The sequence below is a fragment of the Harpia harpyja genome, chromosome 5, assembly GCF_026419915.1.
Source record: "Harpia harpyja isolate bHarHar1 chromosome 5, bHarHar1 primary haplotype, whole genome shotgun sequence".
Lineage (NCBI taxonomy): Eukaryota > Metazoa > Chordata > Aves > Accipitriformes > Accipitridae > Harpia > Harpia harpyja.
This window is the reverse complement of record NC_068944.1, coordinates 4,085,911-4,157,999: the sequence shown is the minus strand read 5'-3', so window position 1 is coordinate 4,157,999 and position 72,089 is coordinate 4,085,911. Positions and strand designations below refer to the sequence as shown.

Genomic DNA, 72,089 nt, shown 5'->3' with positions numbered 1-72,089 from the left:
GCTGTAAGCCCTGGTTTACACCAGCTACTGAGGACTTCTCTGTGTAGTGGGAGGCACTGGCTTGTTCACACCTCCGTATCCTCCATCTGCCCAGGAGGATGCCCGATTCCCAGGCTGGAGTTTCTGGCTGGCCAAGTGACCCAGCACAGGACCCTACCCTCAGTGCTGTGAAACCCTCCTGGAAGGAATTGCCTGTCTCTCTCCACTGGCTCCACAGCCAAACCAGCCTTACACCTCAGGCTTGAAGCTAGGTGCCCAAAGTTAGGCCACCCAAAGGTCTCCCTTGAGCTCTGCGTTGAGCGCGAAGGATGCCCGAGAGCACACATCACCTTTCCATCACAACAGAATTAGTTTCGGTGCAAAACAGTTTTGTACTTGCAGAGACTGGAGGGTGTCATGTCCCTCCTTTTCTTGCCTGCAAGAAGCTAAAATTCTCACATAAAATCCAGGCCATGTTTTTGGCAAATCAGCAAAAGCATGCTGAATGATGAGACAACAAGCCCCTTACGTCTTCTGAGAAATGATTGTGTGTGGTCCTTGGTGCTAAACTCTCCAGACTGCCTTCTACGTAATGAATTCTCATCTCTGCCTCTACCAAACATTTAACTAAACTCCGGGCTTTGCACATTTGCTTTAGTTTATTCTTACTGCAGCTGACACAGTGTGGTGGAGAACTACCTTTCTAGTTTCCTCAAGGCATTTCTGGTGGCTCTCCAGGTTGCTGCATCGCCCACAATGCAGATCCTCTCAGAACTGGTGGCTGAAACACACCCGCCGTGCCCTCCCCCAGTTGGACTGGGGGCCGGGGGCCAGGAGGGTTACACCGACCGCAGCGACAAGGGCAGCAGGCGTCTCTGATCCTCGCACAACCCCTGCTCAGGTCTGAAGCGAGTTCAGCTCTCCCCACGCCGTCGGGCAGCACTATACGGATCACGAACTGTGTCACAAAACTTCCCTCAATTTACTCCAGGGCAGGCAGATGTATAGGTTTAGGGGTTTTATTTTTGGTCTCAAAAGCCTGCAGCTTGCTAATTCACCAGCGCAAGGTTTGATGACTCCTACCCTCCCGTGTTTTTTCCTCTTCTACAGGTACACTGGCTGGTTGTGGTGCCCAGCTGGCAAGCTAAGGAGGAAACCTTCAAAGAGAGCCAAAGGAGTCTTGCGGTGAATGAGGAAGCCTGCGTCTTGTGTGTCATCCCCTTTTAATATGGGCAGGTGTCCCGTTGGAGAGTCTGGGTCGCCCCCGACTATGCGTTAGGCAGTACATTCCCACAGCGCACAGAAATACGGGAGCGTGAAACCCTTTCCAGGCTCTGTGGGAAGCTGCCTTGTCGGTGTTTTCCCACCCTGGCCACAGGGAAGCGCTGGATGCAATCAAAGATCAAGCTTTTTCCCAGCCCCTGGGCTGCGCTGCAGCGTGTCGGAGCTACCCCAGCCTCCGGCTGTGTCCTAAACGGTGGTACAACTCCAGCTGCGGTCCCGTGAGAAAGGGATGGCAGGTGACCCAGCTCTGCCACAAGCAGGCATCCATGTAGCCAAAGCAGGGAACAGCAGCAGCAGCATACCAAATGCTGGCCCCCAAGAAAGAGCAGGTCCTCCCCAAATAGAAGGTAGGTTGCAATGAGCCATAAGCAGGAATTTGAAGCAGCTGGTCTTGGTAACATAACATCAGCTACGGACTGCTGAAGAGCAGAGAGCAAGATTCCTTCCCACAAAAGCAAGGTTAATGCTTTCTATCTAATTTATTAGCTATGCTTAATTTACATTCTTTTTCATTTGGCTGTGAAAACACTGGCATAACTGTGAATGCAAACTCCATTTAAATACCTGTATTTAGTTCCATTCTTCCCTTCCAGTGAAAGTTTTGGTGGCAGACGAACTTCTGATGGACAGCTTACATTAACATTGACTATCTGTGGGTTTTGATCTGTTATAAATTAGTTTATAGCCAGATATTGCCTTAACTTAATTGTTTACGTACTAACTGGGGACAGATAACGTACAGCCTTGGCTTTATTTAGCAATTTAAACCTGAAGTTTTACTGAGTGGTTAGTAGACAAAATGTTACATTGTGAGGGGTTTTTTTTCCCCCTTGCCCTATAATATTTTACTTTGATTAAAGCTGTACTGAGGTAAAATTGCACATCTTGTGCGAAAAGCAATCTACCTCTGCTCTTATTGAAGTTAACTGTACTTATTTGTCCTAGCATAATGTATTTTTGTAGCTGCATTCTAACTGCAGTGCTTTATCATATGAACCAAGTTAGATTTAATCAAATTCAGTTTGTGTTGTGAATTTTAAGACATTCGTTCAATTAGTTGGAATAAAAGCAGAACATTTGGAAGAAAGATTAAAGTTGAAAAACGCTGGTGCTGAGCTGGGCATTCAGTGCTCCTTCTGCACCTTTCTCCCTCCGAAACATTTCTCATGCTTGAAAAGTCTCCCCGATATTTTTTTTTTTTTCTCTTTCAGTTTCTCAGATTGCTGGTGATGTTCATGGGATGGGGAAGATAAGAGTCATTTTATCAGGTTGGAACATCCGGGTGCGTGTAAAACCTGATCGGTTTTCCTCCTGCTGTGCCTGTTGTGAGCTTTTTCTGGGCACTGATGGACAATAATGAGACCACATTCAAGCTGGGGCTTTTTTAATGTATTGGAGTCCACTGGGAAGCCACAGTGCTGCTCCCCAGTTGCACTCCAGTCTTACCAGTGCCCCTCAACTGCTTTCCTATTACTCTCCTTGTTGCCAGCTGGTGGGAAAATTGCCATCCCTCACTCCTGTTTGCCTTTTAGACCAGGGTGCGCAGCTCGGGGAGGCCAGCGCGGGAGCTGAGGGACACCGAGGAGGTCGGTCAGCCCCTAATGCCCCTTTCCAGCGAGTAAACTATTTTCCCCTCTAACCCTTTCTATTGCTTCCCCCTAAAATGGCCTATTTGCACACGTACCAAGTATTTTTGAGGTATCAGGATGTTTTTACTGGGTTGTCCTGTGTACTGAATGAGATACCCATTAATTATTATTAGCATATTACCTTTATTAAGAAAATTTTTATGCTTGTTATTATGTCTTATGGCTGTAATTTTCCTCATCTGGGAATTCTTGATTAACTTGGCTTAGGTTCACCAGCCTGAGTGATTTCAAAAGGCCAGCGTAAAATAATAGAGAGAAATTAAACTGTCTTGGTGCAGTCAGACTCCACTCCCTCAACTGAAAAACATGGTGTTTTTACATTTTGAGACAGTTTCTCAGACAGCCAGACAAGGTGACATTAAACAAATCACGCTAATTACAACACAATTTATGTAGAGAGATTTCACTGGCCTGCTAATACTTGGCAGGAACTGCCAATTACAAATGTTTCAAAAAAGAGCATTTCCAGCATTAACTTTTTTGGTTCTTAGGGAAATGGAATGATGGAGCCTGTTGAGGTCCCTTGTTTGTGCCAAGGGAAGCAGAGCCCGGTCAGAGACCTGAGTTCAGCTCACGGGTTCCAGACAGAGTTGCACAGACTGCACCACGGCCCCAGGCAGATCACTCCTGAACGCACCCCACGCCAAACAAATCAGCAAGAATTTGTGTGATCCCTGCAGGCTTTGCATTTCTCTGGCTTCCATTATCCAACACCAGGTGTCCTGCTGTGTGTGTGTGTCATCCCCAGAGGTGCAGATAAGACATTGCTATTCTGGTCTGGGGACATGTGGCATGGTTGATGGTACATCATACAACAGAGGGGAAGATCACACCCGCTGTGCATTAGCTGCCTCATTAACAGAACAAGAAAACTTACCTATAAAACTTGCCAACAGCACTACGGAATTTGCTTCCCGGGAGCCTGTATAGCACTTTAAGCTTAAACCTCAGAGACACGTAGGGCTTTGCCTCCTATTCACTCTAGCTTAAGCTGTGATCATGTAAGATGCTGTTTCCCCCATCCAACCCCAGCTAGTGGCTACCTTCGCCTTCGCAGAACCAACAACAGGGTATGGCGTACCCACTCCTCACCCACATCGGTGCTTACACCATAGTTAAAAAACCTGTGGTTTACAAGAAGCCACCTTGTCCTGGGGGGGTGTTCAGATGCATCGTGCTGGTTTTGCTGCAGGGACACCAGCAGCCTGGTAATAGCAAATGGCTTTGGGGGCAGGACCAGGGGGAGAAAGCAGAAGCTGGAGAAGGCTGGTAATAGCCTCTCAATGCAGGGGATTACTGAAGGAGTCTCTGCCAACGCTCCGTCTGGCCGGGCTCCACTCCGTGCAGTGGCCGCTGACCACGTATGGGAATGCAAAGCTCCAGGTTAGACCCCTAACTCAAGGGAGAGTGAGGTGGCATGGGGAAGGGTCCTCAAAAAACTGCTGCTCAGAGCTAAATGAGCTCAGACCCTTCCTATGTCTTCTTTGGGACAGCCGGAAAGAAAAGCCAATCAGACAATCAGCTCGCTCTCTGGAGCAGTAGAAACACCCTGGCAATCTTTTCCTCATGTGGTTAAAGGAGGACAGTGTGAATAGATGTGATTTGGAGATTCTCAAATAGGCTGGTGGGTGGGATGCCTCACTCTGGACGTGCGTTCAGATCCTCCTCCAAAGCAAGCTGAACTCAACTCTGAATTGGTAGCTGAACGCAGGGCTCCCAGCACTCCAAGTTGCCCTCATTCTCCCATGGTCATTTGTGTAGCCTGTGCCTGGCTTTGGTATCCCTTGGAAATGCCTGTAAGCATGGGCATACCTCTGCAGAGCTTGGGAATCTTCTTCCTGGGCTGCTTATGTTTTGCTCTGAGATAGATTTGCAAGCCACTCTGCATCTGTGCTTCAAGGGCTTCATGCTGCCAGTGGGAACTGATGATCTCTGGTGAGTCCTGGATACTTACGGAAATTGCCCAGGAGGTAAGCTGTATTTCTGAGAGGGTCACAAGTACTCTAAATGGTAGATTTAGCATCAGCTGGAGATAGGAAGACTTTAATGGGCCTTGGTGGAGGTGGCACTTTCTGCATGCATAACAGAAATGCAAACTCCTGCCCTGCATAATAGCACCATTAAGCCCTGCAGCGCTTGCACATCCAGTGATGAGTACCCTTTTGGAGCTGTTGCCTTTGGCTCAGAGTGATTTGGGAAAGTTACATAGAAGAGGTTTGGGGGGCAGAGTAATACAAAGGTAAAGCTTCCACAGGGAATGAAGCCTCCTGGCCTCACCAGCCACAGGAATTCCTGGGAACCGGAGATGATCAGCACCTCACCTCAGCAACCTCTGGGAGCTACACCTGAGTAGCAGCAGAGGCTCTCCTGTGGTGGCGACAGAGCTAATTTTCCTTTACAGCTGCACCTGATGGCATGCTTGACTGTTGCTTGCCTATGTACAGGCACATTTTCACACTTGACTCACAGTTAGTCCAGCGCCACAAGCCAACACTGCCCGTGGTTACATGGAAATTCAGTAGGAGTGGGAACACGAATAGCAAGGGAGAGAAATAGGCCAGAAGAGTTATTTCAAGCAGATGTTGGTGATAGCTGCTGGTAGCAACAGTAAGTTATCAAAAGGAAATAGATACATACATCTCTTCTGAATAAAAAACAGCATCTGCACCTGAACAGGGTTTGGTGATTGCTAAATGGCTCCATAGGCAAGACAAGAGCTTTAGGGACAGAAGGTTTTGCATAAAACAGTTGTTGTTTACACCTGAAACTGGTGTACAAATAAAGCCATCACTCTTTACTGCCAATCCTCCTCTGCTCTGAGCCAAAGCAGCCTGTGGAGCTGCTTGACAGCGCTCTTTGCAATTGTTCCTCGCAGATGTAGCTTTTATACACTTTCACCAATGGTTGTCCGCGTCAACTCACATGCTGAGCCCCATTTAATCCAGCAAAGCAACACGTTAAGAAAAGCGGGGAGGGCGTTATTCAGAAAGGGGAACTTTGGCCTTGGACGAAAAAAGGAGAACATGGAGTTAATTTTCTGCTTTGAATTGCCCTGCAGAGGAGTTTAGCTTTTTCCACTGAGTGTCAGGGAAGCCCAGGGAGACAGAAGTTTCCTTGTGCAGCTGCCTCCCTTGCTTCCCCTTCCACGGGCAGCAATCACAGCCCCACAGACTGGCCTTCGACTGGATAAAACATGAAGCCTAAATTGTAAAACACTGTAAAACATTAGGTCTGAGATCCAACCTTTTTCTCCCTCCCCATTTCTGTTCCTTTTATACAATTTCCACCATCACCTGCTTCTCCTGTATCTTCCTCTTTGCTAAGGTAGGTCACGTAAGGTGCCTTCACCTTGAGAGGGTCAATTTTGGGAGTCGTGACGCTCTGATACCTCTCGCTGTGGCTGCACACCCCCTGCGATGGCAACCCCCAGCTGCTACAGATGTGCCAGGGACCCCTGTGACCCTCAGCACCAAAAGTGCCCTCTGCCAGGTCTGTGTTTGACTTGAAGGAGGCAGCAAGCGCCGGGTTATCGCGCTGTCTTCTACACCCCTGAAAGCCACCAGGACCCTGGGGTGGGAAAGTGCCACTCCGATGGAGGGGACACGAGAAGGGGACTAAAGGGGGGGGGACTAAAGCCCTGCTGGTGCTCACTGGGTGCTCGCAGTGACTGGGAGGAGAACAGGGAGGAAAGTCTGGGAGAGGCAAGGCAGAGGGGAGCTGGGGGCTGGAGTAACCCCAGGAGGAAGGAGATGGAGAAGCAGAAAGGATTTGCCAGTCTTAGCAAGGGAAAGAGGTAGCGATGGCAGTAGGAAGCCCTGAGCATCGTTACACTGTGCTGCATAATCGTAACGCAGTTTTGTCACAGCTACGCTTTAAAAAATTACAAGCTAGATCTCAGAAAAGCTTGAAATTAACTTAAAAATCTAGAGACTGCTTACAACAGTAAGTTCAACCCTGTTTTCTTTTCACTTCTCATTCTGAAAGGAGGACTCTGGTCACGTCTTCAGGTTTTCTTCTAGAAATGAACATTTGAGAAAACAATTCTCACCAAGCTGTGTGACTCAAAGAACTGGGGCATTGGGGAAAACATCAGATATCACAAACCTTACCACTAAACAGCAAGCATTAGCAAGTGGGGGATTAGGCTTTCTCTTAACCTGCCCGTTTAAGTTCCTGGTAGCCTGGTTTTTTTTGCAGAGGTAGCTTTGATTTAGCAGCAGAGAACTGAGGGGGGAGCGACAGACCACATACTCTCTCCTGGATACTTTCCTTTTGCAGTTGCGTGTGACGCTGTCACTTAATCTTGGCTAGAAATGGGACCGGACGGTTTCTTTTTGTGTGGGGAGCATGGGTATTTCCCATGCTGGCATTCACAGCCATCCATACATTTGAAGAGGCAGTGGGAAACGGGGTCCAGTCCCAGCTAGGGTGGCTTCAAGGAACAGTTTCCGAGCAGAGATTAAACCAGGGCTTGCAGCCTGCTGCCCGGGCACACGTGCAGCAAAAAGCCAAGCCACATACCCACACCCCAGCTGCGAAGCACAGCAGGGTACAGACAGCGTTGTGCCCCTGGCAAGCTTTGTTTAGCACTCGGAAACTCCTGACAAACAGCCAAAGTCTCCAAACTGTGTCTGGACAAAATTTCCGGATGGAAAAAAGAGCATATTTCTAGAGAAATCTGGGCTGTATCCAAAGCCAAAAAAAATCCAATTTCCCATTCAGACAGCAAGTGATAGTCAGCCCCAGCCTTCAGATTCACAAATGCAAACCCCAGGTCTCCACGTCCCTTCAGACAGTGTGAAAGCTAATTTGGGCATCTGCAGAAAATCCGGATAAAATCAAGCTCATCTTAATCTTTCATCCAATGAGACATTTGATGTATTTGAAAGTTTATCTCATCTTTTAAAATCACCAGTGGCTCCCTTTTAAAGTCTGAAATCATCACACCCATAATAAATCTTTTTATGGAAGTTCAGCTTCGTGAACTTAAATTAGAATAGGAAGTGGCTATATAGACAGATACACAGGATAAAACAGGCAGGGTGGCTTACAGTGATGTACATTGTCTGTAAGGAAATATATCGGCAGTCCCCCATACAAAACAAACACCTTTCTACCACAACGGAATGCATTAAATGACACTTTTAAATGCATTTTTTTTTTCTTCTCCAGTAAGAAAAAGTGATTTGTCTGGATATCTCACTTGCCTGAGCCAAACCCCAGGGTGTGCAGTGTCATCCGTGTCACTGCAAATATTTCTGGTAGATTTCTTTCTAAGGACTCTTCCTCCTAGCTGAAGTGATCAAAAGCAACAAATAAGAAATGGCTTAAGTTTATTTCCTTGCTTACATGTTTTCTGTCCCCTGAATTGTATCTAACAAGCATGACAGATATGAACTGGAAGAAATAATATTTAAATTCATAAAGATATGCATACATAAATTAGTCCTATACTAGGTTAGACTACAGATCTTTCCTTTAAAGGTAAAACATTTATTTTTCCATTTTACATCTGGGTTTTTAAGACTTACATTTTCTGAGATTCGATCCCAAAGCCACAGATACTCAAATCAACTCACAAGCAAGTCTTCATCATTCTGTGGAATTCTATTTTTTCCCAGGAAAAAAAACCCAGTAGTTTTTGTTAACTGTGTTCAATTAATGTTTAAACTATTGATTAGCCAAGAGGTTTAGATGACAGTTAAGACTCCACTGTATGTGAAGCAGCTCCTGATGACACCAGGTACCACTGTCTAAAATTGTGCTGGCTCCGTTCACCTTTTTCACCCCAGGAAGACAAAAGAACCCCCCGCATCTCACCCCCCGTCATTGAGGGCTCTCTTCCCCTCTGCCCCAGCTCCACCGGGTGACACTGTTTGTCCTCTGTCTTCTTCCACCCAGGCTGGTATCCAGCATCTTCAGAGAACTTTCTGCTGACTGACTTTCATCTGTACATCAGGGGGGATTTATGGCTGCTGCTGCACAGCTTACTGGCCGTGCCAGCTCTAGTTTCCCACTCAGCGGCTCCTTCTGCTTGACCCTGGATGGCAAGAGAAGCGAGTCAGCAAGCCCCTTCTCTCTTCAGCTTTTTTCCAGCAAAAGAAACATTAGCATGTCAGACTGTCAGACAACACACCACAGAGATTCTCCCAGATATTGCTTCTTTTCTTCCTTTTTTCATGTCAAGGGCTAAAGAGGTGGGTGACAGATTTCTGATGGGGGTGGGAATTTATGCTGAGAGCTGCTAGTGCGACCTCTCTGTCTTTTACACTTGAAGGGGAAGGGGCCCTGAAGAGAGGCACTAAAGCCAACAGCTTATCCACAAAGCCCCTGGCTAATTAGTCATTTAAAAAAAATAATAAAAAATTGCAGTCTGTCAAGAGAGGAAAGAGGGCTTTAAAAGGATATACCTTTATAGCTATAAATTGCTAAAGAAAAAGAATTACAGGATAATGTGCAAAGGGTCAATTCAATAAAAGGAGGGAAAGAGACACCTGAGTTTCCTTGAACTCACCAGGGAGGCAGCTGTGTTCGGTGCGCTTGCTGCACATACGTGTAGCTGGTTAATTGCTAGGTTAGGAACTGAAATAGCAGCATGTGGGCACCATCCAAAGGCGCAAGCAGACACACAGAAAAAAAAAATCACCAGCCCAGCCTTGGGCAAAGTTTCGCTGCATGCAGACTAGATCAACTATTTATTTCTGAAATTCACACTTTGTAAAGCATAAATAAGCGGGGAGGATCAGCATGCTCCCCCAGCAATGTACATACCCTTTGACAGATACTGGGTTTGGCTGTATCTAATGAGCGCAGCCCCGGAAACGAGACCGGAGCCCTGCAGGAGTTGCGAGCTCTCACGCTGCATTTTTTAGAAAGCAGCTCAATTAATCTGAAGGTTAACTTAATTAAGTAAAGCTCACCTCCTTATCAGGCTCTTCTAGGCTTTTACACCATACCGGGTACTGGGGAGCCATTCATTAGGCCTCACAATGTGCCTCTCAGCTAGGTAAATATGTGCTAATCGTATTTCACAGAGAGTTGGGAGAAAGGCAGAACAGTTAAGCCCAAAGTTTTGAAAGTCTGGCCTTTGGGAGTTGGGTAGGGACACAGAGGAAATTCTGGGGTGGGGGAAGGAATCCCACAGCACCCGGAGGACTGCGAGAGCCGGGCAAAGGAGGCGAAGGAGACCGTCGGTGACAGTGCAACGTGGAGTCTGGCACAGGGATGCATGCGTGTGAGTGTCGGAGACTTGGGGGAGAACTGTCTCTCGTTCTTACGGGATGGAGAAGGGAGTTTGCCCTGCTGTCCTACAGTCGCATGTACTGCAGCAAAAGAAACCTCAAGGAACTGGACAAGGTCACCAAGACAGAGAAAAACAAATCGGAAAGAGGTTTTCAAGACATCCTGCCTTGAATCCATGTCCCAGTTAGTTACACTCTTTCTGCCCGACCTCACACTCCCAAGTTATAATTCCTTACCCCCCACTTTTCTTTTCCTATAAAAGAACAAAATGAACGTAATGTTTATTGTTACAAGAAGCACAATGCCATAATCAGGTTAAGAAAACAATTGACTGAACGCTGACATATATTACTGAATACTTAATTCTGAAAAGCTTCATTCGCTCATTGGGGACACTTGTCTTGTTTACGATGTCATTTCTGGTACAAGTGTTTTTAAGGACAGATACTTCTGAGAATGAGAGGAGCCTGATGGTCCTGTGAATTTGGCATGCAAATTTACCAGGCATATTCAACCTGTGTCCTCACCTATCAGCGCTAATAAAAAGCGTGTATTCACCTCATTCAAAGCAAGGGAGAGAGAAAAAGAAAGAAAGGAGAGAAGAAGAGAGGAAGGAGGAAGGGAGGAAGCATGTGGCCCTAGAGCAGCACGAGGGGCTAGCAGCAGAGGTGAGAAGAGCTGCATGGACATCACTAGCACGCTGTCCCTGTCTCTGTTAGCGCTCCGCCAGTTCTGTACCTGCCTTGAAAATAAGTAAGTTCCTCGGTGCTGCTTAATTACTGCATAGTCTCTGAAGTTTCAGAGACAAATACGTGTCCCAATAACCCTATTTTCATCTTGTCCTATTCTTGGCTTTTTGAAAAATGCACCACATCCCACCCCAGCCTCAACCAGTCATAGTCATCTTTTTCCATCTTACCTCAGAGCTTTCTCAGCATTTTTTATACCTATTTTTGTTAATCAAAGTGGTTGCTTTAAAGGCTGATTCTTCCCATATGATGCTGTTCTGGAGGTAACAGCTTCGGTAGCTGATTAGGATCTTCCCTCTCCCCTACTAGAACTGAGTCCATGTTTTAAGGACACATTTTGGTCACCTTCTTGTTCATATCTACCTCATTTTTAAACAAGCAGTGTTGAAAAAATTAGATCTGTAGTAGCTCCAACCTCCCCAAAGTTCTCCTAGAGGAACAGCTATGTGCACTTTGATGCAGGAGATCAGCAGCCAATACCCCAATGCCAATAAATGGATTTGCAACTTTAAGGAGGCTCCCAAATCTTAGCCATTTTTGAGGGACTTTAGATGATCTTCATTTCAGTATCTCTTGCTTTTCTGTGCTCAAGTTAAATCATGCATGCTGTGAGCAGCCTAGCACAGCTCTGTATGGTGTGCTGACTGTTTTTGCAAACCTCGAGCATTTGGCATGTGAGGTCATACTCAGCCAACTATACAGCAGAGGGCAATGATTAAAAAGTGTCCTCTCTAAAAAGGAAGGACCCATTTCATTGGCAAACCACCAGCAGCAGGAGATTATCCTAAGACAGTAAATAATGAAAGCATGATAAAAGTATATGCTTTTTCCCCCCCTCCTCGATCCCTTTATTATGTTCTCTGGCATAAAAACAATAACCTGCTGTTGTCCACCAGTCTTCTCATTTATAGAAGACTTACGAGTCCCCTTTAGGTTTGAGGGGTTGACTCTGCAGTAAAGAGCCACATGCATGGTTTATGCAGACCTCTCCTGGTTCACTGGAAAGGCCAGGAGGAGCGCTCAGGGTGCTGTGCCAGCAAACTGGTGCTGAGAAGGACATGCTGAGGTAGTCCTGTAAAGCACAACAAAACAGAGGAGTAGAGCTGGAGACACACTGTTGAAAGGAGAATAAAAGTGGACATTTTTGCCAAGCACTGTGGGACTGCCAAACCCACAAACGCTTTGAGACTACCTCCCAGTTCATGGCTTGGAAAATGCGTTCTGCGTTAAGAGCTATGCGTGCTCCTAAGAGCCCATAGTTTAGCCTAAAAGTCAGTCTGATTAATTCATACACAGGCCAGGACTCGGAGGAACATGGAGGTGGGAGCAACAAAATAGAGCTGGGGAAAAAAGAAAGCAATCGAGAAAATACACTTCAGAGCTCTGTGGTGGTGGAGATACTGGGTGCTATTAGCAGTCAGTGGGATTGATGCTGGGGCACCTTTAGAAAAGGCAGCAGATAATGAGAAACAGCATTAAGAACAAATCAAGGTGGGAAAAATTTACTGCTGTCTCTGCTGAGAGACGATGGAAAATTTGCAGAGAGATGGTGAAAATGCTAAAAGACGCCAAACAAACAAATTCCACTAGAACCAGCAGAGTGTTTTTAAATCATGTCCTTTAATAATCTACTATTTGCATTATCATAACATGCCATTGCATTATTCGGGCACGCAAACAATTGTTGCGTTCCCAACTTACGCTGCTGGGAAAAAATGATGACCTGGGGGAAAGAATTCTGTAGTAAATACCTCAGCATGAATAATAAGATGAGGTTATTTAAGTGACAGCTCCTTGAAAAATTAGCCTAACTGCCTAATAACTGTACTACATAGCTTAAAGAAATCTAATTTTATCTCTGCCTCCCACACAGTAAATCTCCCTATCACATTCTTTCCTTGCTTCATTGCTATTTCTTTGCTTAATAATCAGCTACTTAAAAGATTGGGGATAATGTTAATAATGGGCAAATTAGATACACAGAAAAGAAATGTTTTCTGTACTTTCAGAGGTACCCAGCATGACTGTCATTAAACCAAAACCACGGCTTGAGGAGGGAGCACAGAAACCTGGGCAGGCTGCAGTGGAACAGGGCAAGGACTCCAGCTAACTTAGCGTCGAGCAGACAACATTAGTCAGTGTTGCAATGGTAAAATATTTAACAACGGGAGCTCCTCTCCCCTTCAGCATTTTTCTCCCATAAACTAATTAAGCTATAATATTATGAGCTCTTCCTTTCAGGCTAGGCTTTCCTTTTAGCATGACTATGGGCAGGCTGGGCAAAGCTGGGTTATTGCTGTGATGAAAAAACCGGCACTACATTTTGCCTCAGTCTCCTTTATTATTTTTTTTCAAGCTCTACACGAAGCCACTCACATGCCCAATGGCTCAATCTCACTTCCAATTAAGTCAATGATAAAACTCACATTGACTTAAATGGGAGCAGGTTTGCATCCCAAAGGCTAACAGTCAAGGCTTTTAACAGTCAGACTACTAATAGGGAAAGTAGAAAGAGTTAGAAAATGTCCTCTTCTTCTCTTTTCTTAGGAGCAGTAATTCAAAGTGAATAGAGTAGGCATGTTCAGTTTGAAATTATTTTCAGGGAGAAAAAATACGTAGTGAGTCTATTTATAATGTGGTGATTCAGCTCTTCTTATAATACGTGTGGATGGATCTGTTGCAGAGAAGGAGGCAGCACATAACAAGAATTATCGACTCTCCCTTTAAACAGTTTGCAAGCCCTTTCTTAGCCCTTACTGTATTCAGCCCTTACTATATTACCTAGCCTGTGCAGCAGTGTACACTGCTGTTAAAATGTTTTGGGCAACTAACGTGGTTACACTGGAGTCCACTGCTGAACGCAAAGCAAAAGACCCGGCACGCTCCAGGCGCTTCCTCAGCACTGGCCTCCTGCTATGGACAGAGCCCATACAAGGTCCAGGAAGAAGGAGAATTTTGTTCTTTTTAGAACATTGACAAAATGAAGCAAAAGGAAGCGATCAGATTAACAATGGCCACGTTAATGTTAATTTATCTCGCATGAACCCATATACTTTCGGGGGAGAGGAGGGGGAAATCCACAAGTAACAAAGCCTGGAGAAAGGGCTTTGGAGACAGCCTGGCAGAGACGCCCAGTGTTTACATTTCCCACGAACGCTTCAAAAGTAGCTGCTTCCACTCAACCCAGTTTCCCCAGTGTCTGTCTGATTCCCAGTCCTCACAGAGGGCAGAGGCACCCGCACAGAAGGGCAGCCCTTTGGGAGCAGCGTTTTGGGTGGTGACAACCTGCTGGCAGCGATAACCGATTTCTCCTCCTTTCCCTCCTCTCTCCGACCGCGCACCAGCAGAGGAAAAGGGACGCAGGCTGCAGAGCGACTAATCTGTGGTCCCCAGCACACAGGGGCTTCTGCCGGTGGGGACAGAGTAGGGAGGACATTGCTACCACCAATTTAGCCTTGAAACCTGCTACCTTGCAGGGCGGCGTGCTGCAGTGACCCACTGTCCGGTGGACATTCAGCTCAATTCCGGCAGGGATGCAGCTGGAGGGCTGCCATGGGAACCCTGCAGCTCCCTGCCTGGCGCTGCCCCAGTACGTACAATGGAGTCATTCTGGGGAGGTTGACACCATGGAAAGTTTGGAAACTTCTGCCAGCTGGATTTGATGTTTCTAGGACACCCGTGACGGCCATAGTTGTAACTGCACGCCATGTGTGGGAACAGGGAAGCCTGCCCTGCCCTGCCACAGTGTTGAAAGTATTTTCCGTCTGTTCTGGGTATTGTTTGTTCATCACCCGGTGGATGCGGTCCACCTATAGTTATGTCTTTCATCTCAGTGCCTTTTCTACTCCTTGCTTTTCCCCTGCTAGCAGAGTAGAAGGAAATGTGTTCACCTTTTGCAGTGTTTATTATCGAGTTTAAACAGGGAACGCTGAACTGTAGCACTGCCTGAGTAACCTGGTGCGATACACCCACACAGGAGGGAGAGGTAAAGGAGACAGCTTTTGTGAATGACATTCAAGTTCAGCTTGCAGGTTTGCAGCTCTTCTGAAAAATTGAAATGGCTTGTGCAGCAAAGACTGGGAGCAAAGTTTCATGACCCATTACTCTAGTGGGAAGACAGGTGGCTCAGCAGAAGTCGATGGAGTTGGTCTGGATGAACATGAGGCTAACAGGCATCTGTAGCATCAGCTCCCAAATGTTTGCACCTCTTCTCTCCTCAGTCCATGATCTGGAGAGTACACCTGCACACACCCACACATGCACTGTTTTTGTCTCCTTTTCTGCACCTTTCTCCTTTCCAAGCCTTTTTTGATTGTCATGGCTTCAGAATTCAAAACAGCCTCCTTCTCTAATTAAAGCAGAGATCATGGTTTTGCATTTCTGCATCGAATGTTGAAGGCCAATGGCATTCCAAACAACCACAAAGTTGATACTGAAACAGGAGCTTCGTACGCGTACGAACTGCAAAACCTCTTGGAGGAGGAGGCCGTGCAGTCCTGGAGGCCGTGGGTCTGGGTCCTCTCCTCTTCTTCCTCCCTCCCTCCCAGCCCCCTTAGAGCACCATGACCTGTGCTGAGGGCCCTTGCCCGCTCCCGTGCCATGGATGCCTTAATCCCAGCACGCTTCCCTCCTGCTCCAGCTGCACCGCATGACCTACAGACCCCCTCCGGCACGGTGATGGTGAGGAAAAGATGTACCAATGGCATCGCGTAGGAAATCCCACCGATCTCCCTACTGCTGCTGGCTCTGCCTCACCTTTGGAAAGCAGAAACAGGGGAGAAAAGCGTCAGAAGCAGAAGTGCAGTGGGGCCAGACAGGAGCCCACAGTTGAGGCAAGGTACGGTTTGGTACCGCGTGCGTGAAGACCAGCGGTGCTGCCATGGTGCCAGCAGCAGGACGCGGGAGCGTTCAGGACAGGGCTTGTACTGCCACAGCAGCCACTCTGCCTTTAAAAAAGGTAGATGACTTTGAAAAATGTCCTCCCACAGCTAGCTAGCTATGCGGGCCAGGGTGAAGAGGGAAGAAATCTCCTCCCCGTTTTCCTGCTGCCGCAGGCACCAATCTGACTCACCCCGTCCCTCCCGCTGGGATTTTGAGTCAACCCTGCGTCAGAGTTCTGGAATTGCTCTGCCGGATCTTGCCTTGCTCCCTTCCTTCACCCGCAGGGAAAAGGGATGTCCCTCGACTGGCCTGCCTTGCCCAGCCTGGCCCCATTCAAGGAGCACAGTGCAGACCCCCGTGCTAGCCATGCCTCTTTGGCTCGGTTTAATTTACAGGGACGCTCTTTCCCGACTACTGGAAGCTCACCCAAGGCTCTTCATGGATGTTTCCCCTGCATCATGACTACTGATAAACATTCTTCATTAAAGTACTAAATTAATCTCTGCTGAATACATGCGACACAGCCTGAAGCCCACCTCAATCTCCATTAACAACTGCATTGTTCTTGCAGCCGAGAGAAATAAGATTTATTTTAGTCAGTAAAGTGAACAAACACCACCTGTGATCCACTCAGGAAGCTGACCTGAGCTAGAAGGTGACATTTTTACTGTTCCTTTTTGACTATAACCAAGGCTAATGGTGCATGGATTATTATGCTTCCAGCAAAGCCATCTTTTTCAGTCGAAAATGAGGTTTTTTGTCAATTAAATTCTCAGTGAAACAAAGACATGTACACCATACATGTAATAATTCAATTTAAAAAACATACTGAAAGAAAGGAGCTTTAAAGAATGGCACTGTAAATGACAGATAAGAAATTCTTTTTGTGGCTTGAGTGAATTGCCACTTTTGTTCACATGCTCTACATAGTGATCACAGGCTGAATCAGTCTGCAAATATGAGCAGCCCCTTTGCTTTCCAAGCAACGCACTGGCTAAAGTAACTTATATAGTGCCACTGTTTTATGGATAAACAGGCTAAGTCAGTTCCTCATCCTGTCAGTGTGGAGCTCTGACAATCAATAAGTTCACATTTTGAAGAGGGAAGGAGAAACTCTTTCAGTGAACTCTGTGGGACTTTCAAAGCATAAACAGAGCTTAAATGAGGGCAAGGATACTTCTTCATTACATCTCTTTTTCACATCTCTTTAATGCAACTCCTGGAAAGTTCAGAGCCCATAAGAGTGCAGGCTTTTTCCATACATGTGGCAAAGCAGGTTTCCTCTGGCAAAGTCAAACAGTATGTGCTGAGCAGACAATGCCTTCCCACTTTTTGTCCTTCAAGATGTACTGTGCCTGACTTCCTGCACGTGACATGACAGTGTTAAAAATACAGTCAGGAATTACGTATTAGAGCTTGCATTCTGCTACCTGCTCTCTGCTGGGACTGTCTGAGGGTCTGAGCTTTAATAGGGCTCAACAACTTCAGCGCTCGTTAAATCAGAGGGGGCTGAGGGTGCTCTGAGAAGGGGGAGGAGGAGAAGAGGGAAGCAGAGAACAGATGAGATCACAAAAGATTCAGGCATGCTTGGGATAAGCTTTTCGATTTTGTGTCCCACACTCAGTCTCCTTCTCTATCACCATCTGGGAACACAAGATGAAATCAGAGCCCCTATGGGGAGAGCTAGGATGAGTGCGTCGACTTGCGCTGATCTTTGCAAGAAGCCAGACCAGGTGGGAATCACATGCTCCAATTCAGGACCCAAAGGATGTGTACACCTCATGTGAAAGGAGAGGAGAGAGAAAAGAGCCTTTCAGGTCTGTTCAGGAATAAGCTGTGTTTCATTATTTGAAGCAAATCTTGTGAAGCAGATAAATTATAGACAGTAAGACTAATGCTGTAACGATTATTACTGTCAGAGGCACCTAACTCCTTCGGATTCCCGTGAAAATCCCTGTATTGCTGCATGTTGCACTGACAGAGTGGAGTAAGGGCTCTGACTAGTACAGGAAGAAAAAGCTCCCACCATTTTCATGCCTCATCCATGGTTTCCATAGCAGATTTGGCAACATCTTAAACCTTCCTCAGCCCTATACCTATTATCAGTTACGTTATGTTACAGTGCTGCATTTTAATTGCTGTGTTTTCTGAGACAGAGGGAGCTGAATCTAAATATATCTCAAGCGCCAGCAGTGCTATTTAGCACAGCTACTGTAATTAAGTATTCAGCCATCGCCAACAAATAAACTTCTCACTTGAGCAAATAGGGTCTCTGAAAAACACCTGAATGTTTGACAAAATTCCATTTTCTGTTATTTTAATATCATTAGGAGGCCTTGGCTTTCTTGATTGGCGGGGTGTGCATCTGAGCTGCCAAGAAATTACCCGTTTTCGATCACAGCTCTTTTCCTTTTATGAATACAGACACTGACAGCTCTAACAAAGATGCTCAGCTAGGAAGCTTTTTCTCCTTTAAGAGAAATGAAATATTGCCGAGTTAAAACCACTAATTACAGTTTATAATAACAATACTTCCTGGAAAAAAAAAATTAAACTATACTTAACTGCTGTTTTTTTTCTTTAAACTAGGGGTTTGGCTACAGCCCGATGGCTAACTACTTGCAAAAATCTTCTCAACTGGTACAGTCTGGCTGGTAGACTCCAGAGCAAAAAAATACCCCTCTCCCACAGTATAGACATATTTTTCTGTCGAACCATTTGCTTTGTATTTCTAGTGCAAAACTTAATGTATGCAATAGGAAGCAAGGAATTTGAATAAAGATCACTGAAAAAAACCCGAAGTACATCCTTCACTTCAAGTATTTTAGAAAGCTCTTGGAATTTTTGTTAGCCCATATGGGATACGTTAGAAAGGGGGAAAATCACTACATAAAATGCTTAGGCTTACTTAGGAGTAAACTGGTGCAACTGCAGAGATTTATACTCAGACCTCTGCGCTTCTATCCAAGGGCATGTGTCCCTGTTTTCTCCTGAAGTGTTGTCTCCTCCAAGGTCTTCCACTGGGACTGGGAGACTCCCTTAGACTCCCTTTTCCCTCAGAAAATGTCTGAACATGACTTGTATTTGAGAATACTGAGAGACGGAGCTTCTCTAGCAAGAATTTTCAAATTATCAGGTTTTATGCTCCTGAGATTGTAAGAGATGCTGGAGGCAGAGACACATACACGGAGATGCACCAACGGGGCTTTTCAACCCAATGGGAATTAACAGGGCAATGGATGGCACTGTAGCATCGGTCTCCCATGGGTTATTTTGCTAATTCTTTCTGCTGACTTGCACCAAAGATCAGGAGGACAAACCGAATAGTGTAAATGGCATTGAAAACTAAGCCAGGAGTACTGACCCAGAAGGCCACTTTCTGAATGAAAGCACTCGCTCTCATTTAAATGACAGCTACACAAAATGTGTGGGAAACACCAAGCCTGGTCAGAGAAGTGAAGGTGAGATACTTATTTACCTTTCTTATAACTACCTTTTTATTTTTCCCATGGGAAATAGCAATCTAAAATGGACTACAAAACCACAATATTTATCAGGAAAGGGAATCTTCAAAAGAATCTGCCTTGTGATGGTCCAAGGACCAGGTCCTCCTATTCTTAATCCGTAGAGCAGAGCTTTGTTTTGTGTGTGTTGCCACTGAAATCAATGAATACAGAATGGCGCAAAGTCTGAATGATTATAGACAGTCTGGAAACATCCTCTAAATTATTCAGATCTTACCCCAATATTTAATCGTGTTTATTGCTACATGAGGAGACATGTCTCTGTAGCTTCCTAAAAGATGTCAAAACGGAAGGATCAGAATGAGAACATTTTTAATCACCCATGTTATTTTAACAACTCAAAATACAAATCCAGAGTCCTCTTCTGGGTATTTCAGTGGCATACACTTTTTTTTAATGCAGATATTAAAAAAATTATATCCCAGTATATCCAGTCTAATGCAGTATTAAAAAGGAAGACTTCAGTTGAGTATACTTTAATACTTTATTAGATGGAACATACTGGCATGCGATGTTTTAAACAAGTGGCAAAGTTAAGCAAAACAAAGAAGCTGTGTGGCAGCTCCGACTCAAGCTGAGACTCACCCTGAAGTCAGCTGCTGAAGAAGTGAAAAATTTGACAAACAGTGAGAAACAACAAAAATGCAATACTAATCATAGGCATGTTCTCTGCTCAAAACATGTGAGGCTACTTAATTCTATTTCTACTGAAAGCTCACACCTACAGCTGCTGAGGTACAGAAACAAAACTGCTGAGTTTCAAAAGGGCAGATCATGGGATACTTGCAAACCATTTAGTGTTTAATTTAGTGATTCTAGTCAAATTTGCAGAAAGAAACAAAAAGACCAATGCCAGTGGCATTGTAAGTCCAGTAACTTTTACTACCTGATTCAGATCTTTCAATCTGCATTCAAGAACAGGCAGAAATCTGACATCTCCTCTGGATCTAGGAGAAAGCTTCAAAGGCTAATGCCAAGGATCACATTCCTGAGTCTGCTTCTCTCAGATGTTCAGTGAAGTCCCACGCCCGTACCCGTCTCTCACTCTCTCTTTACACATCTTTCATGTTGGTTTCTTCTGCTTGTCTCAGACTCGGTTGAAAAGATGTGCCCCTCTGGCTGCAACACAAGACACGAGGGTTCAGAAAAGCTCCCATGTCCTGTGTTGTAGCCGGAGGTCTCACAATAGTTTAGAGCAAACCTTCTGGAGTGCAGGCTCCTTTCGCAGGCAGAGCTCTTTTCCTGCACTTTTGAATTCAACCTATGTGTCAATCTGCGAAAGAGAAGCGGAGAAGAATGGAAATCAGGTGCTTGTGGACAGCACGCAGATAACACTGTGTGCTATTGCTACTGTCAACATTGCAAATGGAAATACGACCCAAGTAGCTGCCAACCTGGGGCAGAAAGGTCAAGTTCAGACCCGGAGTTAAAAGCTGCCATTCGGTTGGCCTCAGTGAAGACACGCCAGCTCACAGCAGTTCCAATTAGCCCTACTGCCTTTCCGGCCTTGGAGAAGAACTTGAGGACTGAAAGCATTTCTTTGGCAACTTTGCCAGCACCTATTCTTTCAGTGGCAGATAAGGCTAAGCAAATAATTAGCAACTAATCATGTATAAACAAATTCTGCCTTTTGTTTCTTGTTTGCAAATTGCCCTTACACGGATCACAACATTTCCAAATTTGTTATGCAGAATTATTTATGAATGCCTTCATAATTAATAGTTCCAGGTCTGCAGATCACTCGTAAGGAGTTGTGAACATTTGCAAATCACAGTGCATTTCTTAATTATATAAGCCATGTAAAACTTATTCCTGATGAGGTTAGTTGTCTAATTAACTAACTGACACTGTGGATACGCAGCTCAAGAAATCACCTTTGGTAAACATTCAAACTTTGGAATTTAAAATGGGCACTGTTGAGCATAGTTTCTGCTAATAAGGCTCCGTGCCAAATATCCACAGAAAACAACGCCTAGAAATGGTTAAAAGAGTTAAATTGGAATTCACTTATGAATCCAAGCGGATATTCACAGGACAGCATATTTTTTTACTGCTTGCTCAACTCAAGTCATAAATTAATGCTAGCGAAAATATTCAGAGCTGTTGTTGAATTTCTTATGAGCACAGTATTTACTTGTATGTGTTCTTTTCCTTGTGGACTTACAGTTCATTCCCAACTGAAATGTTTTGAGAGGCAGAGATTGAAAAGATTTTTATTTTTTTATAAATGTCAATCCAGTACAGTACATTGCTGTGCATTACAATAAAGATCAGCAATTTGGAGCCAGGTATACAAGACAAGATTATTGCTATCTCTGTTCAAAATATCTTTGGCAGATTTATTGCTTTTCTTGTCCCTGACTCTCTACATATCACATTTATGCTGTCGCTACTTCGTTTGGTACTTTTGCTTCTCCAAACAAACCCGAAGAAGTGGGAGAGGAAATGAAGTGTACTTAGCTGCTATTTTTTATGAAGATGACCCACTGAATGCCTGTTCAGGCACTCTGATGAAAGTACTCATATTAATAGAATTTAGTAAATTACATAAGCTGTTTGCTCTAAAAAGTCAAACTTCTGTTCAAAAGATTTTTACTTTTTTTTTAAGACTTTCCTATCTACTTCAAATAAAGCTCACAGCTATCAGCTTTGTTCATTTCCAGACTTATCTCACATGGTATAAAGTACAGTTGAACCAGTCACAGCTCAGATTAGGCAAAGGACAAAGCTATGAATTACAAGATCTTTCCATATGAGCGCATCAAAAGGAATGCCGTCAGTATTTTTGACAATAACGTGGCTCTTAAGGTTGTCTAATGACGAGTGCAACAACAGTTTTCAGCCATTAATCTGCAACTTGAAGAACCCCCAAATCCTTTTGTGTATGTATTCTGAGATTTTTGCTATGAATTATATAGTTTATCTAGAAATTAGTTATTTCCAGCCACCTGCCTTTCTTATCTCAGCTGCATAGTAAAAAAAAACCCAACCATTTTTACATTCAGTGTGAAAAAAAATCATGCCAAGCTCCATCTGTCTTACCAATTCCCTAAACTGTGCCTACATAGGCACTAAAAGGAAATCAAAACACAGAGTACTAGAAACTTGGGACCCAGAATTAATCTCCTTTTTACAGAAAAATTATGTTCAGATAAAGCTAAAAGATTCACTCCATCCCTATTACAGCAAGGAAATTCAAGGTTAGAGCTGAAATTACATCCTTAAAGATTTGCTGATGCCCTGTGGAAAAAGCATGAAAATCATTTGGGTTAGAGAAGATTCTGCTTAATTAGTCTATATTTCCTTCTTTCGTGTCTCCTCAGTTTTGTTCACTGAAGGCGTTTCCAAGAGAAGTTACTCTGAGTTCACAAGCCTCTCTGGAACAGTCTCGTTGTCCGCTCCGTGCGACGTCTCAAAGAGCACTGCAGCCTGCTCTATACAACGCATCCTTTTACCTGTTTTATACTACCAACGGGGGTAAGTCAATTTATGGATAAATGGGAAACCTGCTCATTCCTCAGGATTCATTTCCCTAGTCTGGCGGTACAATCATCTTTCACTCCATGGCTATAAACTTTGAGTCATGATGAATACTGATGGGATGGAGGGCAAGGGAGAGATTCGCAAATCACCTCTTGCATGGTGTTTCACTCCCCTCTCCTCTGACGTGAGTGGGAAGCTGGTATGGCAAGCTGCAGTGAACGATCGTTGAAATTTGGCCTCTCAGCTGAGCTGGTCAGCGTAATCTTCACAGTGAGCCGTTCGGGAACAATCAGTGGCGATATCATTAGCCAGACAGTCATTACTTCTCTGGTTTGCATAAGGAGCAAGAACGGACATAATGTGCTGATATGACTACAGAGGTGTCCAAGGGGTCCTTCCCCAGGGTGAGGAGCTGCCATTCCAGAGCCGGCCATCAAATCAAACCTCTAAACCGGAGGTCTGAGAGGAATTCTGACTTCCACCACCAAACACACCCTTAAAATTTGGTGGTGTGGCTGGACCCAGAATGGGAAGGGGGTTATTTTCCAGTTCCAGAAACACATCACAGGGATACTGAAGCCACAGGATGTGAATTTGAACTCGAGCCAGGGTGATTTGTCCTCATCTTCAAGCCATTAAATGTAAACTAGCACTTTCCTTTGGATGTGGATACTGCCTTCTCTGCCCATTACTATTAGTAGTTAAGGGAGACATTTCTTGCCGCTGTTGGAATCAATTTTCTTTCCCAGCTCCCATTCTTTGTTACAATTTTTGAGTTTGTGACAAATGCCCTTTTGTTCTTCTAATTAAATTTCACATCTGTTCCACACCAGTTCACCTTATTCTTTGGAGAGGACAGTCTTGCTGGGGGACACTAAAAAATTCAGTCATTTTATAGAAAAATAAATGTGAGTATGTGTTACAATTTACCTAACCACTGTGAATTAATTTGGTGTTTAAGGTGACACTGTACTAATTACATATTAGCACATTAATGTAGCTGCAGGCTGTAATCATTTCCCTTTAAATGAACAGTGCACACTTCCAGCAAAGTCCTCAAGAACTGTTTTGGAATGCAAGAAAGCAATAATCAATTCTCTTGCTGCTGCTACTTTACCATAAAGCAAAGAATTGTCTAACTTTATTTTTAAGAACATCAATCTCTGTTTATTATTCCTAAAACATTTTTGACAAACTCTGCCCTTGCATGAACACAAACCCTTGTCGTACTCAATAGGTACACATCACCTCAGGCAGAATTTGGCCCTCAGTGACCTTAAGCTCTCCATCAGCCCAATCTTCTTCTAATCTGTATTCACTGTGGGATTTCCCTCATTCCAGACTCCAAAGCCTTACAACCATGCAACCTGGGACAAGGCCTCTGCGGGACATGTGACAGTTCTGCTTTCACATGGTCATGCACAAGCATTTATCAATGGTGACTGTTAAACTTTAACTAGCATAAATTTGGAGAGCAAAAGGAAAGAATTTACTTTTAAACATGGAAAGCATTATGTGATATTTTCTGAATTAAAGACTGTGATTTAAAATAATCCTGTAAATTGAAAATCTATATCTGATGTGGCTGAAGGGGGACTTCTAGACCTAACTGTCTTAAATATAGATTTTAAATCAATATGAGTAGTTTTAGAGCATTACCGTTCAAGGATTTTGTGCCACCACTGTTAAAGCATTATTAATTCATGTTCTTATCTTCCTCATTTCATAAAGTGCAAGGGGTTTTTTTGCTGCAAGTCTATTAATGTAGGAACTATAATCCATCTTTTTCTATTTCGCCTTGGTATTGTCTCCCCCGATCAAAGTTAGATTATAACACAGAGTGAATTTCATAAATTATTTTGAATGATTTTACAGAAAAAAAAAAATGGAAGGAGAAAAAAATGCAGGTTAAAGTCAGAAGCACACCACATATCACACAATTTACCAAGAAGCAGTCAAGACTGCTTGAGATAATCTGCTAAAACTCAGCAATAAAAAGTTTGTTTAATTTCTAAAGATGGCAGATGTCATAAAAAAAGAGGGTGATGCAAAAATAAAGCCTCCAGAGTCTGGCAGTTCTGTTCGGATGTCAATAAAAGATAATGTAACCTGTCAAATTTGCAAGCATGTTTTATCCAACCATTGCATTCTACCTTCACCACTCAAGCATTACCTTCCAGGAAACATCCGCATCTGCCTGATTATCCTAAAGTAATTCTGATGAAGAGAGCAGGTTGCAAATTAAAAGCATCTTTCTCTTCCTAGTTTTCTCTCTCTCCCCCCACCTCACTTTTTAATCCTTCATTTTTTACAGTTCAGCTAATTTTTTCTTGAAAGGTTAAGGAGCTAGCAATTATTTCAATGGCTCTTGCCGCTTTAGCGTAAGTATCTCATCTGGCCTTTATTTTAAGGAGCTTCACTTCATGCTTCATACTCGATGTCTCTTCTTGAACACTGAGGTTACTCTAGAGTTGCGGTACAATGGTAACTTGGGAGATACTGAGTCTCGTTCCTACTAGAGCATACAAACTGCGGTATGAAGATGGTCGGCAGTTGCCACGGATGGGTTGTCATGCTTCACACTCCGCTGAGCTGGTGTTGCACCACCAGACAAAATACGAAAGGCTACTTCTGGTTTTATGCTGATTTAGATGTATTGCCTTCAGGGAATGATTTTTCCTTTCCTGTATCCATTATGATTTTTCCAAACATTTTAATTTGTCTTCTATTAAGTCAGCCTTCACATTTTTTACCATCAGTTCATACATCGTGACTTTGCAAAGTTTTGGAGGTTGCTTGACTATTTCCATTGTATATGTTCACTTCTGGAAAGAGGCCCAAAAAAAGCCCACAGTCTCAACAAATCGAGCGTTTATTTTGAGGCTTCTGCTGACAGCCCTCATCACTGAACTGAGAAAGTTTGCATCATATCCCCATGACATCTCTTCGTGTTGTTATGCTTGATGGATTCAATCACCCTGGCCACTGTGTTTCTGGAGAATCTGTCCAAATTCTGCATCAACCTCCAAAGAAAGTCTGAAAGTCAAAAGATCTGTTGCTTGCATTCCAGCTGTACAGCAAACATGCATAAAGTGCATGAATCAATCAAGATCACAGCTATTTCAGGAGCCCAGAAGGGTGGAGCATTAGGTCAAGGTGAAAATGTTTTGTGCTAGTGATTCTCCAGCATCAGTATTTAGCAAACTTGGCCCTGTGCAAGCATTCCCTCCTTAGGCAGAGCTGGTTTATGCTGTGAGGGGGCTGCAGTTCATTACCCAGCAGCCTGGGTAGCACAGAGGAGAAAACCAGAACTGTCCCAGGCACTAATTCCTAAACAAAAAGTGACTCTTTCCTAAATCAAGGAAAAGAGAGGGGCAGCTGGCCCAGCACTTCCAGTCACCGCAGAAGAAACCCCACAAAACTGCCACTTTCACCCCAGGATCGGCATCAGTTTGGGAGAAAGGCTGTCGGCGCAAGCTCCGTCTCGTCAGGCAGTGCTGTCCTCCCGTGGGCTTGCTCTGCGCGGCCATGCTCTCCTTGCTGGGAAGCCACGGGCACGTGCGGGCTGCCGCGTGTGTGCACTCTCTGATGGGCTTGCTGCGGCTCGCACCGTCCACGCTCCTTTGCCTCCCCGTTCCTGCGGGGTGAGGGCGCACGAGGAGACTGTCATTGTCATTATGACAGGCCGTATTTTTTTCTTCCCATTTCTTATTCAGCTGCGACTCGAGCTGTCCTTCTCCCACAGAAATGCGTTTGTGTAACAGCATCCGTGTCCTGCTTGTGCGCACTTAACGCCCTCTTTCCACCGCTTTCTCGGTACCAATTTACAAAACAGAGTTAGGCGGTCAGTTATTAAAGCTGACCTAATTAATTAAATGAAATAGCACCAAGGGAAGGCATGTGGCTATACATAAAAGTCTCATCTAGTGGTACTCTTCACTGATACAGTGACTCTCAGACAAACGGCTCCACGGGCTGGAGACATGCCGCTGAATATTGCTTCCTTGAGAACTGAGCAGCTATTACAGACATTTTATGCCTGGGAGTGCTGCCGCTCACTAGCTTATCTACAGTTATACGCAAAGCGTGGGGCAGAATCAGCAATGAAAATAAGATTTTAGAGCTGGGACTGAACAGGCATCTGCTGATGTATGTAAAAATCCTCTGCAGGTTTTGAGCTGGTGTCCAGAGGGCACCAGAAAATAGGGTTGGACACAGCGTGCCTGGTGTGCCGCACTGACGTACAGCAAGGAGCCTCCCAGGTGCCGTCAGCCATGCGCAGCACTTGCCACGTAGCTCCTCCCAGCCAGCCTCTGGATCCGAAGTGCAAACAAAGCCTGTAAACTTCACCTCCCCAGAAACTAATTTCCATATTCACTGTTAAGCCCCTGTCGGTGTTGTCTGTGGTATGTAATTGAAACATAGTGAATAATGGAGCCGATGATGGATTTAGAGATGTTCTAAATTTGCCGGTCTGTAGGTGGTTTTGTCCACTGCTACTTCCTTCCAGTACTAAGCACTGACTATTGCTTCCAGAATTAAATACTCTACATGAAAAAATTGTTCCCACAGCACAACTGACAGAAATTTGAAATGATATAATAATAATGTACAGTCCATTTGCTGTCTAATGTATGTGTGGGATTGAATAGCTCTTTGCGATACATTCCCTTCTTGCTAAATTACTCTAACTTCAAACTGAATTAAAGTAGTTAGTTGCCGCTACACCACTGAACTTCAATAGCTGGATCCATTCCAAAACTTGGGACTGCGGTTGCTTTTCTTGCAGAAATCCACAAATAAGGGAAGAAGACAAGATTTTTTTTTTTTAAAAAAAAAGCTTATTCCATTCTTTAAACTCTGCTTCGTTCACCAGTCTGGAAAGTGTGATTACGACTGTGAAATGCGTACCAGCTGGAAACCTGCCGCCAAGACGGAGGTCTGCTGTGTACGTGTTCCAGGCTGTTCTTCCACAGCGGTGGTAGTACAGCTACACCTCAGACTGTGACTGTGTGTTCACCCATGTACCAATCGATACATTTAAGAACAGCACCCCTGCTGGTAATTTTTGCTTACACAATGACTTGCCAGCAACGCTAAGGCAAACTCATGTGGATACCTGCTACCAAATTCAGTGCAACAGCTTCTATTAACTCATGTCCCTCTGTTTTCCGTTAGTGCCAGCTATGCTGAACTGTGTGGCAACATACCAAATTATGGAGCATACAAAATTATACGAAATTATTACACTGTACAAGTATTGCACCTAGAATCCTAGCCACAGGGCACAGGTTAGCTCTAGCTTAGTTGCTGCTTAGGCATGTTAAGCTGTAACTGTGACTGTACTAAGTCATGCACTCAGGCATAGCCATTTACTAAAGTGTCTACACCAGACTACAGTATTTGCTTTTGAACAGGTCCCACTGTACCACATTGGCGAAGGGGCAAGGTCAGTAAGAAACTGTTTGCACTGGATATGTCTGATACCTGTTTGTTCAGCACAGACCTCCTGTTTTATTGCATTTGCTTGGTAGTGAAGAATGTAGGCAGAGACAGCCTGATGAAACCAGCTACCAGAGAATCATCTTGCTGTATTCTCTATGTCTTTGATTACTCTTTAATTCAGTGAAATTTTCGTGCAAAGTCCTTCTGACTCCGAACAAGCAGAAGTATGTCCATTCCAGTTCTTAGGAACATAAAAGACTATGCTACCATCCTGTCCATAGGCACCCTTCTGTTACCCAGCCCTCTCAGAGAACAAAAGCATTCACTTAAGGAAGAAATAACATACAAGGCATTTTTTGAAGTTCAGACTATTGAAGTACAGTGTTTGAGCACTTCATATACTTCAATGACTATTCTAGCTGCAAAAGGAGAACAGACACGCAAAAATAGTAAGTAACTAGTCTGAGGTCACACAGACGGAGGCTACAGTGTCTGGCAAAGGCAGCATCAAAGCTGCAAAGAATATTTATATTCTCAAAACTAAACATGTCCGCTGGACAGGGGTGAGCCTGAAAGCACATCCGCTGGTACAGCTGGGAAATGCCCTCCAGAGCATGTGCCCTAGCAAGACCGGCACGTTAGTGCACGGCTTTCACAGCCTGCTCACACACATCGTCCACTGCCTCCCTCCAAGGCAGCCGCATGGAAGTTGGTGAAGAGGAGGCAAAGGACATCACCCATGCTCCTACCCTGGAGACAGCCCTTTCAAAGTGCTGTAGATAGATCAAAGACACTGAACTGGTTCTCCTGAATATCATTTAATGCTTTCCCCATTTCCCAGGGTCAAAGGTGCTTCGGGTGGAAAAAACTCAAATTTTGGCCAACTTCATGGGCATCATGTTCAATACTGGGAATGAAATGAACAGCTAACAGAACAGAAGGTTCCCAAAGATAGCTGCGGGAGTGAAAATGGGAAAAGGGAAAAAGAAAACAAAGGAATCGAATCTCTATACATTCTTAATGGGAATCATTCAGCAGTATAGTCTTTTGTTGCTACAGGTGTCACTAGCTCTTCTGCAACATCATTAGTAAAAACCAGCAGCAACAAAAAATACTTTGGTTGGACTTCTTATCTAAGTTAATTAAAATGGCTAGATTAATCATCATCATGCATTTACACAGAGTGCATGTGTCATCTGGGTAAAGTGTCCCTGAGTAAATCTAGACTAGAGCTTGTGATCCAATTTTAATTCAAGTGAATTGGCTGTAAATTAATTTAAAGACAGTAAGTGGTGACCAGAGCATGCTAAGAGTGCTTGGTTCAGCACAGGCTGAGCTCCAGAGCAGAGGCTGTCCAGTGACAGCAAATACAGTCAAGTTGGATGCCAAGGGTCAGCAGAGAAGTTTTTGGCGGGATGCGACAGGAATTTGAAGCTCTGTACATTTTCTACAGTCAGTCAGATGAGAGGACAGAGCTGGAGAACGTTTACAGCCATGTATGTATGAGAGACAAGCAAGAGTAACCGGTAGTTTTCAGTGAGATGGTTTTGGCTGGGATAGAGTCAATTTTCTTCCTAGTAGCTGGTATAGTGTTGTGGTTTGGGTTTAGTATGAGAACAGTGCTGATAACACACTGATGTTTTTAGTTGTTGCTAAGTAGTGCTTACCCTAAGAAGGATTTTTCAGTTTCCCATGCTCTGCAAGGTAGCAGGTGCACAAGAAGCTGGGAAGGAGCACGGCCAGGACAGCTGGCCCAAATTAGCCAAAGGGATATTCCATACCATAGAACACCATGCTCAGTATATAAACCAGGGGGAGTTGGCTGGGAGGGGTGGATCGCTGCTCGGGGACTGGCTGAGCATCGGTCAGTGGGTGGTGAGCAATTGCATTGTGCATCACTTCTCTTTCTTGGGTTATTTTTCACTCTCTTTTTGTTATCTTCCTTGTCATTACTACATTATTATTATTGTTGTTATTATTATTGTTGTTATTATTATTATATTTTTCTTTCAATTATTAAACTGTTCTTATCTCAACCCAGGAGTTTTACTTGGGTTTGATTCTCCTCCCCATCCCACCGGGAGAAGGGGGAGGAATGAGTAAGCAGCTGTGTGGTGCTAGTTGCTGGCTGGGGTTAAACCACGACAAGTAGTCTGGACTGTCTGTATGTGAGAAGTAGCACGAGGCGACCAGCGCAGACTGTGTGTGTGTGTATGATACAGCAGGGAAATGTGATGCTGAGAGCTGACCCTTGTGATGGAGCTGGTGGTGAGCTATACTGCTTCAGTTTTTGCCAGCACTCCGGTGCAGCAGGGCTAAAATCCACCAGGCACCAACCTCCTGTCAGCTTCAACAGAAGAATGTGTGCTTAAATAATCTTGGAGGATTTGTGTATAAAATGGTATTAGTGGTGTCATCTGTCAGTCCACCCAGAGAAGGCTTCATCTCCAGCTTGGGCAATACTGCCTACAGAGGTGGGAGAAGGTGGTGGTCTGGGAAATTTGTAAAATAATATATTTGTATAAGCAACAAAAAAAAATGACAGTAAAGGGAATACTAGTATTCAGTAAATGAGGACTTGTATTTCTCCTTAAGAGGCCATACACAGGTAAAATTAGCCCCTGTAGCTGTTCTAGTATTCAGACAGACAGATTACCTTTGTAGTTCCACATAAAAGAATGCAGGTGAAGGAGAAATTAACTAAAGAAGAAAAACCTTCTCTGGGGTTCAAATGTTCAAAAATTCTTCCTCCTGTAAATACTGTTTTTTCTAGTTCAAACTTAAGTAAAAAAGAAAAGCAATCTCCATCACTCAAAATTATGCTCATTTACAAAACATATACAAAAACATGCTCTACAACAAATCTCTGTGTCTTGTTAAAAGCAGGGAGGCATCAAAATCCATAATAACAGCATTTATAAGAGAAAGATCAATATGGCATCGGGTATTTCAAAGGCAGAAAATGATTGTATTAAATTTCTACTGGTAGAAAATGCACTGGACAAAATACCTAAAACCCATAGTGGGTTTTACCCTCTCACACTGTGCGACTGAATAAATCACAGGAAAAACCATCACAAAATTCTTTGTAAAAGATGCACTAGGGCCTGCTTCACCCTTTTATTGAAACAACAGCTCTCCAAGACAAGACTGTGGCTCAGGATGTCACTGACCTTCTCAAATTCACATCTTATCAGAGCATCTCTGTTGTCATTGGGATGTGGGGGTAAGGCTTAAGGTTTGCGTTTTTTGCCCTGGGTGCCACCGTTTCAATATTGTGTGTGTGTGCGCATGCACGTGTGTGTGTGTAACTAATTTAGCTGTGCTACAGGAAAAACAAAAAAAAGGGTAACAGAGAGTTAAATACTCTGATTTTGATTCCCATTTTAGATACATAAAAGCAAAAGCTAAGAATGGCCACAGTGGGTTAGACCAAAGGTCTGCCCGCTCCAGGAGAGCACTCTGTTTTTATAGAATTGACATTAAGAGATCTCTGAACACAGTTTTTGCTCCTGGGACTGCTGACAATCTCTTGTTCTGGTGTCTTGATTAAAAACCCCCCAAAGTATGGCCATAAGTGGATGGTTATGGAACAGTAAGAACAGGACAACCATATATGAAACTTCTTGCTAATACTCTCTCTGCCTTTAATGATTTTAGCTCAGGACCTTATTTCTCTGAATGTGGGCTTTATGTATTTTGCAATGCTCAGTGGGTTTATTTTCATGAGCTTCAGTCATTCCTTGTAAATTTTTAGTATCTACCATATCCTTTGGCAAGGAGTTTCACAAGTCATCTACCTGTCATGGGAAGAACAGAATGAGACAGCCCTAGCCAGTGGGAAGTTACGGTGTCAGCCTACTGGCTGTCAATGTTGTCATGTACTCTGTTGGTAACTCATAAATGGAGCTACAGAGGAAAAGAGTTTTGAAGTGTTTCGATGAAGTAGAGGTTGATGGATATTTGCAGAGAGTAGTCCCCCAGCATGAGCGACATCCGAGGGGAAAGCATGGAAGCATCCGTTTGCAAACTGTAGAGAACGTGGAAGATGGCCTGTAGGCTGGACCAACCTATTGGGTTACCTGCAGGGAGATGGCACCCACGGCTGCCTCAGACCTTCCCGGAATGGGTGGTTCTGTGAATATACCACTGAAGACAGGCTCAGGAAGAGCAATATAGAGTCAGGCTGTATTTCACATACAAGATAAGACAGACACCGCTAGGCCAGGAAGAAGTCTGGAAAGTTGTATCTTTGTTCCTTATCCTTTATATAAGTGATCAATCACCTTGTTCCTTCATTTCTGCAAGATCTGGAATGACTGTGCATTCAGAGAGGAGGCTAGACTAAAGCAGCAGCTCCCTTTCCCTCCTAGAAACCTGTGTGAAGGCCCATTTTGCCACAATAAACTCTGACCCTTTTTATAGTCAAATACAAATACAGCTATTCGTGGCACCTGTAAATGGCCTTGTCTTAGAGTAATGCTCAGTGCTGAAGCCAGTGACATTAAATCAAGTCAGAGACTGGATTTTTACATGCACCTGAGATAAAACATAGCAACTGGTATGCAGCCTTAGAAATTTGTATATTGGTAGTAATTAATACCAGTCATTAACCTGGGAGCCACGAGGGCTTACGGTGTCTGAAGGCCTCCAGTGGATGCTAGTAACGCCAGGCTTTTATACAAGGAACAGAGCAGTTATGGATAAAAGCAGTAGGATAGATGTGACAACCAGCAATTTTAACTTATCACCTTGGAGCTTTATTTTTGAAAGCTTTTACTTCCCACTGATTGCAGGCTTCCAATTTTGTGTTGTCATGTAATAAATTACAAAAATTATCTTCCCCCCTTTTTTTTTTTGGCATGGTGCTTCATAGACAAAGTGTCTCAAAAGCTTCTTTTTTTAACAGAATGAGTTAAGTATTGCTGCCATGGTGATTATAACAAGAAATCAGCACCAAACAGTAGCCTAGAAATCTGGATACAGATTCAAAATTCTCAGTAGTCAGGGTAATGGATGGATTTGAGCCCTTTCTAACAGGAGGCTTTTAATGTGTATATGGAGGGGCTGGGGGTGGAAGGCTGGAGCAGAGAGGTCATTCTGAAAAGCAGATCTTGAACCCTTTTCCTGAAAGTGAGAAGACTGTCTAACTTGCTAATTTGTCTGAAGGAGATCTGAAGGAGATCACTCCTAGCAGGGAAGTGTACCTCCTCCTCTCAGCAGGGGTGTGAAGGAGAAGGCATCATCATCCCTGAGGTGGCTGTAAGGGTGGCACCACCGTGCTGATCATTTAAAAGCTGTCCCGTTTGACCGGGAACTTCCCTATTTAGCACTAAGGTAGTCTTCACTCTTGCATGTAACAAGTACTAACAGAGTTTATTAATATTCACTGCCACATTTACTGCCCACTGAATTTACATTCTAAATAAGTATTCTAGACCAAGAGGTCTAGTTTGCTGACAGTGCACATGCTTGATCATAACCATCATAAAAAGTCAGCAATAGATGCAAAGAGAAAACTTACAAGAGCCATTGTGAAGCTAGTAAAAATGTTTTCAATATTTAATTAATTATCTCCTATGTATCACCCACAACAAGAGGACAAAGATGTTGTGGGATAATTGGAGAACTAAAAGCACAAAGCCATAAAAAAAAGCCTTACTCAAAACCTGCAACTTATCTAGAGCAGATATAAAACCAGCAAGAGCCTGTTAAGCACCTGACTAACAGGCAAAGTCTTTGCATCAGAAAAAGGCAGTGAGATCAAAGATGGAAAGTTTCTGCCATTCATGTCCCCCATGGCTGGCTTGAGAAGGGAGCCCAGGGACTGACAGCTAAACTGACCTCTTCCAGGGGCACGGAGATGGTGGTGGTCGCTTCAGACTGCTCTGTTCCCTACCATGCAGGGCATTAAAGATTAGTCACATTTTACAGTTGACTTTAAACTCTTTCATCGGGATCCATGTGCTCTACGTTATAATATATTATTTATAATATTTTAATCACCTAAAGTTCATGGACCTCAAAGCACAGATTAATTAATGCCTATTTTAATTAGCTCTGCCTCAGAGAGAGGGAGAAGACAAAACTGTGCAGCCTTATTAGCACTGCACTCCAGCACCATAATTAAACCCAGAACACACAACATAATACACATCAGGACTTAAAGCAGTGGAAGGTTGGTCATCACTATGGCAGCCTCCCACTCCTATAACTTCTTTTTTCCTTAACGTCATTCTTATTTCCTCCCTGCATCTTCCTGTGAATGGCAGTTTCCACAAGGGAAAAGGGGAAAGATCTCTGTTCCTCATGGGCCAAACTCAGCTCTGTTCTTGCAGTAACAGCATTATCTTCAGTAGAGTTATTCTATGCTCCATTGTACCTGGAAGAATGTATTATTATAAGGAAAAATCTTTTTGTGCGGGTATCTTCACATGCAATTTTTTTCCTCTTTTTGGCTACCAGCCACTGTGGATCTGTCTGCAGGCATAGAAACCTCTGCTTTCCTGCCTTCAAGCATTCTGTCTCCTTCCCTGTCCAAGAATCCCTGAAGATACTTTACTTTAAATTTCACAGCTGCTGGATTCTGAAAGGAAAAAAATGGGTTCTTCATGTTTTCTGACTCTTCACAATAAATTAACTGTGGGCTGAAGGGGCAAGTCAGTGTGCAAAGGTCATACAGCCAGGCAATGGAAAAGCATAAATACAACACTCAGTAGTGCCGATTTCTAGCATCCTACTCTTGTCTGCTCAATGACCAAGTTAGGAAATTCTAATTACTGCCATTCAAGCATCTTCTTACATACATTTTTGTTATGGGTTTGTGTGGTGGGGTTTTTTGGTAGTGGGGTAGGGGCCACAGGGGTGGCTCCTGTGAGAAGCTGCTAGAAGCTTCCCTGGCTCCAAGTGGGACCCACCCCTGGCCCAGGCGGAGCCCATCAGTGACAGTGGTAACACCTGTGGGGGAACAGATTTAAGAAGGGGAACCTGCAGCAGAGAGGAACCCCTCTGCTGATACTGAGGTCAGTGAGGGAGGACCTGGACCTGAGGAGGTTGATGCCGCTGCAGCCCATGGAGGGGAGCGGGGGAGCAGATGCCCACCTGCAGCCCAGGGAGAGAGGAGCCCATGCTGGAGCAGTCCCTGAAGACGGCCGGGACTCCATGGGAAAGCCTGCACTGGAGCAGTCTGTGACTGAAGACTGGCCCGCAGAAAGGACCCACACTGGGGAAGTTTGTGAGGAACTGCAGCCTGCGGGAAGGACTCACGCTGGAGAAGTTTGTGGAGGACTGTCTGCTGTGGGAGGGATCCCATGCTGGAGCAGGAGAAGAGTGAGGAGTCCTCCCCCTGAGGAGGAAGGAGCGGCAGAGACAAGGTGTGATGAACTGACCCCAATCCCCATTCCCTGTCCCCCTGCGCTGCTGAGGGGAGGAGGTGGAGAAAATGGGGAGTGAAGCTGTGCCTGGGAAGAAGGGAGGGGTGGGGAGAAGGTGTTCTAAGGTTTGGTTTTACTTCCCAATATCCTTGTTTGGATTTGATTTGTAGTCAATTAAATTGATTTTGTTTCTTCCCTAAGTTGAGCCTGTCTTTTGCCAGTGACCATAAAGTGGGGAGTGATCCCTCCCTGTCCTTGTCTCAACCCACGAGCCTGCCTTTATATTTTCTCCTCATCCCACTGTAGCTGGGGGGGAGGAGTGAGCAAGCGGCTGCGTGGTGCTTTGTTACTGTCTGGGTTTAAACCATGATGATTTTAGACATTAAAGACAAACAAAACTCCAATAAACTGAGATGCAGATCCTAAGTCCCTGGAAGTCATTAACAGTTTTCCTGGTGGCTTCAAGGTTTTTAGGATAAGACCTTAAGAGCCTAATAATGATATGGCTGGAGATAGGACAAGAGGAAATGGCCTCAAGTTGAGGCAAGGGAGACTTAGGTTAGATATTAGGAAAAATTTTTTTACTGAGAGGGTTGTCAAACATTGGAATGGGCTGCCCAGGGAAGTGGTTGAGTCACCATCCCTGGAGATATTCAAAAAGCGAGTGGACAGGGTACTCCAGGACATGGTTTAGGGGGCATGGTTAATGGTTGGACTTGATGATCTTGAAGGTCTTTTCCAACCAAAATGATTCTATGATTCTGTATTAGAAAAAAATTGCCTAACTCTGTACTGGTACTATCATATAGCATTAGTTTTTAACCTTTTTTGCTTGCAGCTCCTTAAAATTTACTCAGTAGACTTGATTTTCTTAGCAAAGTTCTACAGTCACCTTAGGAGTGGTGCCCACACTCTCAGATAGGTATGGGTCATACACTGAAAACATCTGCTAAGGGGAAGGAAAGGACATTCATATTAAAAAAACCCAAACCTTACCAGTAACTAAATACAGGAAAGTTCTGTTTTCTCTTTCTTATTTCATGCTAATTACCAAATTCTTCAACTCTAAATAGCAATAAATTTTCCTCAATTTCACCTCCCCTGACTCATTCAATAAAATTTCTCCAAATAAATAATGAAATTGAATAGTTAAGCTTGCAGAAACTGCTATTACTTTATCAATGCCTGAGCCAACAAAAGCGTTTTTCATGCACCTGCATAAAAGAGAAGGAACTGAATAGCTTTTAAGAAATGTGCTACATTTTAATATGTGACACACAGAAGCATATCTACAGTGCTGAAAGGAATGGAGATGGAAGAATGGGTGGAGAGGATCCCACTGATAACACTATCTGAGCTCAGAGCACTCAGCAATGTCAAGAAATTTTGCACACCCATGCTTCTTTGTAGTGATGTTAGAACAAACAGTGGTGCCTTGCTCCGGAAACGATTCTTGGCCAATAAATTTTGCATCAAATCCTAAATCATCATTTTAGTAATTTCTAAAAAGCAAACCAATCTAAAATGTTAAAGTTTCAGTATATTTTACTGTTTAATGTAATATTTCACTTATTTGCATTTGCTATTATTTTGCTTTACTGTATTATAATTTATTTTGCAATTTTAACTCATTTTGTGATATATTTAAAGTGTTTTATTAATTCTGATAGCTTTAACACGACACGACAGCATATTTAGTGGGTTATAGCAGGTTTCCTTCTGCTGCTCAGCATCAAGTGACTGTAGAGACATTAATGTATGCCTAAATTAGACCACGGCAGCAAGTGAGTTTAGACTTGTTTAACCTTCCCCAAAGTTTTAGAGGAGCTCATTAATGTTGCTCTGCAAAACATCTATAGTCTTATAATGGATCCATTATGTGATATTGTTATGATACTTCGTTCCCAAGCTCCCAATGCCTTGCAAGTAATTGACTTTTTATGCCCTGTTATTCTCACTGGCAATTTTCAGGTTGTATCATCACAATTCTTAATTTTGACTCCTCCCATAAAGTAAAGTTTCCTGAAGTCCCCCTTATATTTTGTATATTTATTAGAAGGACCAGGAAGAAAAGGGGAAAACAAAAGGCCAGTGTGTCATTACCCTTATTAATATCTATGGATAATGCTTTGCTCCATAAATAATTCACTGAACTCATAGCGTAAGGTACAGGTGTTAGCTTGTCACAGTTTAGCCTCATATGGATATAACCAGTATATTCAGGAACCTTTGGGGACTGGGAGAAGACTTGCTTGTATTTTGAAGCTGAAAATAACAAAAATCAACCAAAATTTTAGGAAAATGGTTTACAAGGAAAAAATACACAGGTATGTTAGCGTTTCAGTAGCTGAACCCCAGCCTGAGGACTCAGTTTGAGACAAAAGCTTCTCTCAGAACCCCTTGAATTTGGACAGATGCAAAACTGAACTGGGTCCTGGGGGCATCTTTAAATAGAGCACAACGGAGTGTTCAGTTTACTGGGGGCAAATGCTACAGCTGAACTTCATTGAAAACCTACTTCATTTTTTCACCCAGTGTCTGCTTTCTCATTAATGCATATCCATGTATAAATTCTGAAAGCTTAACAAAGATTTTAAAGAGAAAACAGAAAACAAACAGGTTCAGTTACCTCTGCAGAGCATTTGCAGAAAATAGTGGATGCTGGGCTAGAATTTTTGAAGTCAAAGAAGAGCAGGTGAATGGACACAAAGACTGACACTGCAGATTGACTTTCCACAGAAAGCTGACAAACATTTTGGAAATACAGGGGAAAAAAAAAATAAAGTTGTTATTTTTCCTCTCTGTCCCCAGCTTCTCTCTTCTTTTTAACCCTCAGGGAACTAACTTTTTTTAACCATGAACCCAAGTGCATTGGGGTGACTTAATTTCAATAAATTAAGCACCAGCTGTTCTTTTTAGAGCCCCATTTTTTTAAATTTATTAATTAACTATTAAATATTTAATCATTAAATATACTTCCTGTGCGTGTGCATGCTAAAATGCAAAATGCTGGGCCCACTTCTCTGGCTCTCTGCATTCAGGTGGCAGAGGCAGAAGTGGAAACCAGATGGAGCATGGCAGATGGGTATTCTGCTGCTGCAGAGAAGTCTCTGGAGCTGTAAAAAAGTAATGCAGTCCAGCTTCTGAAAATTATACTTCAGGCAAGATGACTAACTAGAATAATCACAAAATCAGCAACAGAAAGGAAGCAACTAACTTCCTGCAATAAAATGAGAAAAAGATAAGAGACAAACTGAGGTTGACTTTGCAACACCTTGTGGTAATGAGCGGTGATCAGGATTACAATGAAGAGATGCATGCCTGAAAGCTGGCCTGCTTCTTCCTAGTGTAGCAGATAGATGATCTAATAAGAGATAATCTCTCCTCTAAAATCTTGCCTCTCTTACAGTTTTAATCCATTCTGAATAGAAAAACTACTGCCATTTCATTTTTCATTTGGAGATTTTAAAGAGCTTTACAAAGAGGTTTACAGATACCACTGGGATTCTTGATGTATAAAGTATGATGGACTATATCCTCAGAAAGACAAATATTCTTTGATGCTTTGACACTTTACAATCCATATCCTGACTTAGATACTGATGTGCTATTAGATAGTGCATGGGGACAGTTAGGTGCCTCAGCATGGGACATGTGGAAGGCCACCCTGCTGAGGCTGGCCGAGTGGCACTGCTTGGAGATGGAGGTGCCCCTCTTTTCCCCCTCCTTCCCAACATAGCTGCTATCCTGAGCTGCAGCTGGTGCTTCTCTTCTCCTGCAATTCATAGTTATGAACCTCTCCTGAAGATGGACACTTAAGCCATCCCTTTCTCACAAAATACAGACAAGATCCTCTCCAAATTCCTTGCAGCTCTCGCTTGGGATCTCAAATCCCAGCTTCAAATCCTTCAAATGTCTTAAGGTGTTTGGCCCTTTCTCCTCTATCCCTTGGTACAGTTCATTCATTCTTCACCCCGCCACCCCCCCAGTCTAATGAACATTTTATCACTTCCTAGAAATTGGAAGAGCTTCAACTGAGGGAAGGACAATCTTGACTCCATGTCCCATCACCCCTTCTCGAAGCTTACTCTATAGCGTGGTGTTTAAGCTGCTTCCCCTGTGAGGCAGAAAATGCAAATTCATGTCTACTCAGGCAGAGGTGGGATTTGAAGTGGGATCTCCTGACTACTGGATGAATGCCACTGGATCAGACTGAGGGTGTCAATGCCATGCTCAAAGAATACCTATAATATTGGATCCTGCAGGTAAGCCATCCATTTCTAAGTTTGAAATCCTGATAGGTCTGAGGTGCAAGACAGATGCTGAACTGCTCAGCAGTGTCAAGGCTGGAGACATTCTGGGCATGTAGAGGAGCAAGACTTAAGGCACATCAGGAACATCTTAATATTAGACATTTAGACTACACCTGATATTCAGAGACAAGTGGTTCTGCACATACGTGATTGCAAAGACCTATGTATTTTCTTTTCTTGGAAATATATACCTTCATACTTTCAGCATGTCCAAGCACTATCAGCTTCCAAATCTAAAACACAGAGCAGCAGGCTGTAAACAGAAGAGAAATCTGGGGTACATTAATTCGGGCTTTGTAAATGAAGAGCTAAACTGCTCAGTAAGATCCTGGATACTACAGATACATGGGGAACCTGGTGATGGCATCAAGGTGTGCTAGGAGATAGAAAATGAGGACCAAGCTCTGCACACCTGGGGTCAAACTTTCCAAGCTGTCTCAGTTGAAGTTCTGGTCTTTTCATATGGCAGTTTCACATGTGTACACTACCTATGTAGCTGAGCACAGCTGGGCATGAACTTGTCTGAATCCATTCCCATTCAACTGCAGGCACAAACCCTGTGGAGACCATGAATTCTACCACGAATTTTGCACAAATCTCTCTATACAAGTAATTTTACATTCATACAAAAGGAGGCTTTTAATATCCTATGCTAGGCAGCCGCTGACATTTCATGGGTGTATGAGATGGACACATTTTATGACCCCTTAACTAATTATTGTGCCATTACTACCCTTGGTGCTTTCAACATTTGCTGACCCCAGATTATACCTACATACCTCTCTTCACATGATTTCAGACTGAATATGACTTTCCTCTCATACCTGTTTTCATTTAACTCTGATCTGTCCCTTTTTTTAAATTCTGAGCTGGTTTTCATAAAAATCTTATCTACAATCAAAGTTCTGATTCTCTTTAATGCTCTGGGATATGGCCTTATCTCATGCTATTATTAAAAATGGAAAGCTCTTTTATAGAGGTGTATTTTTGACCTCTGCTCTTCTCTATTTGGAACAAAACCTGCAGCAGCATGGCCAAGAATAGAAGCGGCATCACTCAGCTCCCAATTCTGTACTTTAACCACTAGATGATGCTTCCTGTGAGTATATAAAATTTCATTTAAATGCAAAACTCTCACTATGTTTGCTTCCGCTTATGATGTGTTAATATTATTTTTTTACACCCTGCCTCTCCTTGACCTCCCTTGTCCTCCTGGGCTTAGCAGATTTTCAAGGTCTGTTAGAACAGTGGAGGAAGGTTTATGTGGCTACTTGTCACTCAGCCTGTATGTGAAAGGTTCCCATCAAACAGCTGGAGATAGTTATTACACCATAGTCAGCCCTGTTTGAACAAAGGGCTCTGTTAATCTGTGTGAACAAAACTTCTGATAACACAGATATTTTAGGAAACAAGCAGAAACCTTTCGAGGACATTACCACCAGCCAGACATTTGTATTACCCAAGAGTTCAGCACTTTCAATATGTGATGAAATGTCCAAAAGTTCTTTTTTGCAGCCACATGTATAAATTGGGATACATTCCACTTAAACAGAGTGCACCATAGTTGTATAAAATAGTGTAAAGTCACAGTCAATCCCAGCCAGTCACCATTACAGTAAAATAAAAACAACACTGTGGTTCTGTAGATAAAGTTACCAGGTAAGTGGATAAAGAGTTGTTGTTAGTATATTGTGCTCTGCCAAGAAATTAAGACTACCATGAAATTAAGAAATAAGTAGAAGCGAATAAAAGGGTCAGTCAATAAAAGAGGCTATATTGCACATCAATCTATTGCAAAAGCTTTTAATAGTAAAACTACGACTTATTTGTGACTATGACTTATTTCTGACTGTAGGTCATGAAGTTGTTTTCTGAGTGCAGAAGGAAGGTAAAAGAAACACTTACGTTTCTATTTTCTACAAAAGCTTGGGTTCTAATTAAAAAATCTTGTCAACCAGAAATGGGGAGGAGTGTCTGAGTAAGAGCAACAATAACAATAGTCATTATCTTCTGAAAAATCAAGGCACCACATACAATGTATTTGACCAGCAGTTTGATCATACGTTCAAGTCATTTTGACCAGGAATAACATTAGCTTGCTAAGTTCCAAATTTGCACAGCACTTTAGTACCCAGCTTTTCATTGAGTTGGTAAACAGTCACAGTGAATTAAGTACTTGCTGCATTGAGAGATGGTCAAAATGGAAATTTCTGTTCTGCAGGAAATCCTGACCCTTCAGAATGTGATTATGCTCTAAATCAGAAAGAATGTCACTGCTTCAGAATTTCCTATTAAACAAATGTCTCGAAGAAAAGAGATTCAGGAATCTAAAACAAAAGCATTTTAATAATGACAAAACAATTTATTTTTATATGATTGAATAGTTTTAGTTTGATTTAATAAGAAGCTTTACATAAATTGTATCTAAATGCTATCTAAACCACTTTAGATTACATGTCATGTCCTTGTAGTAATATGGTTCACATTAGTATATAATGTAAAAGTCAGGACAAAATAAAGAACTGGCGTTACTAAACCAGAAGATTTTTACAAAACTGAAATAATTATTTCTGACAGTTCTCCATGGATATCTGCACTGTATCTGTTACAAAATCTTAAAATATTGACTACCCTTCATTCACTGGTAAAAACAACAAAACAAGTCTCCCTTTCCCTGCCCCAAAACTATTCCACTGAAAAACGTGATTAGTTCTGGCGTCACTGAAGTGAGTGGGAGTTTTGGCATTGACATCAATGAAGTCAGAACTTTATTCACAGATTTCAGAAGGACTACTTGTGTACTTGAATACATGCAAACATAAGTCCTGTATTGATCTGGAACCTTAACAACAAAACTTCAAGGAAAATGACCTCATCTCCATCTCAGCTGAGAGAATAGAGCAAGGCTCTTAAACATAGCATGTAGACTCTCAAACAAGCAAAAGCATTGTCTAGCCAGATTCTGAGACCTCTTTCCATGAATTTACATCATCTGGAACAACAGCAAAAATAGATTATTTCAAAATCAGTATGACCAGTCCACCAATTTTAAAGTATCTTCAACCACAGGAAAATAGTGACACTATTTTTACCATACACTTAGAAAAAAATCATTACTGTTATTGCATTATTAAAATCTGCATACTTATAAGGTATTGATTTCTGACATTAAGGAGATACTGTTCTCAACAGTTAATATAATAAAACTAAACCATATAGTAACATAAACAAAAGGAGAATTCACCAAATGTGGGCAAATATGCCTCAGGCACCATCCATTAGGTACACACCTGCCCACAGGGCAGAAGCCTATCATCTAGCATTATCAAGAGGCTCCATGTATTTCTCGGGAAACAAGTACAAACACTCCCAACAAATCATGGTGCTAAATATATGTTTCTCTGTCAGTAAGACATTGCCTTCCATCTTGGTTATGCCTGAGAAAGAACGTTTCTTTTTTTTTTGTGGGTTCAGAAAAAACCCCGGTAGATTCGTTTCTTCCCTCCTGCCTAATCCCTTGAGCACGTGCTTTATTACAGATTTGAAAAGCCTCGTGGGGCCCTTTTATTATGGAACAGGCAGGACTTCATTGCCCACATATGGGCTTCTTTGCCCATCTACACTGCCTGCCACTTTTCTAATGGTACCTTGGAGACTAAAATTCTTTTGGATGTCCACTGGCCTGGATATAAACATGAAGCTAAAGATCCTTACATTGTCTTAGGCCAATATAGTCTGAAGTGACATCCCCACTGCAGCCAGTGCAAAGTAAAAGGCATCTTAATTTTAAACAATAGAGAAGTATATTTAAGAGAAAGTAGGAAACAGTATTTTAAGCACAAATCATGCAACGCAAATGACTGCAAAATGCCACTGAAATTTTCAGAATGATCACTTAAAAGCTTCTTTGTTTTCTTTACATGAATGTTTATTTTTGGTACATTAACTTGGTATTTTTGGTATCAGTAGGTGGAACGTATGCTCTAATCTAAACTTCATATGAGTATTAGCCGGAGCTTTACAACTACTTTCATCCAAACAGAGGACTGTATTTAATACTGCAGTATAACCTTGCTTAGTCTCCAAAATAAATTTGCAAAGGGAGTGGAATGCTCTGAGGATAATTAATGTGATAGGGATTTTTTTTTTATCTTGATGTCATTATTTGAAATTAAATTTGTTATGTTATGTAACCCGAGGTACCAAATGGAATTGGAACCCTACTTCCTAGGTACAGAAATATAGTAGGAAACAGCCCTGTCACAAAGCAGACTATCCAAGCAGCCAGGGCATAAGAAAGAAGCTCTGTCAACCCTATTGTGGCTGGCCCAAGAGTGACTCACCTACGTTCCAGAGCAAACACATAACAGAGATGGAAACTGAGCAGGGATCTCCCACGTGCCAAGGTGTTAAGTGCAAGTCCCAATCATCACCATGGAAGAACGTGCACTGACCCCACTGGATCAATATTCGAACTATGGCAGCCAGATACAAGAAAAAACAGAGATGGGGAGCAAGTAAGCATCCATTGAAATGCTAGTCTGAGGACCAACTGTCTGTGTTGACAGATGTGTTGTAACATTCTGACAATGCAATTCCACTGAAGTTCTCTAATCACCATTTAAGTATTGCTGTAAGTATTTGCCAGATGTTTTAAATGTACAAATAAAGATTAAATAAGTTGCTCTATTAATGTTATACAATTTTTTTTCCAATGTTTATTAATTATCTCTATGGACAGCAAAAGCAAATAAGGTGTTTAACAGTGATGAGAATTACTGGCCTGACAGAACGTGCAAAAGTTTCACTAGAGATAGAACGTGCAAAAGTTTCACTAGAAACTCGTGGATAATGGCCAGAAGTCAACATTACCACAAGCATAAAACTAGAGTAACTGCAAGGATGATTCCAGGCCCATTAAGGTTCAGTAAACATTCAGCATCTGTGGGTTCCTTATGGTTTTTATTAAGCCAGAATGAAAGGGTTAAGCACATAATTCTGTACCCCCTTTTCTTTTTTCATTTATGTTTTTCTTTTTCTTTAAAAGAAGAGTCTCCCTAGAGGTCTCCCAAGGTCTGAATCTATCGCCACGTTTAATCACTACTTTTGGTGTCTTTCCTTCTTTTTTGCAGCAATTTTGCCTGAGCACTCCTGGGACTGGTGTTGCATTACAGATTCATCAATGATTTGCTGCTTAGTCTACATTATCCCACAAGTGCTGAGGCAAACAGTTCTTTGCCAGGATCAAATGATGTTCTATATTCGCCTGCAGTTTAAAATCTTGTTAATGTTGACACTTCTGATGAAAGCCCCACAGTGAAGCTGGAATGAGTGAAACCCGCAGGCTTTGGTGACTGCCAAATAAACAGCTACTCAGGACACAAAGTTTTTCCCATGTCCTCTATATGCCCACAGGGGCATCATCAACTTACTTAGGCAACATCTTTACCAGAAACAATGTCAAATAGAACACCTAACACACTCTGTCTGTGGGTGATGTTGCTGATGGGTGACAGGGTGACTGTTTGCTACCCTGTGTTGCTAAACCAGTATGTCTGAGAAAAAACTTTGCTCTAAAGTCAATTAACTTTAATGGAAAGACTCCAAATTACTTCAATGATCTTTGGACCAAGCTCAATAAGAACTAATCAGGTCTCCATTCCAAAGGTTAGTTGTCAGAATTATGAATGGATTTTTGTTTGTTTGTTTTTAATATTGGATGAAAGGCTCTTTTTTTAATTATTTAGAGGGACTGACTTCGCTTTGAAAGTCATAAGTTGCAAATACAGATGCCAGTATTTAAAAAATTAATTTCAGATAATAAGACAAGTAGAGAAATTTTACACACTGTGCAAATGTGGTCCGCTTTATGGGGATGAAGGAAATACAAACTACAGTTAGTGACACCTGTAATTTTGTCCTGTGGTATTTACTATACTCCACAGCCTTACCAAACCTTACATGTGTTCAGTATGAGTACAACTAGGTTTATTGAGTATAGCTTCCAACAAAACCAAAATCTAGGACCAGAGCTGGACTCTTCAGAACTCACCTCACTCCCTCTTCTTAAAACTCCTGACACAGAAGATGACTGTATGTCTGAAAAACTTACCACAGGAGAGAAGATACTTGAAGAAACATGATGATACAGGTTCCTCATGGGGGAGTGATACCGCGACAAATGGCTGAGCAGTCTCGGCACTTTCTAACATTTATTTATTCTGGCAGCAGATCATCACCTGCAAATCAAATTAAGAAATGCTCAAAAACTGAAAGTCACAAATTAGACCGGGGTGAATTATATTATGTCATTTATCTGACAATTTTCCTCCTATTTTTTCTTCCTTATAAATTGTCCCAATAGGCCATGAATTTTTTTCCTTTGGACTTTCTCCACTACTAAAAATAAATTGCTAAATCATTTCTACATTTGGTCAGTAGCTTATTGCTTTTTTAAAGGAAGTTTTCCTGGAAATTGCAGGAGTATAATAAATAAAGTATAAGTATATAAAAGTATATATTAAAGTATAATAAAAATAATATACTCAAATTGTATCTATAGCATACAAGACAGGAAACAGAGAGATGTAATTCTTCCCTATGAATTGGTCAGACAACAAAATGAATTAACTTGGAGCGTAGCCTTTAAAAAGAGACCTAAAATCTGCCTTTGGATACTAGAGTCCAATTCTCTCTGGCACTAACAAAATGTCAAGTCATATTCTGGCAGAACGTGGGCCTGCACCTTTGCTGCTGAGCTCTGAAAACCTAATTATAGGAGGAGAGTCTGTCTGTGGTATAACCGAGGGGATGAGAGGAAAGACATAGCTCACACCCTCACATGGTGCATACAAAGGCAGAGAGCAAAAAGCTCTTCCTGTGGGCAGTGACTCTTCCTTTCTCCCTGCTAGGGACTAATCCCCCTGAAATACGAGGGGGGAAAGGAGGATGGCTGCTCCCCTCTCCTTCATCTCCCCCCCCTCCCCTTTTATTCACCAAAGGGACAAGCTCAAGTGAATTCTGGCACAGGGGTTTTCAACAGGCTGCCCCCACCTGCCCCTCTGCCAGAGGCCATGTCAGCTGAAACGTGCATCTGCTCCGTACCCCCTCCAAGTCACGGGTCACTCACTATCTTAAAGCAGATGAAACACCAGGGTACAAAGGGGATGCACTGAAGGTCACCCGATGGAAGTCATGGTTGGCATAGGTATATGCACACTCGACATTTGCTCTGTCTGTGGACAGGAACCACTGGCAAACCCGTTTGGTCTGCAGAGCTGGCCTGTAGTTAACAGTCTCTTGCAGAGCTATAGGTTAACTGTAGCACTGTGGTGTACCCTGTACAAATCCAGGCTTTAGAAGCAGTGACGCTGTTGACTTGAGCTAAAGCAAATGAAGATGTGGGTGAACAGCCTTTCTGAAAATCAGTTTCTCAACAGGCTTGTAGTTGCACTAAGTTACTCAGATTTCTAATTAACAGACAGACCATATAAAAGATTTTGGGTTAATAAAAAGAAAAATTGGAAGAGCTCAGATGCACTAAATACCTGTGTCGACCACAGCCTAAAGGCTCAATTATGATGTATAAGTATCTTTGCAACTTGTGTTAAAAATAACAACAGAACTGGCACTAATTTATGCCCAGTCAATCAGAATGATCCATAATGTGGAAGTTTTTAACAAGCTGCTGTCCAACAGTTTTGACACGTTTTAAAACAAGCCGTCCTGATCAGCCCCGTAGAGGCTAATGCTTCTAAGCTTAATGACTCTCCAAAGAGGAGGAAGCATAAAGATTTAGCAACTCAGTAGACATGACTGCAGAGACCTCTGCAGCCAGCTTGGAAATGACAAACAATTTGTTAATAGAGAAGCTTTGTTTTTATATTATTTTTTGCCAATGAAGTGAAAACAGAGCATTGATTAAGCAATCCAACCTGAGAATATTCCATCCAAATTGGAGAGCTTTCAGACCAGCAGCTGGTTTCAAGGCTTTGAAATACAACTTTTGCTTGTTGTTCGATGCTTAAAGATACCTATCCTAGAGCCACAGACAGCAATTGATGTCGAGCTGACACCATAGTTCACAGATGGATTTCAGTTGTGTGGGCCATGCCACATGCACGGCACTCGTGTAAAAAATGCCTTTAATCTCAAATGCTACAAACTGAGAGAAAGGATTAATAGAGCCATCAACAAAAAAGTTCTCTATACAAATAGAGTATGGTTGAAGAATACCAATAGCCCAACATGCTCTTAATTCACCATCACCCCTCTCTTCCTCCTATCAATCAGATGAAGTCATTTGTATATAAATTCAGACTGAGCCTTTCACATGCATCGCTAGGTTTCTTCACAGCTCAAATTCTAGGATCATTTCCTGTGAACTAATTTTACTGAAGTCACCATACGTATTCAACAGTAAATGAGAACTAGGTGTCTAAAGGTAATTAAAAATATTTGTGTTTTTTTCCTTTGCAGAGAAGAATTCAATTTTCCAGGGGAGCTTTAAATACATGCTTTTGGCCCTCACAGATATTAAAGTTTGAGTGACTCATATTCTCATTCCCTTGTGTAGCTACATTATTAGACTGTATTTTCCTCAATTCATCAGAGAATAGGCTATGTCCATAGCCATAAAGCAGAGATAGTGGCATGTCACGGAAGATTAGGTCCAGACAGGAAAACAGGCCCCTAAGTAGAACAGGAGCAAGAAGCATCTAAATTGTAATACTCAGAAGGTATTATGGAGCCTTTTTGGAATTAAAAAGAATATGATTTTGTGGTTGAATATTTGGGTTTTCAGGTGGTTTTGTTTTTTATTAAAATAAACCTGCAAAAAGAACATGCCTTTCACTACAAATTTCCTAATGCACCAATAGAAAACTGCTGCAATGAAAAATTTTCACCTTAATCAGGTCAGTTTGTTTGGACAGACTGCTGAGTAAATACCTATGCCATGTTATTTGTATTGTAGCTCTTTCTCCACAGCTAAGAAAAATCAACATAGACATATAAGCCAAGTCAAAAATATGCATTATTTTTAACAAATAAGCATTAAAAGAAATTACACGTTCTTTCAACTAGTGATCTGTGCATTTTACACCTCTGAAAATTAAACCAGTTATTTTTTTCTCTCTGGATTTTAAATCAACACCCATCACTCTATCAAGCTGTTAACAGAGGGAGTGTCCTTGATGTAGTAGAATTGTTTTCCTGAAAAGTTCATGCAGCAGTACAAATCCTAAGGCTAAGATCCTGTTTTCTGAAAATCTTGCTCGGAAACCCAGCAAATATACTGGAAGGGGCAGCTTTCCATTACCATGATTTATCATCTCCATTTAACTTATTCCCTCCACATTCTTGATGGAAAAGTTTCTAATTGTTTGAATACCTCCTCCTTCCCTCAAAAAAACCACCATCAGAACAAGAGAACAAAACAAAGATTTGTGTTGGCTATTTTAGAACAGAGACTGGGGAAAAAAACATAACCAGTGGTGAAATTATTTGGATTTTTTTTTGTTGAGATGAATTACTGAGCACAAGATTTGCTGGGTAACTGCAACACTGGTGCCAGCAGAAACCCTTTTGTAGTGCTCTTTACAACACTGTGCTGGTACCTGACAATTCTGTAGGTATTCAGAGTCTGAGTACCATCTTGATCAGAATTTCTTTGAAATTCCTTAATATAACATTATGTGAGCACTTCTATGAGATTTGTTGATGTTCTTTTGGTAAATACAATATGTAGTTTCACTGCCAGAGAGGGAAGTAATAGCTTTGTACGTACATGAGATGACACTCTTCAAAACAAAATTCTATTTCCTTTTCTTTCCTATGACCCAGGATCCTGCCTTGCTGTGAAGCTGACATGGCGTTAAGTACTGAATCACATACAGATTTCTCACTAATCTCTCCTGAATCTTTCTGACACGCACAGGAGTGACATTCCAGCTAAGTTTTACTGGTCAAACTTAGATTCACTGAGATGCTGCTGAAGTAAATGGATGTATTTATACACAGAAGAGATTTGGCGGGGTGGGGAGTCATTCCTCCCGCAAATAATGACACTATTCAAAGTAGCTGTGTCCATTAGATTTAAAAAAAAAAAAAATTCTTTTTTCATCAACTCATTATTTTAAATGTATTTAATAATTTATTTGTAGTGGAAAAAGGATTTGTAAGTAGAAACCACAGAAGAGTCATAATTCAGGTCACATTTGTGCAGCTCACCAGCTAATCTGAAAATCTAAATGTACTGAGACTTCCTAATATCTTCTCAGAATTGTGTATAATATTACTTATGAGTAGGCTCAATCTAAAAGGAAGCTTTTTAGATACCAAAAAGTATTTTCTGCATTGCCATCTACTTCTTTGTTCAGTCATTTCATTGCTCAAAATTTGTAAATTAACAGCCAAATCAGGTTTTGACCCATCCGCTGCCTTCTCCCTGTAACAGACTAATAGCTAATACATACTCCCCTACTGGATTGGCTAAAAAATGCAATGGCACCAGTAGGGAACATACCATGCTTTCTCCTTCTACCAACTACTTTGTCATATAGTGACAGATTATTAAAGTAAGTGAAATAGCAAGAAAATAAATGAAATTTTGTCTCTTTTCATTCCCAATATCCTACTGAAATTTCCTACTCCTATTAGTGACTGTAGTGGATGCAAATAGGAAAAATCTTCCTGCAACTGAGAGAGAGATTGAGAAGTCAAGGAGACTGGGTTCAGCTACTGGTCATGACTTAGATGAGTGACACTGGCTTATTTCACAGTAACCATAAAAAAATGTTTGCTTCCTTTGGCCCTGAATGTATTTTACATTTCATTTGCAAGCTCTTTGGGGCAGAGTCTGCTGCTGAATATGTTTTTCCAGTGTTAATGCAACACAGCCATGATATATCTTGAGACCTGACAAAAATCCAAGTAATAAGCAGTTACCAAGGAACGTTCTCCATGCAACAATTTAGTTCTGTGAAAGACCATTTTCCTGAGCACTCAGTACAGTACTTGTACATTTGCAAATCACCAGGGTGCCCAAAGAATATCTAATAATACTTTAAAAGACAGAAATAAAACCTGAGTCAAGTGGCAAAAAGGCTATTAGGGAAATACTGGGCACCTGGACAAATCCCTGCATCCTTTGGTTTCCAAGCAGTTTCATCTTCCAAAATATTCTGCACTTCTTTTGATACTGCACGTGTATCTCTTAAACAGCTTTTACAGTTCAGCTAAAAAAGCCACCACTGTGAGAACATGCTGCACCTGGTGAAAGTACTTAAAGGAATGTCGACCCTGATCTGCAACCCTTTTCTCACACAAATAATCTTCATAGCTTTGATTATGACATGAGGAGGATTATTTATGTGAGAGAAGCAAGGTAGGCATAGGAACTTAAGATTTGCACCAACATAGTAAAGCATTGTAAAATGACAGTAAAAAATGCATTTAAGCTCTCTCAAGTTATGTCTATTCTATAGTACAGAAAAAGGACAGTAAATTGAACAAGTAGCTTTTACAGAGCTGCAGCCAGCAACTAGCGGGACCTTGTAAGAAGAGATCCCAGATCCAACATGAATGAATAACTATGTCAAAAAGAAGGTACTGGAAATAAGCAAAGTCCACACAGAATGCCAAAGGTACTGTCCACAACCTAAAAACATCTGAGAAGTCAGGAAGCACAAAGATAAAGTTTGAACTGCCAAGAAGCCAATTGAGTTATATCTTGCAAAGAATATGAAAACAAACAGTAAGAGGCTCTTTGGTAGTCTAAATAAAAACAGACCAGGAAAAATGCTGTGCCACTGTGGCATAAGGATGGAGTGGAGATTAAAGACAACACAAGGAAAGGCCTTGAATAAGTGTTTTGCCACAGTTTTCAGTCAGAAGTTTTAAGTTGAATTTAGAGACAAAGATAGGGTGAACAATGAGAATGTCGGTATGCAGGTAGAAACTACCACAGCTAACACAAAAGCTCGACTCAAAAAGTTAAATGCATCAAGCTTGAAGTCTGGTTAATCACTATCTCTGACCTCTAAAAATTTCTGACACATGTAATGCTGGTCCAGTGACAAATATTTTTAATAGCACTATCAAGTTGGGAGTGAAACTGAAAAATAGTAAATATGGTTTCTTTACTTAAGAAAAATATGTGAAGAAAAATAAGAGGAGAAGGCAGTTGGGAAATTACAAGCTATTTCATTTGACCTCATTAGTATGAAAGGCCTTAAAATACATTTTGAGGGAGACAAAATATATTAGAGACACAGAGATAAATGAAAAATGGGATAAAGTGCAACAGCAGTTTACCAAAGGGACACCATACAAAATATCCATACAGTTTTCTTAGATGAGGTAAGTGATTTTCTGAACAAATGAAGTGTAATAGATGTCATCTTTCAGGACTTTAGGAATGCATTTGACACCACATTATACATTATTAAGGAATCTGAGGACTAAGGAGAAGAATTTTTTGATGGCTAAAAAACAGCTAAAGGAGTAGTAACAGGTAAGTGCCATTAAGAAGGGATGCATCAAATCAATTGAGATTAGCAGTGAGGGTCTTCAGGATCCATCCTGGGGCTTCTGCTGTCCTTTCATAGCTTTTGATCATTGTGACCCAGATAGAAGAATATCTGCACACTCTTGTACTGTCAATACAGAAGAGTAGTGAAACTATACAAATAGAGCGGCTTGAAGATGGGAGCCATAGAAATGGGATAAACAGCAAGGTCATGTGCAGAAAATTCAAATGTAACCTGGGAGATGACCAGGTACAGACAAATGCGGACTGTAGTTGCCAATGAGAGGATGACTAAACAGGTAACATGATGAAAAAGGCAAGTGAGACTGTAGGACATGAGGATGGAGATTTTCAGTAGAACCTGGGAGACATCTGTGATCATGTCCAAAGTGTGGTTTGTGTCTCACCTGAAATCCTATACACATTCAAGAAAGATGAACTCAAATGGGGAGAAGTGCAGAGAATAGCTTCTAAAATGAATGAAGGAATGGAGATCCTCCATCCAAAGATACTAACAACAGAGCTAAGTTGTTTAGCCTAGCAATAAAAAAGCTAAGTAAGGAGATAACTGCTGCCTAGAAATGCCTTGAGGAAGACACCTCCAGGTGGGAGAAGTGTTATTTAAGTTAAAGAGCAACAATAGCATGGGGGGGAGGGGGAATGAAAAGGCAGTATACATGCCATGCATTCATCTAGGCTATAAAGAAGGAACCTAGCAATAAGCCTTTGAGTTTCTCAAATAGTCTCCCAGATAGAAGAGTTAGGGCTCCTTTAAGTTGGACCTTGACATACAGTTGAAATTATCACATGCTACAACACCCTTTAAACTGGACCCATTGGTTGCGTCCACTGGTCACAGAATGTCCTTTAGCTCTTCCATGAATAGTGTGGTGGTGATATTTTTACTGCTTTGATGTTACTGGTGTCATTTTGGGGGACATATCCAACAACATTTACCATTCCATTTTTCACATACAGTCTTCATTACAAAATCCATGTAAAACTAATTACACAGATAAGGGCTTTTGCGATATGCAGGCTACTTGTAATGAAAATAAATAAACAGAAGAATGTAGGGCTCAAGATTATTTGAAGAGCTAGGGCTCACAAAAATACAATCAACAGGAGCTTTAGTTAAGAATAATTAAGTCTTTTGTGAAATAATCCAGGGCAAACTGTGGGATTGTTTTAAAATTGTTATTAGCTGCTCAGATGGAGTTTGTCAGATGGGTTTTCAGTGCTTTAAAGCTGAGAAATTTAACAGAAATAGTATGTTGCTGTATTTTCAGAACTGGTGGAGAGATGCATCTCTCCCAAAGAGAGTGAAAATTTGGCACTTTGTATGAGCAGAGAGGATCTGGCCCAAACATTCCTGTTTGCAGATGATGACTTTACTGTATTATTCACTTTGTCTTGGCACAGTCAATCAACAGAGGAACTGCAGTGGAAATAACAAAGCCTTTTCTCCAATTTTAACATTTTTAGCTGATAACATTTTTAGCACATTTAAGGAGAAATCTGAAGAACCACAGAAATTTCTGCACCCCAGAAAATGTGTTGAGCAGAGAGAAAAGGACAGAGAGGACATCAGTACTTGCAAAAGACAAAACAAACCCCAGGAAAATGTTTCCAAAAAGGGAATGTGAAAAAATTACTCTTAAAATACATTTTAAGGAAGTATTTGAAAGAACCTTTCCAGGACAGAGTACCTATTCATACCCATTAAGTTCACACCTATTTGAACACGAATCAGTGGATTTATACTAGGGATGAACCTAATCCATATTGTGTATCCAAAATAATATGTTCAAGGGATTAGACAGGACAACAGCATTTTTATCAAATAGAATTCCTTTGTATCCATCCTCACATTATCAGAAACACAGCTATCTCCTAATTAGCACATCTCCAACTTTAACCTTTTGTCTTGACTGCAATCTCCTACATTAGTGGTGATGTTCAGCCTCCTCAAAACTTCTTTCATAAAGTGACTATTTCCATGGTAACAGCTGCCACTTTCATTCTACAAGCATCAAGAAAATGTGATTTCCTTTATATCAGTGGGCCAGGCTAGGTGTGCAACTTTGGCCTTTGTCAGTGCTCTTTTCAGACAAAACTGTTTATTCCAGAAGAAGAGGAAACAGGTGCAAGCACAGTTCAGGAGGCAGTTGTTGCCTGATCCATGAAGCAGGATTGGCAACGGTCCGAAAAGGGAGCTGTTGGACGACCCACCTCTAACGCCAGTATGTTCTGTAGCTGCAACAGGGAAGGACAAGCACATTCAACAGCAGCCACCAAACTTAAATCAATATTTTCTGTGGGGTTGTCTCTTCTTTGTTTTGTTTTTTTTTTCCTTTTTGCTTGTTTCTTTGGTGGCTCCACAAACAGTAGCAAGACATCAGCTTAATACCCCGCCCCAAGAATAGTTAAGAAATACTTAATGTAAATCAAGGGTTCTCATTCAAAGAGCATTGAACTTAAGCCAAAAAGAACATCAGTTCATTTCTGAGAAGCTGACACAGCTTTAATGATCAGTGTCTTCATCTTCAACACTCACACCAGTCTATAACCAAAGTCCTAATCTCAGCTGAAGTCAATTCCCAAAGTAGCATCAACTTCAGTGGGACCAGCAAACATTCACAACAAAGGTACTTTGTCTCCTGCCAGTCATGTGAAATTTTTCTGGAAGTTTATCAAATTGGAGGCTTTTTGCAGAAAACCCATCTGTTCCATATGAACTCACTCTGACACCTTTACCTTCTTTGAAACTGAAGGTTTCCAAGTCAATCCGTTTAGGTGAGAATGGATAAAGTGAGATTCACATCTACTCCAGCAATCCACTGAAATAATCGAGTTTTCCCTTAGTCACAAATGTAAGATTGTGTCAGAAAATAGAGCTGCAATTTTCCAAAGCTAGTATTGCATGTTCAGTTTCTTAAATTGGTCTTTAAAATATATTTTAAATTTTTTAATGAAATTTTTAGCACTCATGTAAAGGACTGAACAGACAGCAAAGAGACTGAAAAATTAAACACAACTCTAGCAGCCTTTTTTTCCCTCTCCTTAATCCCTCATCAACCTTTTCAGCACTAGACCAGGTGATTGCTTTCCCTTCCTTACAGACTTTCCATTCCAGGTGTACCAACACCTGCTGTTAATTAGACATTTGCAAAATTTGAACTCAGTTTGGATTTGGGCCTACTGTTCTAAACCAAAATTACCAAGTGTTTGAGGACAGAAAAATCACAGATCTGCTTTTCTGAAAGTGAACAGTCAATGGCTGCAGTTGTGCAACCTACATAAACTCTTTCTCTGCCCATTCCAACAGACATTAAGATTGTTTAGAAATTTACTCATTTCTGACCCTCATATCTGAGTGTTTATCATGCTTCTAGATATGCGGATTTTGTTACCATCATAAGGTATCAAACCCAATACCAACGGTAAAGCCCCCAGTTTCTCCCACTGTAGCCGAAAAGGAAAACACCACTAGTTAGAAAAGAATAGCAGGCTGTAAACATACTGCAAGCACTGAGCTAGTATATTTACATGAGTATCACAGAACCTGGATGCCATTCAGATTCAAAACCTAATTCTGTCACTGGTTCATAATCCATAAAGGGCCAAATTAAAACTCTCAGTTCTGGGCTTACATTGGGAAAGCCTGGGTTTGAGTTTGAGCTCAGAGTCCTAAGCTCATGTTTATTTTCACTTCAGCTCACAAAAAATTGGTGAATAATCCAGAACTGCTCATCCAGGAAAGATTCCAAAGGCTTGCCAAGTTCCAGACAATAGTCCATGGAAAAAAAACAAGTACACAGATCTGCTGGCGGGAGATGCCTCTATCCACGCTCAACTCGCACATGTTCCTAGGGTGGTTCTCAAAAATGGAACACCCTTGGGAAGGGAATGATGAGGGAGTTAATTGAACCATACCTGTGAATGCCACGAATACCCCTCAGATTTAATGCAAAGGAACACCAAAGAAATTACTGCAGATTAATGAAAAAGAGCAAATGGTTGGGAGGAAGGGTTGCCTGCATAACTGGCAACATCACAGCAACAAAAACATTTTACAGGACAACTCATAGATTCTGCACTGTAGATGTTTGCCATCTCAATAGTAGTAGTCTACATTCCGATGCCACAGCCCAGTTTTGCAATTGTACTACAGGCACCAGGATTGTTAAGGTATTATTACTTTGACACCCCACAATACTATCCTGCACCCTGTTTGGTGCCTTCCTGTGCAGCCTGGCCCAACTTCCACCTGGGAGAGGGGTGTGACTCTACCTGCACTGGCTCCTGGAGTCAGGAGAGGCACAGGAGGCAAGCAGAGTACATTTTCCGCTTTCCTCAAGGGCTGTTCTTTCTCCCCAGTGAAATATCCTGTGTGTTTTACAAGGTTCTGTGGATCCTAGAGAGTTCAAGGACTGGATGGGGCCAAGGTGGAAAGTCCCATACTGCAGAAGGATAGAGATGAGGGGATCCCACTTCCAATGCTTTCCAAATTAAATCCTTAAAGGGTAAGTCCTGGCTTCTCTCCCACCACCCCTGCAACAACATCAGCTCAGATCTTACAGGAAGCAGGCTAGGGAGGAGACCACTGTCCTGACCCACAAATCTCACTCACCCTTTGCTCAGAAATGTTAACAGGATTGCCATACTTAGTGTCTTTACTATACTTCTTTTTTTTTTTTTTTTTTGGTATCAGTAATACGGGAGATTCAAATAGAGTTGCTTTGTCTTCACACTGCTTGTAAGTGTCTCCAACTTCTGGCAATCAGTGCATCAGAGGCCCTTCCTACCTCGTGCCAAGGAGACATAAACAGCATCCCTGCATCACTGTCTGAGTTTTGAGCTTTTCTGCACGCTTTTACCATATATTAATGGAACTCGGCCCACACGAATTGGTGAGCTAATTGATGTCAGAGAAGATAGTAAGATAGGCCTGAAGAAAATATTTGGTACTTTTTTTATCACGAGGGAAATGTAAGAGGGAAAGGATGTCTTTTCCATTTCCTGAGGGCTGCGACAAAAGTTAAAGCAAGCTTTTATGATCAGTGGAGTTTGAGGAACAATTATCCAGCTCCAGTGCATGTATACCTTACATCTAGCTCTATCTGAATTCCCTCTGTGGTTTAGTTTGCCTCCTGGGCACATCATGTGCTGGCGGTTCATAGGCTGCCAGTACGCTAGTTCAAACTGCTCCAGGCACCAGTGTTCAGAGAGCAGTGTTGTGAAGAAATTCAAGATACCAAAACCAGGAGCAAACTCATAAGGTACTCATGATAAAGAGGTAACATTTGTTTCTATATTCTGTGCAGTTATCTTGGAGGGATGCTAGCACAGTAATGCCCTCTGTGGGAAACTATTGCTCAGTCCTAACTTTCCAGTGGTGGCCACCATAAATATTCAAACAGAGATATAAATAGCACTGCACTATAAAAAGTAATAACAGCAACAGAGGTCTGTGTGAGGATCGGACCTCAACGTGACACTGCAGAAGAGATGCTGCATTGGAGCTATTCAGTTAGAAGGCTTCGTATTTGGAGAAGAAGGAAGAATAGCTTGCCAACTGGCATTCCAGCAGAGAGCTGCTGGCCAGGATTTTCAAAGTTGCACTTTATACCCCTAGTTTCACAAAGGTCACACTAGCAAACTGTTGGGCTTAATAGACCAAAGACGCATTTGGCTCTTATTCCAAGGCCCTTTCCCTGATTTTAATATTGATGACAATGGAACAAACATCTCAATAGCTGCACAGAAAGGCCAATGCACAAATGTGCTATACTCAACATATGCAAGAAGTCTGAAGCCTTTCAAACCACTTATGTTTTCATGAGAAAGCTGTGGATATCAACAGCAGAACAAAAAACCTAAAACGTGAGGAAGAAGTCTATATCCTACCATGCTAATTCGTATTGTTAGAGAGGAAAGTAAACGGCAATGTTAGCTATGCTGAGGATTTTCAAAAGTTGTATTTATTTTGGGTTTCCTTTCAAAAATAATGTTTTAATGAATATGCAGCATGCTGGGTCGGTGGCACCGGTAGTGTGTCCATCACCATGGTACCTGAGCACTCAAGCAAATGATTACCCAGCAGAGCAAATGAAACAGAAGCAGAGAGCCAACAGGCACTGTGACAAGCTCTTTGCAGACCTGCCAGTACATCTCTATCTGGACCTTTACTCCTTCGGGCTTTCCACTGTCCTATCTTTCACCCATGCTCTTATAATAACCAGATCTTTTTTTCCAAACAGTGCTAAGGGATGCAGAGACCTCAGACTGGCTTAGGAGAAAGGGTGAGATTAATAAAAAAAACCAAACCACAAATATTTTCATCAGGAAAACATTGCTTAAGGACACGGTAAGGAAAAAAAAAAAATTTCATTTGCACAAACCGATTATGAATTGACAAACTTTGTTATGTCTGCCATGCCACCAGCCTGGCCACTTTAAAATGACTTTTCTGAAGAGGGAAAACAAGTCTTTTCCTCACTGAGGGCCAAAATGACCTTTCCTGAGACTGATGCAGACCATACATGAACACTACTGTTAGCATTATCAAATAATAGTGAAAAAAATACATGAAAACATATGGCTCTGGGCCTTCTGGAAAAAGTCTGGAGATTGCATCAGCCCCTCCCCACACTTCAAGTAAGTAGCAAGTTAATGACAACTCTGATGATGTTTGTTGAACATATGTGCATGTAACTACTTTGAGCTTTTTCTGGCTTGGGATGCTTAAGCAGAGACCTCTGGGATTTTAGAAAAAAATATTCTGTTGAATCATCTACTCCTTGCTGTTTTGTTTTTTGTACAAATTCTGAGGAACACAGGAAAGCAGAGGGCCTTACATGCAGGCCAACTTTAGAAAGGCTAGCTCCTTTCAGTTTTGTGGAATTATGCAGCTGTAATATAACCCTCACTGAAGAAGTTTCCTGTTTTCCATCACTAGTCAAGGCAATAATACTGCAGTCTAATTAAATTACCATCTTGTGGAGTTTTTCCTCTCTACTGTAGCTGTTTCAGACTTACGAAGTAGTTACATCCTCTCCATTCCAGTTTTTCCTTTAGAAGAGGAATAAGCTTGGGGGACAATGCCACATTACCAGCAATGAAGACTCAAGTGCTCTCTTCCCAATGCAGGTACAATATGCTGTGCTACCACTGAGCCTCAGCAACAGTTTTGAAACAGATAAGGAGCATGGCACCACCCACCTATATTCGACTGTGAAACTCTGGCTTAAAGTTCACTTTAAGCATCTGTCTGATTCTGTTACCTCTCTTGTGTCTAAATTATATCCAGCACTGTCACCTCTAAAGATTCAGATCTTCTGAGCACTTTATCAAGCTTTATAATCGAAGGTAATGGAAGATATGTTTGTTTAGCTGTTGTAAATGGCTTTGAAGATCTCAGTCTCAGCAAGGGTGATGAATTGAGGATGTCAGCTGGACAGTTTAATTTTGAATGAATTTAGGCAAAATTGATTACTGAAAAACTGATATGAATCTTTCAAGTTCATATTCTTTCACATAGTCTAGCAGTAAATATTCCGCCCCTACTTGCCATCTGACTCACCAAGCATAAAGCTGGAAGAATCAGCAATGATGCCAGCCTCTCAGACGTGAGACCAACTTTGAATACTATAAACAGGTGTGAGAAGCTATGTTTCGACTGCAGCAGGGAGTAGAGCCCGCAAACAGTTTAGCCCTCAGCTGACTAAATATCTGCATAATAGCAATTCTATTAAGCAGCCTGAACATGGTAGCCAAAGCGTTTTATGACAAAAGCCAGGAACACAAAACCCAGAAACCGATGACTGCAAAGAAGTATTCCATGACACAGTTATTTATTGGAAGTACCTATTTCTATTCTCTCTGGTCCATTTTCAAATGAATTAAAATAATAACCTGGGGGGGGGGGGGGGGGGGGGGAAATTATCTTAAAATAGTTGTGGTTTTTTTCCACTCCCAGGTAATTTGGAGTCAGGAAGAATCCAAAATAACAGCATGAGTGTTGAAAATTACAGGGTAAGGTTGGAAACCTCTAGAGGTCATTTAGTCCAACCTCATGCTCAAACCAGTGCCACCTTAGAACAGGTCGCTCAGAATTAAAAGGAAACAAAAATAATTTAAAGCGAAAAGAAATAAAAAATGAAGACTTCCCCTATCCCCTTTTTGCACCAGAAGGAAAAAAAAAAAAGGCAAGAAATATTTTCCTGAAACATATAGCTCTTCTGTGTTGTTCATAAGTAAATATGACCAATATGGAAAATACCTACAGCTGCCTCCTTTGGTTGACCTAGTTCCCTTCCCGTCTTGATGCAGGTAATAACGTTTAGCACAGTGTGTGGCAAACTCCAACTCGGTTGCCAGCGCTGCTCTGCCACACTCCAGGCCAGAAAAGGCTAGGAATGCTGCACGTTCAGCTCCAGTGACAGAGAAAATGCTCCGTATCATTCATCTGCAGTCCCCTCCACGTTAATTAAGGAACAGAGCCAACAGCTGCTGAAGAGGGTTCCACCCCATCTTTCGGCTGGGAAAGCAAGGCCTCTAGGGCAGGGCCTGGAATATACAGCAGAGAAGAACAGGGTGGGGGAACCTTACGAGATCTGAGTGAAACCCAGATGGATGACTCATCAGAAAGTAAAATGTTCCTATTTTGACAAGAGGCTGAAATAGCAGCCCTGGGTTGTGCTGCAGCACAGCAGTAAGTGACCCTGAGGGCTTGGGACAAACTCCTGTGCACATTGATATTCCTAACAGTAGGGGCTATTTCACATCTCATTAAGCAAAGAGGTTTACATGACAATTAACACATTAATTAGCAGCGTCTTTTTCACAGGTGGAAATTCGGCTTGAGATTTCAACATTTTTAGGCAACTGTTTTGTGAGTGAAAATGAAGGAATAGTTTCTTATGGCTGAAGGTGACAAGGACTCATATCCAGAACTGGCATAGGAGTATATTTGTCTATGTACTGAAGGACACTGCAACCAGATGATGGCCTCTCCCATAACTTCTATGCAAGGAGGGCCTCCTTGTACATCTGCAGCCTGCCATTCAAAGCCTAGCCCTCAGCGTGGGCAGGCTGCCAGGCTGGCCACTTCATAAGCTGACCATAAAAAGGCCTAACGTACCACAAAGTGACACAGAGGCAAAGTAAAGCCTGGAATTGAACAAGCAGTAGCTCCCTCCGATTTCTCAGCCCCAGCTGCTGACCTGTGTGGCTCCCCACTACAAAAATCCTTTTGATTATATTTGTACAGATATGATCCATGAGAATACTCTTCAGCAAACACCAGCAAGCAATCATGCTAATTTCACTGAAAATAGGTATCAGCTATAAGAGCATGTCTATTGCCCTAGAGCTTCACATTTTAGAGAAAGAACTAATAGTTTCTACCAGAGACCGCTTTAAAGAAGAGTTGGTACACAAGTATGGATTTCCTTAAACTGCAGGTATGTTTCTCTCTGAGGTTTTTGTTCAATACAATCTTTAATTCCTATTGTCTTTTGAGAGAATGGATTTGCAGGTATACAAGAAAATCTAGAGCACTGGAAATGGAATGAAAGGAAGAAAAAATTGGAGACTGGAACTGGAACTTGTAGCTTTCAAGATCGGGGGATTCTGATACTCATTGAGTCTCTTCCCTGTCAGATGGATGTTGCCAACCCATGGAAAATAGTGACATGCTTTATATATGTTATCTTTCACCTCCCTCAGGTACATACTGCAAGGAAGCTGTGTTCTAAACAATGTATAAACAAACAATCGTCATATTAATCTTTTACATATTTTGGCACTCAAAGCACAAATAAATCACTGTGCTGCAGCCTTACCTATCATACGACTTAAAAAATAAACCCAGGCTCGGGAGGAACACTAGATAACTTTTCCTTTAATTAGCTTTTCAAAGCTGATGGTATTTTTTAGAACATGATTTATTCCTTTTATTTATCAGCCTGCCTTGTTTCAAATGGGTACTGTCTGACTGACCTCTAGATACCCTTGCACTTGCTCTGTGATATCCCCAGAATGTCAATGCTTCAATTCTTCATCTTTCATTTCCCAAACGTTTCTTATTGGTCACTTCTGGTACCAGTGGCAGCTGAAGTGGAAGTTTATCCTCTGATAATCTGTACTGCTTTAATGGTTCCCAGCATCCTGGGGATATTTTCCAAGTGTTATGGTGACACCAGCTGAGATCTTGGCAATAGAAAAGTGTTTCATATGCTTATTTCCTAACTTAGTCTCTTGGTTTTTTTCTGCTTTCCCAACCCTCTGTCAGCCCCTTGATTTCTGTGGCTTAACTCCTTTTGTTATTGCTATATTCTTTGTCATCACTTCTCTGTATCTTTCTGATAATAAAGCCTTTGAAGAATCTGAGGGCATTCCCACCACGCATCCAAAATCTCTTAGCAAATTTCTCCAAACCTCCAAGTTGCATTTGTCCAAAAGCTCAGCAAAAATCCCCTCTAAAAGGAACAACAATAGTCACATCTTCTTTATATATTTCTCTGTAAACTAGAGTCTAGGAACTAAAGCACATAAACCTTGTAAAATGATAAGCATGTTTCAAACAGTTCTAATATAAAATATTACACATAAAACAAGTAACCAGTTTTAGCATGTCTCCAAAACAACGTATGCTTAGAAATGCTTATCCTTGTAGCATCGCTATCCTTTTTTTTTTCCGAAGATAAAATTAGTCTTGCACCAGCATGCCTGGAAAAGCAAAATTTTCATATAATTTCAATCACTCAGTTTGCTCATGACTTTTATACAGCTGACTGAACACCTATTATCTCACCTGAAAGAAAAGCTGCGAGTTTGCTCACCTCAGTCACCTGCAGGATCTTTGAAATGCCTCTTCTTCTGTTCCTTCCAAAGAGTGCCTTCCCGCATCTCCCAGTCCATTCCCGAGTCCACTGAACATGCAGTCATCAATAAGTTCTGGCTAAGTTATCCTACGTAACTGAAGAAAAAAGGAGAGACTCGCAGATGCTGCAGAAGGTCTTCTTTGCTCTCTTTGAAAATTTTGTTTTCTTGGTGGTCTGTCACAGTCAGGTCTCCAGTAGTAAACTGAACAACCTATCCTCCTGGCTCTTCTTTTCTTCTTTTTCTTTTCTGTAAACACATAATCAGTGCTTCAAATCCTTTAGGTATCACAAACCGTATTTCTCTATTGCCCTCTACTGACTGCTAGCTAACACAGCCTTCCTGGAGAATCGGCAAGCAACAGATAGACAGTAGGCTCTCCTCCACCGCCCTCCCTCAAATCAATAATGATACACGATGACCAAAAGTCAACACAAATCATTCTATTTTTCCCTTTGTTACAAAACACCAGCCAAGATTTACAGCTTGTTGGCCAGCCGTGGTAGCAACAAAACACTAAACAACAGAAGCAGGAAGCAGTTAGTAACATGGGTCTGCTAATGTGTTTTTTTGGGTGAACAAAAGCCAGGAAAAAGTAGAGACGAATGCATTCTGCCTTGAAATGCGGCTGAATTCTCCCCACCGGTGCCATAAATACTCTACCAGGGAGTTGAGGGTTATCTGGTTTTAAGGGTCTGGTCCCGCCAGCACTGGATGCACAGCAATACTGACTTTTGATGGGAGTTCTGCAGAAAGGGGCTTATAGAGAGCCGTGAATTGGAGGCCTTGGTTTCTTGGTCATTTTCCCTTTGTCTCTAGCGTTTTATTTGTTTAGCACGTTCAGCACCACTCCTAACATGAGAAACATAGTTTCTGCCTCATGAGACAGGTACTGGGACAAGACACATGATATGGCATGTCAATGGTGTATGAATGGCAGTGGGAGGTGCTGTTTGCACTACTTTTTGGGCAAAGATGATCTATAATGCAAACAGAAACCAGCGAACTAACCTAAAAAAGGGAATGGCCCAGTGTAGTTTCAGGAGCAGAAGAAAAAAAATGGCATTTCAGACAGACTGGAAGAGACTGAGGGGGAAAAGAAGCAGGGATAAGAAGAGTGTAAGAGCGGGGGGGTGGGGGGGGGAAGGGAGAGAAATAAAAATTAATCCTTTGCATTGTATTAGTCACTGCTTAATTACTACAGTACAGTGCTTGTTAACCAAGTCACTCAGGCACTTGTTCTCACAAAAAACAAAAGTTATCCCAAGGTGCTGGTGCAAGCGCTCTGGCCCACCTGCACCGCTCCAGGGGCAGGGAGGAGTCAGGTCCCAGCTCCAGACAACAGAAAAATCCCCAGCACATTTTCTTTTGCTAGGCAGAGGCTGGGAAAGAACATGGCACTCTTGTCCCGTCCCCGTGTTGTGTCCCCCCCCTCCCCGTTCCTCCTCTGCAACCAAGTCCCCTAGGGGGCAAACATGGTTAAAAATGGTAAAAACAGGCCCGCCCCCCAAAAAGGTGTTGAAGTTATTTTTGCTTTGTTGTGTTCAAAAAATGCTTTCCTTTTTTTTTTCCCCTCCGCTATTAATAAATGGGACTATTTCATTTGCTGAAAATCTGTTGACTGATGAACACTGGTTGCGTTTTAAATAGATATTATGTGACATCCCTGCTCTTCCACTCAGGAAAGGTAGAGTTTACACAAAAACTATCATCAACAAAGCCAGCAACTTGGCAACAAAATATGTGATATTGAAAGGTCCGTTGAAAAATTTATTTTTAATTCAAAAATAAAGTCAGCAGAGGCCCTAATTGTAGCTATTACGAACATTTCATTAACAAGCCCAGACTGATTGACTGCACTGTAAAGCTCTCCTATTAAAGGAAGCCCAGAAATTCAATTTTTCCCATGCTTTTCTACTTCCAAAGCCCTCGGCTACTCCGTGTTAGAAAATAAGAAATAATTATATTTATTCAAATTCCTTGATAGAATATTGAAGCCTGCTCAGATGAATACCTCTCCTAAATGAACACCATTACCAATAGATCAAAGAAGAAGAATGTCTAGCAAATGAATGGGGCCGGGGGAATTAATAAAACGCACATCAAACGTTGAAAAGCTGAGGGGTTTGGTTTTGGTTTTTTTTTTTTTTTCCTCTTTTTAATAGGAGCAGAGCGATAAAGCAAAGTACGTAGTTGCCAAAATTCGTGAAAAGGCATCTAAATAGGAGCGGGAGATAGCGGAAGTTCAGCACTTTCGAACGTCAGGCGGCATTCTGGAGCTGCTGGTTGAGATTTTTCACGTGACAACTCTTGACAGAGACATCTATTCCCCCCCCCACCCCGAAAGGGAAAAGTTTTCTTTCCTCCAGGAAAAAAAAAAAAACCCAAACAACGACCTTCTAACACCGCCGAAGGCACAAGCGGCTCCCGACCGCGGACACCGCTCCCTCACGGGACGGCGACGGGCGAGGAGCTCCCGTCCCCTCAGCCCACGCCCGCCAAAACCACCCGGTCCCTCACCGCGGCCCCACCCGACGGCGGCGCGAGCCCCCGCGGACACCCCACGCACCCCCGCCCCCCCCCCCCTTGCCCCGGCCCACCAGCCCGGGGCACGGCGGGTCCGTCCCAGCTCGGAACCATGGTGCTACGGCCGCGGGTGCCCGCCGGGCCTCGGCGAAACGCTGCACATCGCACCCCCACACCACGCACCCCCACCCTTCTTCCCCTTCCCCTCGCCGGCTGCCGGACCTGTCTGGCGGCGGCTTCCGTTCGGGGCCATGGGGCGGCAGCGGCGGTTCCTGGAGGTGGCGGCGGAGGGGTTGGCGGGCGCCTGCCCGGGCCAGGCGCGGTTCTTGCTGTAAGCGGGACGCGGCGGGACGCGGCGGCCCCTCAGGGGCGGAGGGCGGGAAGGGAAAGCGGCGAGAGACGGCGCGCGCGGAGCTGGAGGGAGGGGGGAGAGGGAAGGGGGGGGGGTGTGGGTGAAGACGGAGCTGGGTGGTGACGCACGTGGGCGGCCCCGCCCCCTGTCCTCGCGCCTGCCGCCGCGCGCGTGGCGCGGGGCCGGCGGGTGTGACGCGACGTGACGCCGCGTGACGCGACGCGACGTGACGCGACGCTCTTGCCTTTCTCCCGCGCAGGTGGACGCTCCGCAACTGCCGAGGCGAGTGAGGAGGAGGAGGAGGAGGAGGAGGAGGAGGAGGAGGTGGTATGGCGGGGCGGGGGGTGGCCTCCTGCGGAGGGCAGGAGCGTGGCCCAAAGAATGCAAGTTTTCCCCTTTTTTTTTTTTTTTTTTTTTTTTTTAAATCCGTTTATCCCCTGCCCCAGCAAAACTCTGGCAGGGCGTGCTGCGGGAACAAGCGGCGTACCTGCTAGACGGCACACGAGGCTTCGGCGTCGCCGGTCTGGCAACAGAGCGCGCCTGCGCGGAGCTCCGTGCGGAATCGTGAGGCTCCGTCGTTAAAGATTTTGAGGAAGGGATTGCGGTTTTTCGGGGAAGTTTGCGGTCGCGTACCGTGTGAAGTCATGCTGTGAATCGGCTTGGCGTGAATTGGGCTCAGCTGAGCGCGTAGTGGTGCTCAGCTTCCTCTGGGGTTCTGGTTGTATCTGAAACAAAATAGAAACATATCTACCGAGGTGATGTTAAAATAGAAACTTACCATTTTAATGTTTGCCTGTAAAACGTGATCACTTAATATAAGTTTTACTCTCTTACCTTCATTAACCTGTAGATAATGAACTTGGATTAGAAGGGATATGTCCTTACTGCTTCCAGTTCCTGGTTCCTGATAGCTACCGGGTGCGTCTCAAACCGAAGATGAAGGTGACTCCACAGATAGAGAGAGCTCTTAAACGAGAGGCGAAGAACCGTAAACTTAATATGAAACAGACAAAGCTTTTGAAGAAGTACAGGGAGTCAAGAAGTGTTCTGGTAAGGATTTTTACTTGGAACTGCCAAATACCTGATATTTTCCCTGAAAGCTTTCAGTGGCATAAAGAAGGAGGTACGGAAATCTTCCTCTTAGAGGAGGAGCTCACACCTACGCATTTCCTTTTTTTATGAGCACGTAACTCTTCCTTTCTTTTGGGATAACTTCTGTTCACAACCAACAGTTTTAAAATCTACCCTCCACAACAGAGAGATCGTGAGCACAATGACAAGAACAGTAAGCTTCCCCCCTCAAAAAAAAAACCAACCCCACATGTCGGAGAAGCTACACTAACAGCTCAGCCCTCCCTGTGATCTCTTTAGCAGCCGTCTGGGTGGACGCTGCAGATGTCTAAGATCTTGCTGAAAATTAAGTAATTTCTTCCCGCCAGGAAGCTCTGCCATTTCCGCTGTCAGGTGCTGTATCGTTTGCATAGCTTTGCAAAAAATGGCAGGAGTGGCAGATTTTTGCCTGTTCCTTTTTTACTATGAATGTGGCAGAACTAGGACCAGGTAACTCTGCTAGATGCAGAGCCTTAATACAGCCATGTAGATCCTAAAATCCATTAGAATCCGTACAAATCCATTGCTAAGAATACCCCAAAACATACCTAAGAAGAAGAACATGCCATTGGCTGAAGTCAGGCTGGTTTTGCTAGTACGTGTAGCTTGACATTTACTGCCTTTGTTTCAGCTCTGAAGAAGGGCTTGAGTGACCGACAGGTTGTCAGGTTTTTTTCGGTTTTATCAGTTAGTTGTGTGAAAACATATTTGCTCAACTTAACGAGCTTTGTTTCATTTATTTCGGTAGACTCTCATGGCTACATCAGATTCTTGCTACCTTCTGTAAGAATGGAATTTTCTACATTTCTCTGAATATTACTGTTTATAGGAAGTCTTTCAAAACCAAACCACATAGGTAGTTTAAACAAGTTAATGTTGCTCTTCAGGCTTCAGTTCTTTTTCCTAAAATTACTCAGGAATGTAAGGTTTAATTACTATTTTTTATACTAATTACTATTATTTGAAGAATAGTAGTATACATTTAACCTAGTGTTGCCAAGGCATGCAGTACTATTAAAACAGGTTATGTGAATGGATGTTTTGATAAATGAGACAGCACCCTGTTGTGCCCAGCAGTTGCTGGCACACTTGGCATTTTCTCAGAAGAGAGTCTGCTGCTCTGGGGAGTAAAATCTGCGAAAGCAAAAATTATTAAAGAGTCAATAACAAACTGAGGAAGTATCACAGAGGCTCTCGGCTGTCAGGGCAAAATAAGGCACTTCAGAACGGCACCTTTGCTATTACTCTCCAAATTGTAGATCACAGCTGAGCAGCAGAAAGGGCATCTGAGAAGCTGGAATCCTTGCTTTATTTTTCTGGGATCACAAACGTTTAGTGTACATTAAGAACTGTCTCTTCAGACAACTGATGAGCAGTGTCCTATGGAACTATGGGCTCTTAGATTTATTCTGTAGCTGGAGAGGTTTGTAGGACGCACTGTGCGTTCATATGAGTAGTTTAAAATTCAGTTTTAAATAGGTCCAGTTTAAACTGGGTAATTTTCTAATCTTGGGATGTAATTACAGTTTGCTGCAGTTGTTTTCTGCTCAGGTCTGTTTGCATTTGTGCTGTGGATTATGATTTAAGTATTTCTAGTCTTAAGCGTTTAAAATACTGTCAGCAACTGACATCTTTCAAAATTAGCAATGTAGATTCCTATAATCTAATACCTGAGACCTGTGAAAATGAAAATCTGAGCGCAGTTGAAAATTAAACCAAGCAACAGTGTGACAGGTTGTGCCTCCGATACCTTTCTTAGCAAGCAGAACTTGATTTGTGAGTGCTTCTGCCATGAAAGGCGTATAACTATTTTAGGGCTTTTAAAATTTTTGGAGTTAACTGCATATGCAATTCAGGGAATGGAAACTAGCTATGCAGTGCTATGATTAATCCTCTAATTCCTGCATTGTAAGGTGTTCACCTCTATATTCCGTGGAGTGCTAAGTCGTCATGTGATGCCGTTTTGGTTTTTTTTTCCCGTCTGAATTTCATTTAGAAGAACTAAAAATACATCAATACCTGAGCTGTATAAGTTAATGATCTTTCTCTTTTTTAGTTTGTTAGGCTGACAAAATAATGTCTAGAGACAGTCAAAACACTTAACTGAAAACGTTTCGTTTCAACGTTTCTGAATTCAGTCCTTTCTAAGCAATCTGAATTTAGGTAAATTTACACACTTTGAAATGAAGAATGATTTAGTATAGATGTTTTCAAAACTGCTTAAGACATGTTTGTGACATTGAGTATGTTTTTTAACCTGAAACATCACGTAACTGTGTTTTTCAGTCAGTGTAATTGTGTGCCTCAGAAAGTTGTCTGGCTGTATTACTCTCCTGTCTCTTAATAAGAGTAGTTGCCATGGCAGTAAGGGATATTAGGAATATCTGACGGTCTCTGTGACTGTCTGACAGTATCAGTTCTGATGCACCTCTGCAACATACTGTGCTGCTGGAAGTTCCCTGCAGCCTAGAAGTAAACAGAAGAGAAAGTGCCTTTTGTTTAGAACCTCCTCTGTATTGTAATAAGTATTTTTGCACTAACAGAAAGCCTCTTCTTTGTTCACTGAGACTTGCTGTTACTCGTTAGGGATGACTATTTTTGAGAGTTTGGTAATTTAAATACTTTATCTCAAGACTCGCTGGAAAGTGTGTAATGTAACTTCATCAGGGGTAGAATATGCTAATGAATTTAGATCACACTGTATGTCATGTTTTTTAACAAAATACGAGTACCCCTAATGTATACTCAAGATAGCATATATCCAGTTCAGGTGCTGTTTCATCTTTCTGTTTTGACAGGGTTGTTTTCCTTATTTCACTGTACAACGTTGCATTCAGAATTACGGGTCTCCTGAAATTAGTTGCTAGGGGATTGGAGTCATTTCTAGATAAACCCATAGGATGTGTTTGGCTTAAGAAGCCTGAATAAAAATACTAGGTGTAAAGTATGTGTTGCTTTTTAATATCTCGTGTTTTACTTAAGCAACTATTTGTGTCCTGATATTCGGAGAATAGTTTGGGTAATTCTTACAATGGCTTTATAACATAATGGTGGAAAGACTGAAAGAATGGTTGATATTTTCTTTCTTCTCTCCATAGCTGGTTACTTGCAACTCATGCAACAAAACAACAAGACATTATGGTAAAAGCAGGGATTTTCTGGCTACCAAGACACAAAATTCTGGCACTCCGAGTATTCAATCTAGCCTGAGGACACCAGATGTAAAAATTCCGTCTGCAAACAAAGTGACACCTGTAAGCTGCAGTAGGTTGGGATCTAAAGGGAACAGTCCCTCATCACTTCCCAGGTACCTGTTTCTCTCCTATTTAAAGAGGCACTTTGCTGAGTAGAGTGTATTACGTCTTGTTGGGAAAGGGTGTCATGTACTGATTTCAGATCAGTCACTGCTTAAACTTTCAATTGATAACTATGTATTTTTCTTCAGTGCTCTGATTGAGGAGATCAATTTTAACTTTCCAGCCTTTAAAATCCAAGGTTCTAATGAAAAGCGACTATGGGCAAAGAATGCCCCATTATTTTTTTGTCATTAATGTGAAATGTCTGGCTTCAAATTTTCATAACAAAGTTACACATCTGACTGCTCCCTTTCACATGAAAATACACTATTTACGTTCAAAATTTTTCACTCAAATTGTACGTGTGCACTTTCATAGTTACTTTATGTTAATTCTCATTCCTCACCTTTAAGACATTTGAGTCTTTTGTTTTTCAGAACACGTGTATCCGGACAGGCGACAACCAGCTCTGCTTCCAAGACTCCCCGAAACTCCAGATTTCACTTTTCTAAGCTAAAACGGATGCTTAACCTAGAAGAAAAAGAGAAAAGCCAGAAGGCAGATTTGAAAACCTTCTTGACTTTACTTTAGTTGCACATTATTTCAAAGTAATAAAGATTACAGCAATAAGTATTGTTCCAGTTTTAGTAAATCAACAAAGTGATTTCTTTAAAACTCAAGCTAACAGCATGTACCCTGTGAAAGAAGCATAGACTGTATTTTTTAGAAGGACGTTCTAACGGGTATTTTTTAGAAGGAAGCTCTAAGGGGACTGATTGTCTGCAAGGGAGAGATGAGAAAATAATAGCCAGTCTAACATGCTTGGGAATCTATCTTGAACACGTTTTGCAGTCTCTAGTAGCCCAAGAATTAAAAGCCAGGATCTATCCTTTGAGGAAGCTGGCAGTACTGGATCCATCAGTGGGTCCAGGAGGACCAGCAGATAGGTTGGCAGACCTGAAAGCAGTTTGGGGGTGGGGAGGTTGCAGTTTGCTCCGTCTCACTCTCCCACTATTTTTAAGGTAATGCATCACAACAGAATTTAAAAGATCTCATCCCTGCTTTGCATGTTTGAGTAAAACTAAGACACTTTCACTGGCACTTTCTGCAGGTACGCTACGTTCAAGGCTGTAATGTAGTGTCCTGTAGTGTTGCTGTCTTTTGATACCTAATTTAAGCACAGCCTTTAACACAGCCTTTACAAAGGTTCCAAAATAACTTACTTCTATTCCTTAAGACAGCACTCATATACAAAGAGAGAGAAAACAGTGTATCACCAGATTGCGTTTCTTCTTTTTCTTAAGAATGTTCTCTGTGATTTGGACTGCGGACGATACTGGTCTCAGGATAACGCAGAACCTTGTAAAACTGCTCTAATGTGGGATGCTCTCAGTACCAACTGACAGCTCCACGCTATCAGACTGCTATCATCGGCACCCTGATTTGTTACTGCCACGAGAGTGGCAC

The 72,089-nt window shown here is 42.3% G+C and overlaps 1 protein-coding gene and 1 long non-coding RNA gene across 2 annotated transcripts; one reads left to right on the top strand and one right to left on the bottom strand.

Annotated features, from left to right (window-relative positions):
- Positions 1–44,254: 44,254 nt before the first annotated feature.
- LOC128141757 (uncharacterized) lies at positions 44,255–66,255 on the bottom strand. Its single transcript, XR_008235163.1, has 4 exons — positions 66,087–66,255; positions 63,299–63,587; positions 46,035–46,161; positions 44,255–44,397 (listed from the first exon to the last, which is right to left on the bottom strand). It is a non-coding gene; the product is annotated as an uncharacterized LOC128141757 (long non-coding RNA).
- C5H18orf21 (chromosome 5 C18orf21 homolog) lies at positions 66,053–71,252 on the top strand. Its single transcript, XM_052786832.1, has 5 exons — positions 66,053–66,195; positions 66,476–66,498; positions 67,067–67,266; positions 70,425–70,633; positions 71,060–71,252. The coding sequence occupies exons 1-5, from the start codon at positions 66,116–66,118 to the stop codon at positions 71,211–71,213; spliced, it is 666 nt and encodes a 221-aa protein (XP_052642792.1). The 5' UTR covers positions 66,053–66,115; the 3' UTR covers positions 71,214–71,252.
- Positions 71,253–72,089: the final 837 nt, after the last annotated feature.

Bases quoted from the DNA above. Each gene is read 5' to 3' on its own strand.
- C5H18orf21 (XM_052786832.1), top strand. From the start codon at position 66,116: ATGGGGCGGCAGCGGCGGTTCCTGGAGGTGGCGGCGGAGGGGTTGGCG. The intron at 66,499-67,066 runs GCGAGTGAGGAG...ATTAACCTGTAG, and splicing joins GACGCTCCGCAACTGCCGAG to ATAATGAACTTGGATTAGAA. The intron at 67,267-70,424 runs GTAAGGATTTTT...TTCTCTCCATAG, and splicing joins GGGAGTCAAGAAGTGTTCTG to CTGGTTACTTGCAACTCATG.